The following is a 61,059-nucleotide window of genomic DNA, read 5'->3' on the forward strand; positions in this document are numbered from 1 at the left end:
GCGTGATAAAAAAAATAATATACCAGTAACTAAATCTCTTATGTTTTACAGGGCATGTTGAAGTGCATTTTTCCAAATATGAAAATGAACAGTGTATTGAAGTTGTGTAATCTGTACAATATAAGCAGTGCAAGTGCATGTTGATGTTGCAGGTGGTACATTTTCATTTCTCTTGCAGTTAGAAAATGTGACCGTTCCTGAGGTCACTGTTTATCTTTGGATTGTATTGTCACAGGCAAGTGGTGACAAGTCCTCTTTAAGTCTTAGTTTGAAGCTGAAACAATCTGTGTCATGTGACAGACAAGAAATAGTTTTCATATTCATTTAAGAAAGCCGAAAGAGGAGATTTTGTTACTACACCACATCTGTATTTTAGTAGGCTATACATTTTTTTGGAAGATTTTGGTGTGAAGCCAGGGAGATTGCCGGTTAAATAACACCATATGACCAAGTTGGTTCAACTAAACACAATTAAAGAAGCCAAAGGTGATGAGAGTTTTGAAAGTTGTAAGCAACTAGAACATTTATGCACACTTGCTAAAACGTGCTATTGCATTGTCTGACTCTCTTAAAGACACCTTGTTTTCCATCCTGTTTGGCTTTGACTTAAACGCAGGTCAAAGGTCAAGGAGCAAGAAAAGGTCCTACTCTCTTTCATACCAGACATACATAACCCTCACCACACAGCTTTGTCCAAAAACATTGTTGTGTGCTGCATTTTAAATAAGATCAGACGAAGAAGAAAGCATCTCGGATCTGCAGATAATAGAGGAATGTCTCTACAGCCAAATGTTCCAGGTATTCAGATGACATTTAAGGCCTCACTCTCGATCTAGATAGTCAAGATGAGTCAGAAGTTACTAATGAAAGAGAAGTATTTCTTTTTCATAATTTGTAATTTTCCATGCACGAATTAACTTACATTTAGAGGGCTGTCATATCACATACTGTTATTTAAAATAAAATGCTTATGTACATTAAGATATTTAAGAAAAGACAGCTGATTTAAGTTCTTTGTTTGCAGACTTTGTACCTCATTACAAAACAGTGCAAGGGATGGGCCCTGCAACTGGGCTATCTTGATGAGAATGTCAGATAGGCTAGATGTCAATTAAAACTCTGCTGTTCTATATATATATATATCTATCATACTGTTTATTTGTTTAAGCTAAGTTTAAGGTACTCCTGTTATTTTGTCCACCCCCTAGATGCAGTAGCAATCACACACACAATTTCCAGATGTCCTCCAAATGTCTCACATGCAGACCTTCGATTTACAGATGTTCCCTGAATGCCTCATAAACAGGTAATGGGTAGATGCTAGCTAGAGCACACATCATCAGGGGCCCCACTTAGGGGGCTTTTTGGGGCAGCAAAAGTGCACTGCATAGTGTATACATGGGAGGTTTAAAAGGTTTTATAGTTGTCATTGCAAAATGTGCCAATATGAGGGGCCATCGGGGGCCCCTTTTCTCCTTATGGACCCCAAACTTTTTCCTGGTTTGTCTCTTCTGACTGTTTTCTGCCTAGATGGATGTATTTACTGTTGCAGGAACCCGTGACACACAATATCTGATGGCAATCCTTCCCTAGATAAACTTAATCACAAGATAACCAGAGGAAGAAAGAAAAAAATATTTATTTTTTATTAATTTTTTTTCATGTAAAATGGTGAACATCAAAAGCAATTTGAATTGCTGAAAAGTTGAATTTTATTAAATCAAAATTCAAATGAAATTATATTAAATTGTTTTATGCAAATTCAAAATATAAATTTAATCAAACAAATCAGATGTATTGAATTAAATAAACAAAATTGAGTTAAACTAAGTCAATTTAATTAATTAAATGGCATATGATATTAAATCAATTCATTGAAATTGAATTGAAATAATTTTTCTAATTAAATTAAACATTTAATTTAATCAGTTTAATACAATTCAGTTCAATCAATTTATAGGTTCTGAAGTTGGGACTGACATGCCCCTAATTTTTAGGAATGTCTCCTAACTTCCCAAAAAATATAACCTGGGCTCTCAGATTCTTCAAATGAAACAATCTGAGGAGGAAAAGTAATTCTTTGGTTGGTCCAGATCTATCACTGAGTGAAGCCTGACATCAACTGGCAGATTGTGATCACTACCAGAGTCTGTTTACTGTAGAGTTTCCCTGCTGTGTGTCAGAGCAACCATGCAGTATAGTAGTAAGAGCAACTCCTTCATCATCATCAATCATAGTTTCCCTGCATGGGCAGGACGTCATTCATTTCTATGGCTTTCCATTATGGTCAAGGGCTGGGCTAGGCTGTGCTGCAAGCATTGGTCAATGGAGGCTATAATTTTGGAAAATATACCTCAGAAATACGCTTCAGTCAGAAATACGTCATGATGGTTTCACTATTTAAAAGACTTGACTTTGAGTTGCGTGTTTTTAGAGCTAGTCTGGTATATTGCATTGCTCAGAGCTTACCACAACTTGTTGACGATAATGTGTTTATCAATGCAATTCAAACAGCTGTGTAGCAGAATAAGTCCTTGTGCAATATATGGTGCACACATCAACAGCCATTGGGTCATGTTGGTGGTCACAGCCACAAAACGAAGACAATAGCTCTATAGACAGATGGGAGACATCTCTTTGGAGTCCGCTCTACCAAGTATTTTATGTTGCACTACAGACAAGTACTGTAGATTACAAAAGTGTGGCGTACAGATCAGATATATAGGGAAACATACATTATCGTATGAAAACAATCAGGATAAAAGATATACCAAATGATGCTTGCCACAAAACCATGTTTTTGATTGTAAGGACCCAGTATGTTTTGTGCACAACTTTGATGCCTTTGTTCTCTTTAACATGCTGGATCTAACTAGATATAAAACTAATATGATACTGGGTTCCACTGTGGTAACTTTTTCTAAATGGCATTAATAATGTTTTGTGAATTTTCATTGAGTTACACTTGAGTCCTCTATCTTTGATCCAGACACAGGCAGAAAATCAACCTTTTCTCGCTAGGCTCAACACATTTTCATTTCATTTTAGCCAGACCTCATCTGTCTGTCGTCATCTCTAACTCTGTGTTTTCGCAATCTCAATCTGTGCCTGTGATTCCATTGAGAGGCATGAGACCAGAAGCAACACAAGTCAGAGAAACAGTCCTGTGTTGACTCAACACCCCCCACCACACATACACACACACACACACACACACATACTTCACTTCCGGCTCAGTCAGCCCTCCCAGCCACGTCCGTCTAGACCGCTAAATCTGTGCCTCTACAAACCAGAACAGTGCTCTCTGGCTGAAAACCTAAGATTGTACTATTTTAAAACCTGATTGTGATCCTTGGATAGCAGTCAAAAGAGATTCCAGCACAGAAAAATGCACTTGTTGGATATGAATGTCCATGTGAGGAGAGGAGAGGAGAGGTCAGGAAGTGGGGGTTTAAACACTTCAAAAATGTTCACAGGTCATCCAACTTGATCCTTTTGGCTGAGAGGAAGTTATCCTCATTCCAACCACATTTCAATGGAAATGTGTTTTTTACTTAATGAAGCCGGCTCTTTCAAAATATTTTTTTTATGTTAACAAAAAAGAAATTAGGTTACTCTATTTGGATAAAGAAATCTCTTGCACAATTATTGTTTGTGTGAAAATAAAGTCGTCACAGGACTTCTGTTTGTGTATTTGAGGGAAATGACCCCTCACGTGTGTCATGTCATGAATCTTGAGAGCGTGAGGCTGGTTGTGGGTTGTAGGTGCTGTGTTTTCCTCTTATATGTATGTGAGAACATTCTGCAAGTGACATTATTGTTTATATTGCTTGTTTGTACATATGAAAAGAAGAATGACAACACTATGTTATGTTATTTTTGAAAATCATGCTTCAAAATAATAACATCTTTGTTTAAATACCACATCCAGACCAAAATTCTTCTCCTCCAAACTGAATGGAAATTCCAACAAAACAGCTTCCTCCCGGCAAGTGACTCATTCAGAGCCACTGTTGAATGTCTTCCACCCTTGGCCTTTCCTGCTCAGGGCCCCAAGTCTCTGGGTGTGTCTCCCTGTGACCTCATCTTCCCAGAAAATTATCCAGAAACCTCAGCAGCACAATCGCTCACATGATGCATGCTCCATGCAAGTTGTCCACAACAACAAACCGGACAGTTTTTAGAGAAACATCGCTTTGCTTATTACGTCAACAGTGCTGATGGTGGTGCCTGTGCGCCAGCCTGTTCATTCAGCCAGAGAGTGTGTGTAGGCTATAGCATCCTGTTTATGCAGCCTGGTCACTGCTGCCGTGAGAACGTTAATATCTGGCTCAGTCTGAAGCTTGAACAAGCCTTCAGACTTTCAGTCTTATCCTCATTGTTCTTGCCAAAGTTCTTCTCATTCAAATCATTCTGGCTAAATCTTCCTTTATAGCAAAGAACTCAAACTCTCAGCAACTTGCCTTACCTACTGTTTTTACAACAACAGCTTTAATGAACAGAGCTGCTTTACACCTCCAAACATCACACCCACCACAAAACGCTGTGTCAACTAGTGAGTGGAATTATAGATTCATGAAAAGAGGCTTTGTGTTCATGCAAAAGACAATAGCTCCTGCATGGCAGCAGGATGTTTAAACCAGACACAGCACATTCAATGAGTCATCTGACACAATGTCCAAAAGTCAGTCTGAACATTTTGTCAAAAGAAATCAATACTAGACAACTAATACAGTTTACTAAAGCATACTGATTATGTCTGTCTACTCAAAGCAGTAATTATATAAATAATGGTACACCTGACTGACAGACAGCTGTCACAATTTGAGTGTCAGAGTGTAAATCATACCTTGACTCCTCTGAGAATTGACAAGCTGTGACCGGTCTGCTGTGACGTCCTTCACAGTGGATGGAAAAGTCTTCGGTCAGTGACTGAGGTCCTTGAGGGAGTCAGTGTTCAGACTGCTGTTGGAGTTGCCGCTCTCTGAGTGAAAATAGTTGTTCTCTCTGCATGACGGAGCTTAGCCCATGTGGCTGGATGGGAAATGGGAAATGAACTTTCTGGGCAAAGAGCCAAGAACAGTGGGTTTTAAAGACACAGCAGTTTCAGTGCTATATAAGGTTTAGTCACACTTTATCTGATGTAAGTTACAAGTAAAGACATTTAAACTGCTGTATTTATCAATTGCAAGCATACTGTTGAGTTTACTCATGGATGAAAACATGAATTAATTCCAGCATTTCCAGTTACTTAGTGTAAATGCATAATTGTTGTACTTCACACAAACATGGACTTTTAGTGGCTGAGATCTACATAACTTCATCTTTTTGAATCACAAACACCAACAGCATTTCTCTCTTTCAGTGATGCAAAGTAAATAAGTACATTTACACAAACACTGTCCTTACTTGAGTATTTCCATTTTCTGATACTTTATACCTGTACTTCATTACACTGTTATACTTTTTACCCCATTACATTTATTTGATAGCTTTAGCCACTGGTTACTTGGCATATTCAGATCAATGATAGAAAATACAATCAACAAATAAAGTATGATGTATTATTATAGGTTAGAGATAAACCTGTATTGATCCCACTTGGGTACATTCACAAACTACACAGCTGTATATAAAATAATTAAAAATACCTCAGCATTTACCTGTTGCAACATTAAGTCATGTACACATTAATGCATCAGTACTCATTACCAAATATAATATACAGTATATGTGATTTATAGGCTAAATTTTGACGCTCATACTTTTGTGATTTTACTTAAGTCATATGACTTATGGTATGACTTGGGTATAATCATTTTACAGTTCTTTCAATTATAGTGATGATAGTGTTCACAAAATAACTCATAAGAATCATTCTGTAGATAACACAAGCAATCATGGGTTGTAAATCAGTGATCTGGTGTCTCCCTCTAGTGCTTTTTCCTGAGAAGGCAACTGCAGCATAAATCCTTGCTACCCATCTCCCTGCTGCTGTTGCTAACAAAAACTCTATGCATCACACGCTGCACAGCTACAAAAGTAAATCATAAATAACACACAGGTTTGCTTTATCATATAAGATTATCTGGGCGGCCCGGTGAACCACTGGTTAGCACTATTGCCTCACAGCTAGAGGGTTCTGGGTTCGAACCTCAGGCCTGGGGCCTTTCTGTGCCTGCATGGGATCTCTCCAGGTACTCCGGCCTCCTCCCACAGTCAAAAGATATACACATTAGGTTAATTGGCAAGTCTAAAGTGCCCATAGGTGTGAATGTGTGCGAAAGTGGTTATTTGTCTCTATATATCAGCCCTGTGATAGACTGGCGACCTGTCCAGGGTGTACCCTGCCCTCGCCCAATATCAGCTGGGATTGGCTCCAGCCCCTCACGACCCTACAAGGACAAATGGTATAAATAATGGATGGATATCAGGTTTTCCATCACTTTTGTATATGACTTTGCTTTCAGGCTGTGTTTCGGTCAGTCCTGAAGCTATAATCAAGAACCCGCCAATTCCTGCTGAGACTATAGCTACAGTACATGCAAGTATTGTGGCCAAGACAAGTTTGTTAACCTCTGTGGAGAACTGTCCTGCAGAGGCTGAAACCGCTGCTGGAGCATTAGGAGCCAAGGGTGTACGAGGGTCTCACCATTGGGAGGGACGAAAAAACCACCCCTCCAAAGCGAAGAGATTGGATTTTTAATGCCGTCAACCAAACAATTTATTGATATATTAAATCTGAATTTACATTCAGGAATTCCATACGCAAATGTGATATATGTACATGTGTTTAATTTCCATATATGAAATATATGTATATATGAAGTAAAATCATATATTTAAAAAGTCATAAAAACTTAATAGTATAGTAAGGCAAAAAAACGTCATAAAAATGTCATAGTATGGTCAGGCATAAATAGTCATAAAAAAGTCATAGTATAGTAAGACACAAAAAGTCATAAAAACGTCATAGGATAGTAAGGCATAAATAGTCATAAAAATGTCATAGTATAATAAGGCAAAAAAATTAATGAAAAGGTCATTGTATAATAAAGCATAAATAGTCATAAAGACTTCATAGTATAGAAGGAATACTGTGCCATAAAAAAGTCATAACATAGTAAGGCATAAAAAGTCAAAAACGTCAAAGTATAGTAAGACATGAAAATGTCATAGTATATAAAGGAATATATAGTCATAAAAACTTCATAGGATAGTAAGGCACAAAAATTCATAAAAACGTCATAGTATGGTAAGGCATCAACTGAAATAATATAGTAATGCATAAAAGTGTCAAAAAATGTCATAGTATAGTATGGCATAGAACGTCAAAAAAACATCATAGTATATTCAGGCATGGAAGGTCATAAAAATATCATAGTATGGTTAGGCATCAAATTAAATAGTATTGTATGGCGTAAAAATGTCAAAAAATGTCATAGTATAGTATGGCATAAATTGTCAAGAAAACATCATAGTATAATTAGTCATAAAAGATCATAACAACGTCATAGTATGGTAAAGCATCAAAGAAAAGGGTATATTAAGGCATATAAATATCAAAAAATGTTTTGGTATAATGAGGCATAAATAGTCATAAAACTTCATAGTATGGTAAGGAATAGAACAACATAGTATAGCAAGGCATAAAAATGCTAAAAAAAACGTCATAGAATATTTAGGCATAAAAGGTCATGAAAACGTCATAGTATGGTAAGAAATAGAACAACATAGTATAGTAAGGCATAAAAATACCAAAAACGACATAGTATAGCATAAAACGTCAAAAAAACATGAAAGAATATTAATGCATAAAAGGTCATAAAAACTTCATAATACGGTAAGGAATCAAATGAAATAGTATAGTAAGGCATAAAAATGTAAAAAAACGTCATAGTATGGTAAGGAATAAAACCTCATAGCATAGTTAGGCATAAAAATGCCAAAAAAAACATCACAGTATAATGTTGCTTATAAATGTCAAAAAATGTCATAGTATTGTATGGCATAAAATGTCAAAAAAACATCAAAGAATATTAACGCATAAAAGGTCATAACAACGTCATAGTATGGTAAGGAATCAAAAGAAATAGTATATTAAGGCATAAAAATGCCAATAAAGGTCATATTATGGTAAGGAATTAAACGACATAGTAAAAACATCAAAAAAACATTATAGTATAGTATTGCCTACAAATGTCAAAAAATGTCATGGTATATAAAGGCATAAATGGTCATAACAACGTCATAGTATGGTAAGGAATTAAACAACACAATAAAGTAAGGCAAACAATTGCAAAAAAAAGTATAGCATGAAATGTCAAAAAAGATTTTAAAGTATATAAAAGCACGGAAGTTCATAAAAACGTCATAGTATGGTGAGGAATAGAACAACATAGTATAGTAAGACATAAAAATGCCAAAAAAAATCATAGTATATTAAAGGATAAAAGATCATAACAACGTCAAAGTATGGTAAGGCATCAAAGGAAATAGTATATTAAGGCATAACACAGCCAATAAATGTCATAGTATAGTATGGCATAAAAATATCAAAAAAACGTCATAGTATATTAAGGCATAAAAGGCAATAACAACGTCATAGTATGGTAAGGAATAGAATGACATACTATAGTAAGTCATAGAAATGCCCGAAAGCTCACAGTATAGTATGGCCTAAAATTGGTAAAAAATGCCATAGTATAGTATGTCCCAAAATCTAAAAAAAAATCATAGTAGATTAAGGCATAAAAGTTCATAATAATGTCATAGTATGGTAAGGAATTAAACAACATAGTAAAGTAAGGCAGAAAATTGCCCAAAAATGTCACTGTATAGTATGGCCTAAAATTGGTAAAAAAAAATGCCGTAGTATAGTATGGCAAAAAATGTCAAAAAAAAAAACATCATAGTATATTAAGGCATAAAATTTCATTATTATGTCATAGTATGGTAAGGAATAGAATTAAATACTATTATAAGGCATAGAAATGCCCAAAAGCTCACAGTATAGTATGGCCTAAAATTGATAAAAAATGCCATAGTATGGCATAAAACATTAAAAAAAACATCATAGTATAATAAGGTAGGAAAAGTCATAAAAATGTCATGGTATGGTAAGGAATAGAACGATATAGTATATTAAGGCATAAAAATGCCCAAAAAAATATCATAGTATAGTATGGCATAAAAAACATCATAGTAGATTAAGGCTTAAATGGTCATAACAACGTCATAGTATGGTAAGGAATTAAACAACATAGTAAAGTAAGGCAGAAAATTGCCGAAAAATGTCACAGTAGAGTATGGCCTAAAATTGGTAAAAAATGCCATAGTATAGTATGGCATAAAATGTGAAAAAAACATCATAGTATAATAAGGCATAAAAGGCACAGAAGGTCATAAAAACGTCATAGTATGATAAGAAATAGAACGACATATTATAGTAAGGCATAAAAATCCCCAAAAAACATCATAAATTATTAAGGCATAAAAGATCATAACAACGTCAAAGTATGGTAAGGCATCAAATGAAATAGTATATTAAAGCATAAAACAGACAACAAACGTCATAGTATAATATGGCATAAAACATCAAAAAAACATCATAGTATATTAAGGCATAAAAGGTCATAAAAACATCATAGTATGGTAAGGAATGAAATGACATAGTATAGTAAGGCGTAAAACATAAAAAAAAACATAGTATAGTATTTCCTACAAATGTCAAAAAATGTGATAGTATATAGTATGTCATAAAATTTCAAAAAAACATCATAGTATATTGAGGCATATAAGTTCATAACAATGTCATAGTATGGTAAGGAATCAAAATAAACAGTATAGTGTGGCATAAAAATGCCAAAAACCTCATAGTATAGTGTGGTATAAAAATGTGAAAAAACAGTCATAGTATAGTATGGCATAAAAAGTCAAAAAATCATGATAGTATATTAAGGCATTAAAAGACATAACAACGTCATAGTATGGTAAGGAATAGAATGACATACTATAGTAAGGCATAGAAATGCCCAAAAGCTCACAGTATAGTATGGCCTAAAATTTTAAAAATGCCATAGTATAGTATGTCCCAAAACTTCAAAAAAACATCATAGTATATTATGGCACAAAAGTTCATAACAATGTCATAGTATGGTAAGGAATAGAATGACATAGTATAGTGACGTATAAAAATGCCAAAAACGTCATAGTATAGTGTGGTATAAAAATGTGAAAAAAGTCATAGTATAGTATGGCATAAAACGTCAAAAAAACATCATCGTATAATAAGGCAGGAAAAGTCATAAAAATGTAATAGTATGGTAAGGAAAAGAACAATATAGTATATTAAGGCATAAAAATCCCCAAAAAACATCATAGTTTATTAAGGCATAAAAGATCATAACAACGTCAAAGTATGGTAAGGCATCAAATGAAATAGTATATTAAAGCATAAAACAGACAACAAACGTCATAGTATAATATGGCATAAAACATCAAAAAAACATCATAGTATATTAAGGCAGGAAAGGTCATAAAAATGTCATAGTATGGTAAGGAATGAAACGACATAGTATAGTAAGGCTTAAAACATCAAAAAAACATCATAGTATAGTATTGCCTACAAATGTCAAAAAATGTCATAGTATATAGTATGTCATAAAATTTAAAAAAAAACATCATAGTATATTGAGGCATAAAAGTTCATAACAATGTCATAGTATGGTAAGGAATCAAAAGAAACAGTATAGTATGGCATAAAAATGCCAAAAACCTCATAGTATAGTGTGGTATAAAAATGTGAAAAAACAGTCATAGTATAGTATGGCATAAAAAGTCAAAAAATCATGATAGTATATTAAGGCATAAAAAGTCATAACAACGTCATAGTATGGTAAGGAATAGAATGACATACTATAGTAAGGCATAGAAATGCCCAAAAGCTCACAGTATAGTATGGCCTAAAATTGGTAAAAAATGCCATAGTATAGTATGGCATAAAACGTCAAAAAAACATCATCGTATAATAAGGCAGGAAAAGTCATAAAAATGTAATAGTATGGTAAGGAAAAGAACAATATAGTATATTAAGGCATAAAAATCCCCAAAAAACATCATAGTTTATTAAGGCATAAAAGATCATAACAACGTCAAAGTATGGTAAGGCATCAAATGAAATAGTATATTAAAGCATAAAACAGACAACAAATGTCACAGTATAATATGGCATAAAACATCAAAAAAACATCATAGTATATTAAGGCAGGAAAGGTCATAAAAATGTCATAGTATGGTAAGGAATGAAACGACATAGTATAGTAAGGCTTAAAACATCAAAAAAACATCATAGTATAGTATTGCCTACAAATGTCAAAAAATGTCATAGTATATAGTATGTCATAAAATTTCAAAAAAAACATCATAGTATATTGAGGCATAAAAGTTCATAACAATGTCATAGTATGGTAAGGAATCAAAAGAAACAGTATAGTGTGGCATAAAAATGCCAAAAACCTCATAGTATAGTGTGGTATAAAAATGTGAAAAAACAGTCATAGTATAGTATGGCATAAAAAGTCAAAAAATCATGATAGTATATTAAAGCATAAAAAGTCAAAAAATCATGATAGTATATTAAAGCATAAAAAGTCATAACAACGTCATAGTATGGTAAGGAATAGAATGACATACTATAGTAAGGCATAGAAATGCCCAAAAGCTCACAGTATAGTATGGCCTAAAATTGGTAAAAAATGCCATAGTATAGTATGTCCCAAAACTTCAAAAAAACATCATAGTATATTATGGCACAAAAGTTCATAACAATGTCATAGTATGGTAAGGAATAGAATGACATAGTATAGTGACGTATAAAAATGCCAAAAACGTCATAGTATAGTGTGGTATAAAAATGTGAAAAAAGTCATAGTATAGTATGGCATAAAATGTCAAAAAAACATCATAGTATAATAAGGCATAAAAGGTCATAAAAACGTCATAGTATGGTAAAAAATAAAATGACATACTATAGTAAGGCATAGAAATGCCCAAAAGCTCACAGTATAGTATGGCCTAAAATTGGTAAAAAATGCCATAGTATAGTATGGCATAAAACGTCAAAAAAAACATCATAGCATATTAAGGCAAAAAAGTTCATAATAATGTCATAGTATGGTAAGGCATCAAATGAAATAGTATATTAAAGCATAAAACAGACAACAAACGTCATAGTATAATATGGCATAAAACATCAAAAAAACATCATAGTATATTAAGGCAGGAAAGGTCATAAAAATGTCATAGTATGGTAAGGAATGAAACGACATAGTATAGTAAGGCGTAAAACATCAAAAAAACATCATAGTATAGTATTGCCTACAAATGTCAAAAATGTGATAGTATATAGTATGTCATAAAATTTCAAAAAAACATCAAAGTATATTGAGGCATAAAAGTTCATAACAATGTCATAGTATGGTAAGGAATCAAAAGAAACAGTATAGTGTGGCATAAAATTGCCAAAAACCTCATAGTATAGTGTGGTATAAAAATGTGAAAAAACAGTCATAGTATAGTATGGCATAAAAGGTCAAAAAATCATGATAGTATATTAAGGCATTAAAAGTCATAACAACGTCATAGTATGGTAAGGAATAAAATGACATACTATAGTAAGGCATAGAAATGCCCAAAAGCTCACAGTATAGTATGGCCTAAAATTTTAAAAATGCCATAGTATAGTATGTCCCAAAACTTCAAAAAGACATCATAGTATATTATGGCACAAAAGTTCATAACAATGTCATAGTATGGTAAGGAATAGAATGACATAGTATAGTGACGTATAAAAATGCCAAAAATGTCATAGTATAGTGTGGTATAAAAATGTGAAAAAAGTCATAGTATAGTATGGCATAAAACGTCAAAAAAACATCATCGTATAATAAGGCAGGAAAAGTCATAAAAATGTAATAGTATGGTAAGGAAAAGAACAATATAGTATATTAAGGCATAAAAATCCCCAAAAAACATCATAGTATATTAAGGCATAAAAGGTCATAAAAACGTCATAGTATGGTAAAAAATAAAATGACATACTATAGTAAGGCATAGAAATGCCCAAAAGCTCACAGTATAGTATGGCCTAAAATTGGTAAAAAATGCCATAGTATAGTATGGCATAAAACGTCAAAAAAAACATCATAGCATATTAAGGCAAAAAAGTTCATAATAATGTCATAGTATGGTAAGGCATCAAATGAAATAGTATATTAAAGCATAAAACAGACAACAAACGTCATAGTATAATATGGCATAAAACATCAAAAAAACATCATAGTATATTAAGGCAGGAAAGGTCATAAAAATGTCATAGTATGGTAAGGAATGAAACGACATAGTATAGTAAGGCGTAAAACATCAAAAAAACATCATAGTATAGTATTGCCTACAAATGTCAAAAAATGTGATAGTATATAGTATGTCATAAAATTTCAAAAAAACATCATAGTATATTGAGGCATAAAAGTTCATAACAATGTCATAGTATGGTAAGGAATCAAAAGAAACAGTATAGTGTGGCATAAAAATGCCAAAAACCTCATAGTATAGTGTGGTATAAAAATGTGAAAAAACAGTCATAGTATAGTATGGCATAAAAAGTCAAAAAATCATGATAGTATATTAAGGCATTAAAAGTCATAACAACGTCATAGTATGGTAAGGAATAGAATGACATACTATAGTAAGGCATAGAAATGCCCAAAAGCTCACAGTATAGTATGGCCTAAAATTTTAAAAATGCCATAGTATAGTATGTCCCAAAACTTCAAAAAAACATCATAGTATATTATGGCACAAAAGTTCATAACAATGTCATAGTATGGTAAGGAATAGAATGACATAGTATAGTGACGTATAAAAATGCCAAAAACGTCATAGTATAGTGTGGTATAAAAATGTGAAAAAAGTCATAGTATAGTATGGCATAAAACGTCAAAAAAACATCATCGTATAATAAGGCAGGAAAAGTCATAAAAATGTAATAGTATGGTAAGGAAAAGAACAATATAGTATATTAAGGCATAAAAATCCCCAAAAAACATCATAGTTTATTAAGGCATAAAAGATCATAACAACGTCAAAGTATGGTAAGGCATCAAATGAAATAGTATATTAAAGCATAAAACAGACAACAAACGTCATAGTATAATATGGCATAAAACATCAAAAAAACATCATAGTATATTAAGGCAGGAAAGGTCATAAAAATGTCATAGTATGGTAAGGAATGAAACGACATAGTATAGTAAGGCTTAAAACATAAAAAAAACATCATAGTATAGTATTGCCTACAAATGTCAAAAAATGTCATAGTATATAGTATGTCATAAAATTTTAAAAAAAACATCATAGTATATTGAGGCATAAAAGTTCATAACAATGTCATAGTATGGTAAGGAATCAAAAGAAACAGTATAGTGTGGCATAAAAATGCCAAAAACCTCATAGTATAGTGTGGTATAAAAATGTGAAAAAACAGTCATAGTATAGTATGGCATAAAAAGTCAAAAAATCATGATAGTATATTAAGGCATAAAAAGTCATAACAACGTCATAGTATGGTAAGGAATAGAATGACATACTATAGTAAGGCATAGAAATGCCCAAAGGCTCACAGTATAGTATGGCCTAAAATTGGTAAAAAATGCCATAGTATAGTATGTCCCAAAACTTCAAAAAAACATCATAGTATATTATGGCACAAAAGTTCATAACAATGTCATAGTATGGTAAGGAATAGAATGACATAGTATAGTGACGTATAAAAATGCCAAAAACGTCATAGTATAGTGTGGTATAAAAATGTGAAAAGAAGTCATAGTATAGTATGGCATAAAATGTCAAAAAAACATCATAGTATAATAAGGCATAAAAGGTCATAAAAACGTCATAGTATGGTAAAAAATAAAATGACATACTATAGTAAGGCATAGAAATGCCCAAAAGCTCACAGTATAGTATGGCCTAAAATTGGTAAAAAATGCCATAGTATAGTATGGCATAAAACGTCAAAAAAAACATCATAGCATATTAAGGCAAAAAAGTTCATAATAATGTCATAGTATGGTAAGGCATCAAATGAAATAGTATATTAAAGCATAAAACAGACAACAAACGTCATAGTATAATATGGCATAAAACATCAAAAAAACATCATAGTATATTAAGGCAGGAAAGGTCATAAAAATGTCATAGTATGGTAAGGAATGAAACGACATAGTATAGTAAGGCGTAAAACATCAAAAAAACATCATAGTATAGTATTGCCTACAAATGTCAAAAAATGTGATAGTATATAGTATGTCATAAAATTTCAAAAAAACATCATAGTATATTGAGGCATAAAAGTTCATAACAATGTCATAGTATGGTAAGGAATCAAAAGAAACAGTATAGTATGGCATAAAAATGCCAAAAACCTCATAGTATAGTGTGGTATAAAAATGTGAAAAAACAGTCATAGTATAGTATGGCATAAAAAGTCAAAAAATCATGATAGTATATTAAGGCATAAAAAGTCATAACAACGTCATAGTATGGTAAGGAATAGAATGACATACTATAGTAAGGCATAGAAATGCCCAAAAGCTCACAGTATAGTATGGCCTAAAATTGGTAAAAAATGCCATAGTATAGTATGTCCCAAAACTTCAAAAAAACATCATAGTATATTATGGCACAAAAGTTCATAACAATGTCATAGTATGGTAAGGAATAGAATGACATAGTATAGTGACGTATAAAAATTCCAAAAACGTCATAGTATAGTGTGGTATAAAAATGTGAAAAAAAGTCATAGTATAGTATGGCATAAAATGTCAAAAAAACATCATAGTATAATAAGGCATGAAAGGTAATAAAAACGTCATAGTATGGTATAAAAAATAGAATGACATACTATAGTAAGGCATAAAAATGCCCAAACGCTCACAGTATAGTATGGCCTAAAATTGGTAAAAAATGCCATAGTATAGTATGGCATAAAACGTCAAAAAAACATCATAGTATAATAAGGCAGGAAAAGTCATAAATATGTAATAGTATGGTAAGGAAAAGAACAATATAGTATATTAAGGCATAAAAATCCCCAAAAAACATCATAGTTTATTAAGGCATAAAAGATCATAACAACGTCAAAGTATGGTAAGGCATCAAAGGAAATAGTATATTAAAGCATAATACAGACAATAAACGTCATAGTATAGTATGGCATATAAAGTCAAAAAATCATAATAGTATATTAGGGCAGGAAAGGTCATAAAAATGTCATAGTATGGTAAGAAATGAAACGACATAGTATAGTAAGGCGTAAAACATCAAAAAAACATCATAGTATAGTATTGCCTACAAATGTCAAAAAATGTCATAGTATGGTATGGCATAAAATTTCAAAAAAACATCTTAGTATATTAAGGCATAAAAGGTCATAAAAACGTCATAGTATTGTAAGAAATAGAATGACATAGCATAGTGAAGCATAAAAATGTCAAAAAATGTCACAGTATTGTATGGCTTAAAACGTCAAAAAATCATCATCGTATAATAAGGCAGGAAAAGTCATAAAAATGTAATAGTATGGTTAGGAAAAGAACAATATAGTATATTAAGGCATAAAAATCCCCAAAAAACATCATAGTTTATTAAGGCATAAAAGATCATAACAACGTCAAAGTATGGTAAGGCATCAAATGAAATAGTATATTAAAGCATAAAACAGACAACAAACGTCATAGTATAATATGGCATAAAACATCAAAAAAACATCATAGTATATTAAGGCAGGAAAGGTCATAAAAATGTCATAGTATGGTAAGGAATGAAACGACATAGTATAGTAAGGCTTAAAACATCAAAAAAACATCATAGTATAGTATTGCCTACAAATGTCAAAAAATGTCATAGTATATAGTATGTCATAAAATTTCAAAAAAAACATCATAGTATATTGAGGCATAAAAGTTCATAACAATGTCATAGTATGGTAAGGAATCAAAAGAAACAGTATAGTGTGGCATAAAAATGCCAAAAACCTCATAGTATAGTGTGGTATAAAAATGTGAAAAAACAGTCATAGTATAGTATGGCATAAAAAGTCAAAAAATCATGATAGTATATTATGGCACAAAAGTTCATAACAATGTCATAGTATGGTAAGGAATAGAATGACATAGTATAGTGACGTATAAAAATTCCAAAAACGTCATAGTATAGTGTGGTATAAAAATGTGAAAAAAAGTCATAGTATAGTATGGCATAAAATGTCAAAAAAACATCATAGTATAATAAGGCATAAAAGGTAATAAAAACGTCATAGTATGGTATAAAAAATAGAATGACATACTATAGTAAGGCATAAAAATGCCAAAAGCTCACAGTATAGTATGGCCTAAAATTGGTAAAAAATGCCATAGTATAGTATGGCATAAAACGTCAAAAAAACATCATAGTATAATAAGGCAGGAAAAGTCATAAATATGTAATAGTATGGTAAGGAAAAGAACAATATAGTATATTAAGGCATAAAAATCCCCAAAAAACATCATAGTTTATTAAGGCATAAAAGATCATAACAACGTCAAAGTATGGTAAGGCATCAAAGGAAATAGTATATTAAAGCATAATACAGACAATAAACGTCATAGTATAGTATGGCATATAAAGTCAAAAAATCATAATAGTATATTAGGGCAGGAAAGGTCATAAAAATGTCATAGTATGGTAAGAAATGAAACGACATAGTATAGTAAGGCGTAAAACATCAAAAAAACATCATAGTATAGTATTGCCTACAAATGTCAAAAAATGTCATAGTATGGTATGGCATAAAATTTCAAAAAAACATCTTAGTATATTAAGGCATAAAAGGTCATAAAAACGTCATAGTATTGTAAGAAATAGAATGACATAGCATAGTGAAGCATAAAAATGTCAAAAAATGTCACAGTATTGTATGGCTTAAAACGTCAAAAAATCATCATAGTATATTGAGGCACAAAAAGTCATAACAACGTCACAGTGTGGTAAGGAATCAAAAGAAACAGTACAGTGTGGCATAAAAATGGCAAAAACCTCATAGTATAGTGTGGTATAAAAATTTGAAAAAAAAGTCACAGTATTGTATGGCATAAAACGTCAAAAAATAAAATGACATACTATAGTAAGGCATAGAAATGCCCAAAAGCTCACAGTATAGTATGGCCTAAAATTGGTGAAAAATGCCATAGTATGTCCCAAAATTTCAAAAAAACATCACAGTATATTAAGGCATTAAAGTTCATAACAATGTCATAGTATGGTAAGGAATATAATGATTTAGTATAGTGAGGCATAAAAATGCCAAAACCGTCATAGTATTGTGTGGTATAAAAATGTGAAAAAAAGTCATAGTATAGTATGGCATAAAACGTCAAAAAATCAACATAGTATATTAAGGCATAAACGTTCATAAAAACATCATAGTATGGTAAGGAATTAAACGACATAGTAAAGTGAGGCATAAAAGTGCCAAAAATGACATAGTATAGTATGGCATAAAATGTGAAAAAAACATCATAGTATAATAAGGCATAAAAGGTCATAACAACTTCATAGTATGGTAAGGAATGGAATGAGATACTATAGTAAGGCATTACTAGTCATAAAAACTTCATACTATGGTAAGACATACTGTATCATAAAAAGTCATAGTATCGTAAGGCATAAAAAGTCAAAAACGTCAAACTATAGTAAGACATTAAAATGTCATAGTATATAAAGGCATAAATAATCATAAAAACTTCATAATATAGTATGACATAAAATGTCAAAAAAACATCATAGTATATTAAGGCATAAAAGGTCATAAAAACGTCATAGTATGATAAGTAATAGAACGACATAGTATAGTAAGGCGTAAAACATCAAAAAAAACATCATAGTATAGTATTGCCTACAAATGTCAAAAAATGTCATAGTATAGTATGTCATAAAATTTTTAAAAAACATCATAGTATATTAAGGCATAAAAGTTCATAACAATGTCATAGTATGGTAAGGAATCAAAAGAAACAGCATAGTGTGGCATAAAAATGCCAAAAACCTCATAGTATAGTGTGGTATAAAAATGTGAAAAAAAGTCATAGTATATTATGGCATAAAATGTCAAAACATCATCATAGTATATTAAGGCATATAAAGTCATAACAACGTCACTGTATGGTAAGGAATTAAACAGCATAGAATAGTAAGGCATAAAAGTGCCAAAAAATGCCATAGTATAGTATGGCATAAAATTTGAAAAAACATCATGGTATATTAAGGCATAAAAGGTCATAAAAACATCATAGTATGGTAAGAAAAAGAATGACATAGCATACTGAAGCATAAAAATGCCAAAAAATATCACAGTATAGTTTGGCATAAAACGTCAAAAAAAAAAACATCATAGTATATTAAGGCATAAAAAGTCATAACAACGTCATAGTATGGTAAGAAATAGAATGACATACTATTGAAAGGCATAGAAATGCCCAAAAGCTCAAAGTATAGTATGGCCCAAAATTGGTGAAAAATGCCATAGTATAGTATGTCCCAAAATTTCAAAAAAACATCATAGTATATTAAGGCATAAAAGTTCATAACAATGTCATAGTATGGTAAGGAATCAAAAGAAACAGTATAGTATGGCATAAAAACGCCAAAAACATCATAGTATAGTGTGGCATAAAACGTCAAAAAATCATCATAGTATATTAAGGCAGGAAAGGTCATAAAAATGTCATAGTATGGTAATGAATAGAATGACATAGTATAGTAAGGCATAAAAATGCCAAAAAAACATCATAGTTTATTAAGGCATAAAAGATTATTACAACGTCAAAGTATGGTAAGGCATCAAAGGAAATAGTATATTAAGGCATAAAACAGCCAATAAACGTCATAGTATAGTAAGGCATAAAACGTCAAAAAAACATCATAGTATATTAAAGCAGGAAAGGTCATAAAAATGTCATAGTATTGTAAGGAATAGAATGACATAGCATAGTGAACCATAAAAATGCCAAAAAAAAGTCACAGTATACTATAGCATAAAACGTCAAAAAATCATCATAGTATAATGAGGCATAAAAGGCAATAACAACGTCATAGTATGGTAAGGAATAGAATGACATACTATTGAAAGGCATAGAAATGCCCAAAAGCTCACAGTATAGTATGGCCTAAAAAAACAACATAGTATAGTAAGGAGTAAAACATCAAAAAAACATTACAGTATACAATTGCTTACAAATGTCAAAAAACGTCATAGTATGGTAAGGAATTAAACGACATAATAAAGTAAGGCCAAAAATTGGCAAAAAATGTTGTAGTATAGTATGGCATAAGACGTCAAACAGAAATCATAGTATAATAAGGCATAAAAGGTCATAAAAACATCACAGTATAGTATAGCATAAAATGTCAAAAAAACATCATAGTATATCGAGACATAAAAGGTCATAAAAAGTCATAATATGGTAAGGAATCAAAAGAAATAGTATATATAGACATAAAAATGCAGATACACATCATAGTATGGTAAGGAATTAAATGACATATTAAAGTATGGTAAAAAACTGTCATACTATGATGATAAAAAATAGTATGATGATAAAAAACATCATACTATTATACTACTATTATATATACTATCATCACAGTATATTAAGTCAGAAAAACTCAGAAAAACGTCATAGTATGGTAAAGCATGAAATGACATAGTATAGTAAGGCATAAAAAGTCAAAAAGGTCAAATTATGCCATAATATATTAAGGCATAAATAGTCATAAAAACTTCGTAGTATAGTATTGCATAAAATGTAAAAAAAAACCATCATAATATATTAAGGCATAAAAGGTTATAAAAACGTCATAGTATGGTAAGGAATAGAACGACATAGTATAGCAAGGCATAAAAACACCAAAAACATCATAGTATATCAAGGCATTAAAGGTCATGTAAACCTATGCCCTTGTTAGGAGCATATATGTGCAGTGCAACATGCACTGATAACCGTATGTTGTTTAACATAATGATAACTATATATGAGAAAGGCATCCAAAAGAAACCAGAATATTTCTCAAAGAGTTCCATTGTATTATCAAAACTAATGAGATCAAATCGGTCTGAAGTGGATGGCAAGAAATTCATAAATTCTTGCATCCTGACATTATATTGTGAGTTTTGCTCATTTAAATGAAAAGGGTTTGAATTTATTCAGCATCAATGCAATACTTACTTTGATCCAACTCAGGTACTGTTTCACATTTAAAAGAATAACAATGGCAAGATATCACAGTCACTTCCTCACCATGCTGTATTTGCTTTCAGGAAATACATGACTTCACCCCTTAGACCCCAGGTAGGACAAATCTGATTGCAAATGACTTTGTACCAAAGACTCATCACATACTCTATACCAGACAATCAAGTAATAAGCATCTTCACCTGGAGGCACTGCAGCTCTCATAGCCACCAGGCTAAGTCAACCGGCCACTCGAGAGCTATGGTTTCTGTCTCAATGTGTGGCGAGATCACTGTCATTTTCCCCTTTTCTGTCACTATGGATTAACAGACTGGAGTTGATCATATTTTGCATCCTCTCCTAAACTCCTTTCATTCTCACTGTAGCCTGGCAACAGGCCACTGGGTAATATGCACAGACACAGCTTCATTTCACCATTTCTAGATATATGATGAGAAGATATTAAGGGCTTAGTACAATCAAAATGTTATGTATTTTAACTAGGACTGTCTGCTGTATTCTGGGAGGTATGTTTGTTCACAATTCAAGGTGATTATTTAAGCATAGATAGGCTGTATCTTAGCTTAATGGATCCCTACTGCTGAGGTTATAACAGTTTTGCTTATTTCACATGAGAGATTTTCAATTTTCTGTTTTCCCTTTGCTCTCCTCAGTGGTTTGTAATGGGCCGGACTCCTCTTGAAAAAGATGATGTCACAAGTCGTCTCTACACCAATCAATATTTAGCAGCATTTGCTGACATTTAGCAGGTTGTTTGGTCACTGTCAAACAAATCTAATCAAACCACACTCACCAGCTTCCTCCCACAGTCCAAAGTCATGCAGATAAAAACAAAAAACAAAAAAACAAAAAACAAAAGCATTTTAGTCCCAACTCAGTTTAGAAGTTTTTTATTTCTTAATAAAAATGAATATTGTTTTTTCCAAATTATTTTCCTTTCACATGTGCTTTTCCCTCATTGGAATCACACTTAAGCCAAAACACAGATATGGAGCCCAACTTGACTGATATTAATATATTTGATTGTATGGAAAATATATTTTGATTGCTTTTACAGTAATTATTATAAAGGTATGCTTAGAATCTAAAATACAATCATGGTTTCCCTCATACTAATATTCAATTTTTAACATACAAACATTTGTATTTGCTTATTTTTAATTCTGACCAGTAGAAGTTGTACTGTTAACATTAAGCACCAAGAAATTAACCTTTTAATGAACCTATTTCACTTATTATATGCAGACTGTATATAGAGGAACTGCAGCCATCATGTTTTTTTTCATCCATATTTAAGCTAAGAATGGCAGGTTCCTTATAGACCACTGTGCAATCGCCGTATGTGGGCAGCCTATAAACGCAGGTAGCTGACCTCTGCACTGGTTTTTCCCTGCACGTCCTGTTTCCTGTTCCCCCAACTTCCAATACTGTCACAGGTATGAACGGTTTCTGCATTAGTTTGTTCCCCAATTATTTTTTCTTTTGCTGTTGTTATTCATGTCACTCTGGCTAAGCCTTGGCCGAGTCTGAGTCGTGAGATCCGGCTTAAGTGAGGTCTGGCCCAAGTCCAACAACCCACAACCAAGCCTGATGTAGCCTACACCACAAGTGCCAGACTCAGCCCATTACCAGTTCTGGCAGAGGGCCAGAATAGCTTTTGTTAATTTCATGCTATTTTCTCCATGCACACCCTTGAAGCCTGCTGTATGATTTATGATACACTGATAAATTGAGATCTGCATGTTAAAGTTGCTTTCTAAAATGATAACTTTCCATTAGGAAGGTACTGAACTGGCCAGAAACCTCTGCTAATGGGTCTGTTAAAACCCACATAAGGGTAAGCAGGTTTACATTAGGGCTGTTTTCCTTAGTGAACTGACTCGTGCCAACCTTAACCTTCTATCAGGACATCTTGCAGAACAGCTGCTGTAAGTATGGCTGCCACTGCTGCAGCGCTAGCTTGAAAATTGTCTCTACTCAAAGAAATGAAAGTCGCACTCAACCTTTGCATTTACTGTTGCTTTGACAAATTTTTACTAAAGTATGTGCACTGGTGGGTAAAAACACTGACTTTTAGTAGAAGTAGTAGGTAGTTTTATGTTAAGAAAGCAAAACATTTTTGTGTTAAGCATAACTTCATTTTTTTTGTAATTTGTGTTTTTGTTTTGTAAAGTGAACACATTTTTTCATTTCACTGAACAAGAAAGTGACTACGTCAAATAAGTGGATTTTTTTTTTTTTTACAGTAAATTGTGTTATTTTAACACTAGTTAGGTAGCCATCAATACACACATTAATTAATTGTGAGAAGAATTAATTCATGTTTTTCTTTTAAATCTTAAACCTTATCTGCAGATAACTTCAGTTTTTGTAACCTATGAATTTATGTCAGTTTATCTCTATTTATCTTTATTATTTATCTTTTAATAGCTACATTTGCACAATTACCCATTAAATCCTTCTTTATTCACCTGAAATCTCCTCATCTTTGGACTCAATGAAAATTTTGTACATTCTGATTGTTACCCTAAATGTAAGCTGGTGATGGGCTCCGTCAGCTCCAGGGTGTACTGCCACTGATCAGAGTATGTGTATGGATGGATGTGATGAGGATGTTACATCACTTGCAGTGCAACCAGACGCCAGCAGCAGCATCCAGCTCGGAGGAAACGCGGCGCACAAACCCAGCTGGCCATATTGTGCACCAGCTCTCCACAAATCGGCTGCGTCACACCTAAAAAAAAAACACACACACACCAGCGCTGGAACAATAAAGTCACCACATCAGGAGAAATCCACCGATTCAAAACGCGTCTCTGCTGAGCTGGTAAGTGTTGGGATGCGGTAAATCGTATTTTTTTCGTCCACGGTGATGCATCAGTCTCATTATGTCGAAGCCTTGCATGTCCTTTCCTGCGCTTTTGTGGTTAACAGGCTTTCTCATGGCCCACAAAGCGTCTCACATCATGCACAGCATTTTTTGTTAAATTTGTACTGCTGTTTGCATGTGTAAAAAAACAAAAAAAACAAAACACGTGTTTATTTGAACGATTTGTGCAAACACATAGGGGCAGAGGACAAAAGGTAATAGCTTTAATTCAGGCGTAATAAGCGATTGTTTCCTCCTCTCAGGTTGGTGTTTTTTCGTGCTGGGAAAATGGTTAAACTGGGAAATAATTTCAGCGAGAAAAATAACGGAAAGGTGGTTTCTGAAGACGGATTTGACACCATCCCTCTTATAACACCATTAGATGCCAGTCAGCTGCAGTTTCCTCCACCAGATAAGGTAAGATTTTTGATTTGATGTTTTTCCATTGATTTCAACAGTCACACTGATGGGCCCTGTGCTGTATTTCTACCAGTCCAATTAGTCCAATTAAGGAAGCACAATTATTTTTGGTTTATCAGTTTGTACAGATCTGCTATTTATATACACGCACAAAAGCAAAAGACAAATAATTTTACCCATCCTGCTTCTGTGAACTCCTATTTCCACATTAAGCTATGAGCTGACTGGATCTTCTCTCATGTGAATGTGTGTGTGTTCTGTGTTTGTTCCAGGTGGTGGTGAAGACAAAGGCAGACTATGATGGTGAGAACAAGAAGGGGAAGCTACGATCTCCAAAAATTGCTGAGTTCTCAATAAGCATCATTGAAGGCGTATCTGAGCGACTCAAAGTAAGAATAATGTTGCTGCCATTGTCTGTGTTTCATGCATCATCCCATCTCCAATGTCTCTCACACCTCCACACATGCATATGCCAGAGAGCAGACGGCTGTCTTCCCTGCAGCTCGGGACATTTGTCACTACCGTCATAATATTGCCTCTCCAATCCAAGTTATACTCTGTGGCTTCTTCGCTCAGGCCACCTTCATGTCTTGTGTCCTATGCTGCCTGTCATCTCACCGGGCTGCATGGGGAGATATAATGCACAATGATTCACTTAACCCCGCCCTGAAACTCTCATTAATTCAGCTGCTGCCATGGCGATGGCCTCCAAATGGCAGCATCTCTCCCACCTCCTTCAATGCCCCTCTGGCAGATGTGTTTAGCTCTTCACACCATATAGAATAATTACATATGAATCGTTTTGTAAAAGAAAAAAACAAAAGACAATCCTTGCTCCAGCTCTGATAGGGTTACGGTAAAAAAAACTTCCTTGAATATTTTAAAATTCACCAAATTACACATGTTTTGCATGCAGACTTTGCACCACTCTCCCTCCACACTCAAAATCAACAGATGAAACTGTCAAGCTTCCTTTAGTGATAGAGCTTTAATTCTCAAACATCTGAGAGGCAAAGAGGCACACCACTTTCTCAGAGAACACAGCTCATATCCTCACATTGGTGCTTTGAAATGCTGCAGGCAGCCCTTTCATCGCAGAGAGTCTCTTTCATAAGCTCCTGTTGCTTTGCTTTATACATGCTGTACTGTCTGTTCAGCTGTGAAACTGCAGGATTCACACCAGACAGATAAAAAGAATATCCCTTTACTCATATTGATACATGCTGTTAACAATCTTATCGAATCAGTGCCAAACATTCTGGGGAACAGTACAGAGAGCACTTGTTCCCTATCTAAGAAATCCTCTAGAATATACTGTCGTCACAGCATTCAATGAAAATCAACATTTGCTTCAGGATTTCTCCGCTGTTTAATCACAATTTCTATGACGTTGCATGAAATGATCTCAGTTTCTCTATGAGCACCTAATCAAAGAAAAAGCATATTCATTTGTGTTGACTCATAACAAGAACACTCTCACACCGTGGCGATCAACATCTTTGACAATAATGAGGCCATTTCTCCCACACCTTGCCTTATCCCCCTCCCACTTCCCAGAAACACCAGTAGCTTGTTACATAACTCCCCAGAGAGGTGAGAGCTGGGCTGTACAGATGGTCACAAAAGCCATTTCCCTGTAGAGTTACTATATGCAGAATATCTGTAGCCCTGACTGGCTGTTAGTCACTTATATATACATTCACGTATTTAGTATTTAGATATATACCGTATAACTTTGCGCTCTTGCGCTGCTGTTTAATTATCTGAAAAAATGAATTACTCCAATCTGCTCACTCACTCACCTCCTTTAATTAGGACAGTTACAGTAGATGTGTTGTTTTCTTAGGCTGATCTGTCACATAGGTCTTGTGCTTATGATGGAGCTGTTGTGTCTGCTTTAGGTGACCTTGCTGGTGATCTGTGCCCTGGCCTTCCTTGTGTGTGTGGTATTCCTGGTCGTCTACAAGGTCTACCAGTACGAGCAGCCTTGCCCTGACAGCTTTGTTTACACGGTAAACACTTTTGAGCATCATTGTTTGTGACCCTGTCTGATGTTGATATGTTAATGTTCATTTGATTGTTGTTATCTTATTTTACTATTTGAATTTTACCTGAGTAAACCTCTGTTCTTTACTTTGTAAAGCATTTTAGCATTGTATATAAATAAACCTTATAGACACCCATACTGTTGTAATGGTGTCCATATGCGTTGCAATGATGCTAAGCAGCCATTTATCAGACCAATTTTTTCACCAAGACTGTTTCACAATAAAAGGGATTGAAGTGAGATTTACTTTTTATTTACCTCAAATGTACCCTTTGAAGATCTGACATTCGTGAGATTGTTTTCTGTTAGTAGGGATGATCTTTAATAGAATAATTTTCTCTTTGAAGGTGGCATTTTAATTATATCTCTACTGCCACACTTTAATCAGCTTTTGTTGTAAATTTACTTTTTAAAATTAACTTAAAGTGAGACCATGTAAATTTGAGGGGAGGAATAACACAACATTCCTTACATTAAAGCACAACATTGTTCAGTTCACTCTGTGGCAGTGGGGTGAAGGTGACTGAGTATTAGCTCATTTTCTGTGAAAGCCTCATCCATTTTGACAGACACCTGTATAGGTTAGGTAATGAAGCTTAGCTTGTGATCTTTTCCTCTGCTGCTTGAGATTACAGTTCCATATTTATCAATGCTTTCTTATTGTGCAACAGTGAACTGTGAATCACAGTTTCACTCAAAGTGTCATTATACTTTCCTTAATTGTAGTTTTGTTTCAAGAAAGCTTCAAGGTGGTATTTTTCTTGGTATTTTTCATCTTGTTTTCTCTCTCTTTTGAGAAGCAAGGACGCTGCATGCCAGCTGGGATGTATGGCAACTACCCCCCTCAGGGCCCTGGGGGCCGCGGGCGCCTCTTTACCCTCATCAACCACTATAACATAGCAAAGCAGACCATCACTCGGTCAGTATCACCATGGATGACCATCATGTCTGAGGAGAAGGTCACCCAGCAGGAAACGGAGACTGCTCAGAAGCTTGCTTAACCAACCTGGGATCAGGTGGCGTCACCTGCTGCAGAAAAAAATAAATAATATGGTTGTGTCATTCAAGCAAACCTCAGAATCCCATGGCTTTCTGTTGATGAAAAATCAACCTCTCTTTCCTGAGGTGCTATGCTGCCTTGTTGATAGAGTTTGGCCAGCGGATGTGTACTGTAGCAGGAAATGTGTGGAAGTTTTGAACATGTTTTCAGCAAAGTGAGGCTTACAGTTGGCCGGATTTGTGGTTTGTTTGAATAGCATATGTTGTTATTTATTTACACTTCAAAACAGAGTGGCAAATGTGTAGAAAACGCCACAGAAACACAAACACTGACACACAGACACACACTCACTGTCTTTGTACATACACATATGTAAGAGAACTCACTTTAGTACTCAGATTGTGAAATGACTGTGAACCATCTTGTGTCTGCGTTGCTTGTTTTAATGCACATGCACGCACGACTCCAATAACAATAATACAGTTTGCTTTGAACCTCTTTCCTTTCAGATACAGTATTGATAGCGCATGTCAGACCTCTTGAGTTCCAGCAAGTTTGCAGCATATTTACCACTGAGGTCATCTGTGTCAACATATTTTACTGTCATAATATTGTGAATAAACGAGGGTTGATCTGAAAGAAACCTTTTAACCAGCGAAGAAAACTATTTTAATCGTGTTATTTTGATTCAACCCATACTGCTCTCTGCATATAGTGCTCTTAAGGAGTTTTTAGTATTTGATGCATCAAGTCTTTTAAACCAGCATTAATGATTGTCTCCATTCATTTGAACTCTTTGTGACCACCACGTGCTTTTCTTTGCTGGCTACATAAGACTTACTTATTGGTTACTTTACATAGCATAACTTTTATGCTACTCTATTGAATGTTTTTGCATTGCTAGTGAAGACACTGTATTGTGCAATGCTTCGCATTGATTAATGTCACCATAGATGGCTGTTGGTAGCCATCGCAGACGCTAGACTTAGGTTGATGTAGTGGAACAATCTGACAGTAGTTGCTTGTCCTGTCGCTTTTTTCTGTATTTGTCATTTACACAAATTATGTACTTTTTTCAAACAATGTAATGATTACCATTGAAGTGCATTTGCTACATAAAAATGTTAAATGAAAAACTGAAATAAAGTGCCCACATTTCACACCGACGTTCAAGTGGAATCCATATATGTAAAAGAACATTTTCTTTAACTAGTTCAAGAGGAAATCTTGTCAGTAATGCTGAAACTCCCACAAGGCAGAAAATAAATACACTTACCAGTTCATGTTCCCTTGAGTTGAGATCAAAGGAACATTTCTAAGTGCTGTACTGCTTCCACCAGAATATAGGTTAATCCTAATAAACAGATTAGCAGAAATATCAGGGGGCCGTGTGAGTCAAATCTCAAATCGCCAGCCTCTTTTCTTTGGCTGACACAACTCAAGACAGGCCATGGCTGATGTTATGCGAAGGTTTGACATAAAGTTGAAATGTATTAACTCTTTTAAAATGATATCCCTTAGGTAAAGAAAGAAACAGAATTTAATTAAGAATATTGTTTAGTTTTACTACTGTGAGTGGTGTGTCAGTACAGTTATGCTGTGACAGATATCAAATAAATGCCTGGAAAGCAAAACATTCTCAATGGTTTGACAGTGAATTATAACACATATGTCATTGAGGTTCCTAAGTTTACAATATATTTAAATACATGAGACTGCAAAGACAAGATGCAAGTCTACACAGTATCCTCTAGTGCGTTAAAGTTGGTTCCAAGAAGGATCAACAAAAAACAAAATCTGTTTTTTCAGTCAGTCAGACAAGAAGGGTTGCAGCCAATCAAACCATTATTTCATTTAGTGGAAGATAAAAGACAGTGTCCAACGATACACACACTTAGAGTGAATACAGTGCTCCTGACAAAGCTCGACTCGACAGAAGTGCTTGTAAACACTGATGCTGCACTAAAAGCACTGGACAAAGATTAACTGATAGTTAAGACCAGAGAAGAACAAACTGCCATCTCCACTTCAATCCAGAATCTTCATGAAGAACAACTTGTCCACCGGGTTCAGCATGGGAAGTGGTACATTCATACAGTGTGCTGTTGTCATTTCTTTATGAGATAACCAATACGTGCCAGAGCCAGGAGGTTTCCTGTTGTATAGAGTCCATGCTGGCAGCTATGTTAGCTGTCATACCAGTCCAGAAAAAGGAGAGAGAAAGAGCACATGACGAGGAAGAAGAGGATCCATACTCGGAAGCCGGCGTTGTTTTTGATTGCCTTGTGACAGAAGTTAGAAGATAGAGGAACATTTTACTGACAAGATTCATTAATATCGACAGAACTGTTTTTTTTTTTTTTCATCTAGTTGAGTGTTACCTCTCGTATATCCTCATTGCCTTCTTTCACGTTCTCCGTAGCACCCACAACCAGCTGATGAATACTGTCTATCTCTGTTTCCTGTCATGGAAAGCGAGATGGATCAGATCAGTTCACGTGTGACTTATTCTTGAAATACTGTGCATTTACTGACCAAGTGATGGAAAGAAAAGGAAATAAGCTCACTTGTTGCAGGACTTTCTCAGCAAAGATCTCCTGAAGTCGAGAGATTTCCACCACCTTCCCCTCGATTTGCCTGATGGGCACAAAAGGGAAGCATGACACATCCCGTGAAAACAGTGTGCCTAGCATATTTAAGCACTTCCAGATGGCATTAGTATTACCGGGGCAGGTCCGGTAATTTTCACCTCAGGACCTTAGGAATTTTGTTCCATCTGGAACAAACATGTCAGTGATTTTCTCTGGCTACCATAGTAATAATTTAATCTGCATACACCTATGTCCTTGGGTCATTTTAATCCTGTCTGGATCGACATCTGATATTTCATGAATGTGTTGTCTTGCTCACGTAGTATTTCAATCAGTTTGGGCATGTAATTTAGTGGGAGGGGAAGTGACACACAGTCAGACAAGAGTGTTTCTGAATTACTGCAATTACCCCCAGTAAATAATTCTACCGTTCACAACACTAATGTCTGAACAGACTGAAATTACTGATCTCCCCTGGCATTAGTAATGCTGTTCAGAACAGTCTTATTAAAATGGGACAGGAACATGTGTGCTGAGGGAGACTCACCTCACTTCATCCACCAGGCTGTTCATCTCACTCACCAACCTCTGGTTTTCCTGCTCAAACTAGACAGAAAACACACAGCACTTCATCAGTGATGCTTATGAACATCAGTGTAAGAACTTTGGATGTGCTGTGTTATCTGAACTTCCATAAAACTACTAAACTAATTTAAGTGATTGCTTGTGTACAAATACACTTGACTGTGTGCCATTTTTGTAATGACAAATAACTCTGAAGTCCAAATGAGTTTGCAATCTGGATCTCTACAAATTTAATTCTCCCTAAAAACACAGCTCCACAGTAAAGCAATAGATGTGTGAGTCCCTGTGCATTTAGATAGCTATACATTCATCAAACACATATGAATCATACAGATCTACATCTACTGTACAACATGAATATAAATAATGATGTCTGAGTTGCCATACCATTTGGATCTCCTCAGGAGAGAGCTCGTCCTCCACTCGGCCTTCCTCCCACAGGTGTTCCACAGTGTTGTCCAGGACCTCTGACACACTTTTCTCTACAGGGAGGAAAACAGAGTGAAAACGCGTCATGTATCTTCAAAAACACCCAACATTTCCTCCGTCATTCACTTGGTTCAGCTGAATTGCTCATTTAGTTGCTTATTCTCTCTTTGAACCATCCCTGAGTGGTTATTTAGACTGATTTGTAGTATTTGCAGTATCCTTGTAGTAACTTTACAGTTCACCATATTGGGCCTTAGAGCAGCCAGTTTTGAATATTATTGTTGTCTGGGATGTTCAGTGTCAAGGTGACAATATACAGCTCGGCAACTATGCTGTGTTTGTGGAGATATTTAAAAAACAAAGGTTTACCATGTTTTCCCTCACATAATGAAATGTTTTTTGGTTTGAAACAGTAATAGCAATAGCAAATATAATTGCAATTATGTGCAGTTGTTAACTGAAAAATTTTAGAACAAAAAACTATTAAAATGTGCCACATTTAAGTGATAAAAGGGTTGTAGAAGTCGTTTTCTTGGTTCGCATAATAACAGCCTTACTGTGATAATGACAAAGAAGACAATTTGTTTTTTGAAACATTACCATAAATTTGTTGTAACAAATGCAAATTCCATTAAAAATCCATTTCAAAAATTAAAAATGCCAACTGTTTAGTTCAGCTGTTGCTCCGAATATGCTATTGTTATTGGCTGAAGATATGGATGAGGATAGTCCTGAGGATGTTAAGTGATATAGACAGAACTAAGAACTTTTATTCACCTTCATATTTTATTGTGAACTGTCCCATGTATCTGATTGGCCAATGATTGGCCAAATCCTGATGGTTTGGATGACATGAACGTGTAGAACTGCAAATTATTGGATGTGTTGTGTAATGACAACACATGTTTCAAATTACAGGTTGTACATAGCACGCACACACACATCTGTCCTGCTGCCTTCAGACGGCTGAGAAGACATCAATAATGGCGTGGAGCGCTTAATTTAAAAGCTGGTGTAGATAAGATGCAAGTAAGAATTAGACACTAACCTTTAACACACAGACTGCTTCACTAAAATTCTTGTTGTAAACTCTTTAAAATCGTATTTCTCAGTGAATGTATCTACTGATTTAACTTAAGTGTTTCTTTGACCCATGCATAAATACACAGAAATACCAAACCAGAAGTAGCCACATATAGTAGCAGGATTGCGTGTGCCAGCCTGTGCTGCCATAGAAGTACAGTTGAGTGTCTCAGACGACTCACTGACTCACCAGAACTTTCTTCCTTGACAGTTTTCTCCTCTGTGGGCTCCACCTCACGCGTTTTCTCCACATGACTGTGGTGTTCTGGGGCCAGTCTGGACCTGAGACCATGTGAATCAAGGGCAACAAAGTTTAAAGTTACTACAGTCCTAAAATGATTTTAAGAAATAATAAATTGTGGGAATGAGGTATATGCATAGAAAGCATACTCACATCCTCTTCTTGTCCACCATTCTCTTGACTCTAATTGCTCTCTGCTCAGAGTACAGCTTACACACTCCTTAAAGACAGAAGAGTGCTGGGCTCTTATCATCACTTTCTTAACCAGTAAACGTCCTTAAGATAAGCAAATGGATGCATTCAAAATAGTCCACAGAGGACTTGGTGCAAGACAATATCAGTCTGAATTGTAATGAGTTGCATAAACTCACCTTTCAGATACATTTCAATGAGGTCCAGCACTGCCCCTCTGTGTTCCTTTATCTGGGCTGATGTCACCTTCTTCTCTGCTACATTGACAACAATAACATATTCATTAATTAAAAGATAAACTCGCTGATTTTGGGATGCTGCCCAAAAGTAATATCACATCCATTTTCAACTCAGCTCCCTGTTAATGTTTTGTAAGTCAACACAGTTGAGAGTTTAAAAACTAAAATCTGAGTCATGTATACCGCATAATGTATTACAAAACTACCACCACCTAAAATCATATTCTACATTTCAAATAATGTTTGTAAAATAGTTCATTAGGTGTTACCTTCATTGCGTAGCTGCTTGATGGCTTCAGAACACGTCCTCATGAAGATCTGAGCATCCTGGTCGATCTGATCTCGTTCACTGTCCGTCATACGGGTAAGATCTGACGAGATGAGACTGTAGAACACACAAGACCAATCACAGTGAGTTCAAATACTTTGTGGCTATGTAGCAGAAGCTGAACATTTGATTGATATCCTAACAAAGGCTCTTTAAAGCACATATTTACAACAAGTGGCCTAAACCCTGACAGATGCCTTCCTCTTCCCTAACTCATGTCTACCTTCAACCATGTCCTGTTCTCTCTCCATTCCTATTCAGGGTCATGTGGGGCAGAGACCTATTGCACCAGGCTCTGGGCGGGTGGACGTGACTTTCCAATTCACCTGAGCTCATGTTTTATTACTACGTGGAGAAAATGGAACAATCTGAGAAAACTGAAACACAGAGAGAATGTAAATTCCACACAGGAAAGAGCATGACTGCAATCAAGCCCAGGAGCTTCCTGCTGTCACACCACAGTGTGCAGCTGAGACTTAACGTCTCCCTCTGGTAGACTTCTAAGACACAACAACTCTCTTAGCTAAGAACATACAGAGCTAGTGAAAACAAAAAGACCCCAGCACTGAGAAAGCTGTAATTCTATTCATGTGTGAAGGTGGTTTTGATTGGTTAGGTTAGATTGAATTTTGAATTGGTGTGACGGGATTAATCAAGGTCATTCTTGCAAAAAATATCACTGTTAATGTAAAACCCTAAAATGATTATATAATTAAACTAGAGCTGAAAAGATAACTCAAATTGACAGAAAATTACCCAGCAACTATTTTGATAGTGAATTGTTTCATGAAATAAATTTTCAAGCAAAATTACATTTTCTCATTCCAGCTTCTCAAGTGTGACAGTTTGCTGCTTCTCTGTTTCACATCTTTACATCTTTGGGTTATGGACACAAGAAAATCCAGGAATGGACACTGGGAATATGTGTTGCCACTATTTTAATGAAAATAATCTCAAGCTGCATCCCCTAAATAAAACAAATACGAAAGAATAAAGATGCAGTGATGAAATATAAAGCGCAACAAGTCGTCCTTTACTATGACGTAGAGAAGCATTTTTGGTTTGTTTGTTTAAGCTACAGTCATAGTATCTTACCATATATTGTATTGTCTTGTATTATATCTCCATTCCAGGGTTCGCTCAACAAGGCTTTTACTTTAATTAGCCTTCAATTAGCCATACTTGGACTGAAATGGTGACCAGCTACACTAATTCAGTCATAATCCACAGTCCATAATTATTCTGTCAGGCAAAGTCAAATGAAGAGGAGCAAAAGGGAAGATGATAAGAAAATTGGCAGACAGGAACGGCTGATGATGAGGCTGAATGTAGACGAGACTTGTGCACATACCAGTGATGGCATCTTGATGGATTTTCCCAACACTTAATACTACTGCACTCCACCCATTGACATCTCTAATGTTTAGTTAATGTGCTCTATTGAGACTTTATCAACAAACTTAACAAAACATGGGCTACTCCACATACCCACACCTACAAAACACAGAGGGGGCCTTGAGCGGAGGAAGGCCTGGATTAGTCCCAGGGCGTGATTTGTTCTCCACTTGGTTGCAGCTCAATTATTCCACACAATTAGACTGGAGCCTACCGCTACAGACCACCCTACTCGCTGCTGACCTTGTGCCAGCAGCAAGCCCCTACAGTGTGCGGGCACACACACACACCACACACACACACACCACACACACACACACCCACCACACGCACGCACGCACGCACGCACGCACGCACGCACACACACACACACACACACACACGACAAATTTAAAAGTCCCATCAAATAACTCTGACTTCTGACCCCTTCTGAATTTTGTCAGAATCAAAGTGTTTGTCCCTTCCCTGCAGCACTGTTGGATTTTCCCGCTGCTGTTGTTGATTGTGGTGGATTACCGCAACCGTTTGGAGGGGCTTACCTTCCGGCGCTCACATAATCTTTCCTGTGTTGTAGCAGAAAGTCTTTCAGCTTGGTGATGTTTGTGATCTGCCAAGATAAAGTGAGAAGAAGGATTATTTGACTCCATTACCTTCATGTCAATGAGTCCCTTTAAATGCGATGCCTCAGTTGCTCCTTCAAATATGTTAACCATGTCAACACAGCTTAAGAAAGAGTTTTTAGACATGTACCAGGAAACTATTTTCTCCAAACTACATTTAGACAGAGCCAGAGTAAATGTAAAACTTAGTATTTATTGGATGTGACAGGCGACCAATGTCTTTTCTATCTCTGTGAATTCTCAATATTTGCTTTTGACAATTCATCAAGTCACGGACATACAAAAATCAAACCTGCAATTTCCTCCTCAAACAGCTCTCATAAATAAAACCATGAGCTGCTGCATACAGAGCACTGACAGAGCGATCTCTAATAAGCTTTAAATTCATGATCTGTTACTATTTATCACTGAGAAAATGTCCAAGTGTGTGTGTGCATAGGGAAACCAGAGGAAACTTGGTTCAATCCAATATTTGCTCCTGTAATTCGGTCAAATATTAAAAAAAGGACCAAATTACTTCCCTGTCCACAGAACTCTGCTGGCAAGGTACAAGTGGGTGTGAATATGCACACAGCAGGCTCTGTGAGATCCACAAGAAGACAGAACTGAGACAAGCCCAGGATTGAAAAATGACACAATGAGTTTTACTGTGACAGCGACCCCAGAGCGTGGGAGATTATTTTGATAGCATAATGACGCTGTCTTCGGCCTTCAGCCTTTTCACTCTAACAACCTCAATTATCAAATTGCCTTGGCTGTAAAGAGTAACCTGGCACCAGCCATCTAATAATGTCTCTAAACATTCATTCCTCGCGTCACGGTGACCTGAAGCCCCGTCTTATTTGAGCTGACGTTTGAAAAATGAAAAGTTTTTCAAGGCAGAAAGAAGGTGTCAAGATAAACAGAGCTGAGCAATTTGTTAGAGACCAATGTTCTCCTTCTCTGGTTTAGAAGGTAAGTCAGTGACACAAGACACTGCTGTGGGGCAAATACTAACTCAGGTAAGCTGACCCTTGTAATAATACAATTATTAGAGGTCAAGAGTTAATTGTTGTTCAGAGCAGTTGAGATTAGAGGGGGGTTCAGGGGAGAAGAGAACCTTTCTTATGGTTCAAAGTATTTCAAAACATCGGGCGTTGTGTAGTGTCTCAGTGAATGAGAAAACTTTGAAGTGAGGTCCTGTGAGTCCACAACTACCAACACTTAATGGTAGGATTTTCCAGACCTACAGCCATAAAACCTCCAATGAACCACCTCCTTTTTACCATGTACTTAGTGATGTTAGGTTGGAAATAAAGGGTTATCTTGCGGCATGCACGCAGTCACTCAAATATGCATCTTAGAGTGGTGACATATGACAAATGTATTGCGTTATTTTTCATTGATAATTGCTTCAATCTGAGTAGAAGTTATTGTTAGCACAAACTGATTTGTGCTTGTGGTTATTTTTATTCGAGCAAATCAAAGGAAATGTTGGATTTGTGTTAGTTCTCACCTCTTAGATCAACCATATATTTTAAACACACAAGTCTGATAGAAGTGGAGCTGAAACAATTAGCCGATTGATAGATGAGTCAATTCACTTTTAATAATTGACTAATGCTGTAAGTAGTAACTTTTCTCAGTTTTCCAGGATAATAAACTGAATATCCTTGTTTTGAACTTGGTCAGACAAAACAAGAGAAACAACCTTGGACTAATTTGTGATGGCATACATAGCATGGTTAGGTGACTATCATGGTGTGTATCTTATGAAGCCTTCAACTTCTAATTACCAAGTTAAATTGGCTATAGTGGTGAAATTTTTATTTACAAACCAGGAAAACTGCTGTGGAAGCACATTTCCGAGTTTTAGTGACTTTAGTTTTTTTGGACTATCCTTGGCCTGCCATAAAGGGGAAAATAAAATCTTTTACATGGCATGACTAATTTACCTTTTCCTATAAACTATATTTTCTGTTTGCAATTAGCACTTGGCTTCAGCCTTTTATTTATGTTCAAGCTATATTTGCTTGAAGAAGTGTATTCATGGTATTACACCTTTTTGACCAGCAGGCAGGGCTAAATCCACAGCATTGGGACATGCTGATTTAGAGTGTGTGTGTGTGTGTGTGTGTGTGTGTGTGTATTGTGGGGGTGCCGGGGAGTGTCAAGAGTGCTGCTCTGGGGGTTGAGCTGTCTCCTGTGTGTATACATTGGAGCTCAGATTCCCAGCACAACCTCAAGGGTTTGCAGGGGGTCAGAGGGATCAATTGCTCTTGTAACTTAAGACCCTAAAGAGCAAGTAATTCCTCAACAATGAAGGAAAGGGGTGGCCATGTGCATGCGGCTCACCGTATATGTGTAGGTGTATGTGAGTGTGTGCATGTGTATACGTGCAGCCGCCATAGGTGTGTGTGAGGCAGAGCTCGTAGCGAAGGCAGGAGGAGACAGTCTGCCGGGCTACATCTAATCTCGTCATCATCAAAGACCCCCACTTTACCTCCTCACTTTCTCCTTCCCCCTGCTTCCCTCCAGCCCCGACTGAGCCCAAACAAACCATCAGGGGGGATTATTATGAGGAAGAAAAGAGAAAAGGCTTAGCTAGCAGATTTCTAAAGAGCCTGGATGGCTCTTTGTTTTGTTAAATCTAGGTAACTGACAGAATTTGATGATGACTACCCTGCTTTGGTTTAAGTCCTTGTGTGTCCTGACCGAGGGCTATCCATACTGACGCCATGCTATGTTGTGTTTAGGTATGTGGGCCTGATACAGAAAGGACGTTTCAGTGGAGAAGACTGTGCCGCATGTTGATTTTATTATCATGTTTATGTCTGACTCTCTAATGGGCTCAGTTTTGTCTTCTTGTATATTCGCAGTTCGAACACTTCAGTCAGCTCAATAAACAACAAACACAAAATTCAAACAAAGCTTTTGAGATTATTTACGAACAGAATCCTTGATCTTTTTTCATGTCTGCTAAAGTTGTATTAATGTGTTTTGACCATGCAGGTCAGATCATTCACGGACACAAAATGTCAACGTACAATACCAAGATCACCATATATTGTTATGTTAAGGTAAGTCTGAATGATAGATGAAGATGAGGATTATAAAGCTACAACAGCACTGCTTTTGTGTTGCAAGATTGTGTCACATTTCCAAATCCTTTTGCATTTTGAACAAGCTGAAAGTAGTCAGTGAACAAAGTCGTCTCTGTCCATCTCTAAAAGTCCTGCTGCTGAAGAGATGGACTGTGTTGGTCACATCACCAGTGAGACAAATCCTGTAGTCTGTTTTGAACAAATTTCTATGGAAACTACACTGCTGCATTTTGAGGCAATCACATCACATTTCAACAGTTAATTCCATAAGAAACAGATGTATTGGCCGAGGCTATTACATTTAACTAATGAAAAAACCTGGACACCACAGTGGACAAAAATAACTGAATGAACAAAAAAGAAATGTTGGCTGTGTGAAGGGCAACAGGTGACGGGTCTGGATCAGATAGCTGTAGCAGTTATTCACAAAAGCAAACAAAAACTTGTCAGAGGTGCCCATGTGCACTGTACACTAAATTCAAGTAATGACCAACCTCTGTCAAGTACTTCAAGGATCAGATTTAATTTTTAAAAAGACGATTAAAACAATCAAAAACAAGCAAAAGGAAAAATCAGGAAAGGTTGGCCTGATAATCCCATATCATGTTGTGGAATCTAAAATGCGCAAACTTACATGCTGTCAAGTAAACAGCAGAAGGCAATGTGGAAACTTTCCTATTATATATCATAAATTGTAAATTACCAAATTTGAAAGGGGAAGTTAGAAAAGAAAAACACTTTTTCTCTCTCTTCACTCTAAATTTTATGTATGGTCTCAAAAAGTGAAGGTGAAGACAGAGCAGTTTGCGTTAAGATGGAAACCAAGTGGTGAAAACAACTATAAGCAAAGTGTGTGGGTCTGGAAACAACAAACGCTTCAGCTGAGTGGATGACAGACAACAATTCTGCAATTTTCAAAGCTCATTATAAATAGAGAATTAAGACTTGGGACAGTTTGTACCTTCTAGGAAGCAACTGAATGCATATTCTATTGACCTTAAACAAGACCTTTGAATCTACTGTAGATGAATGATGACCAAAAATGAACAGCAAAACAATACAGTGTGTTTACTGTTATTAGTTTTTTATACAACAGTGTCACTTGTCAATGTGAACAGACAATATATGATTAATACCCCATGCCTTGTTCTACTTACATGTTATATAAAATTATAATAAAAGGCACACTAGAGTCTTTTAGAGCTGTCATCTGTTTAAGAAGATGAGTACACATCTGTTGTAGTTTCATGGTTCAGATTCTCTGTGTTTTTGAGTGTCAGGGTCAAGTATGCAGCCTGCTGTCATCTGTATTGGTCGTATTTCAACGATTGTAAATCACAATAACTAAGATTAGTCTAACAACAGAGCCTTACAACATTCTTTAAAAAGTGTCCACAGCTGCTGCTTTAGTCTTGCTCCATGTTTTAATGTTTAAATTGAGCCTTTGTCTATTGAGCTCAACATTACTTTTGTTCCACTTAAACAATTTAGTCTGGAGGGTATCTGGTGTCCATCTCATGATTTAGAGTTTGACATACATCTGTAAATCTGTGTTTCACCACCTTTTCCTCTTTTATTTTCATTTTCATGAATCATGCAAAAAAACACTTTGTTGCACGCAGTGAAACAAAATCAAGATTGTGCTCAGGCCTGACAGCAGATGCCTCAAAATTCAATTTGCCTGGCTTTCATGGGAAAACAGCACAGAGATTAGGCCAAATGGTAAAGAGACCATTTAGCAACACATTCATCTCGGGGTTATCCCCGCAAATCACTTCCCCATGGCTAAAGTGCCGACTCAGTATAGACTGAGTTTGGACAGCTGTATGTCAGCATGTTTTTACCTGTGTGCCAATATAGTTTGTGACTTGATGAGCAGAGATGGTGAAGAGGAAACTTAATTTCAGTTGTTGTACATTGGAAAATGTATTCAACTTTTGCCCATTCTGCCAATTTTCCATACAGTTTGCAATATAATAAGGCTTCAGTCAGACTTCATGTTGTCTCATGAGAAAATTTCATATAATAGTCAAGATTTAGTTCATCATTTTTCTATTCTCTACAACATTTGTTGGACCTGTGTACAATTCTTCTGTAAATATTCAGGTAGGTCAATTTTAGCTATAGGACTTACAGGCTGTGTGTTTCTGCCATAAATGTTTTTACTTTTTTGCTTGAGTGACAATAACTTTTATTCTAAATAGGCCTGGGAAGACATTCAGGAAAAAAATGTCAGATTTCCAAACTTGTACCCTTCAGTCACTAAATGGCTGACATTAATGATGACTCATAAATGTCTGTACTATCTGCCCAACATGACCTGTTAAATCTGCAAATATGCCTCATTTTCATCTTAATAACCAGGAGAATTGAAACAATTATCCTACAAACCATTTCCAAGCACTTCCAAGTTTGGTCTCCATCTTTGAAATTTGGCCATCACTGATTTAACATATCCCAGTATGTGGGAAAACATTTCACTTCCAAATTCCAAATGTTGGAAACTTGACCATCACTAACAAAAATATCAAGTAAACCAGATTCTTGAAATTCAAACTACTGTTTTGAGAATAAATGAGCATACTATTTCAATGTGAAAGTTGTAAGAGGGAAGCGCCCCCTCTCCAACAGCACAAAATACTTTCAAGTGCTGGCTGATGGCCAGACACTTTTCATGGCTTCTAAGAAAACACTGTGAGAAGGAGCCAATTTTGTAATACCAATACTAAAGGCGCAGTGGGGAGTCAAGCGCTATTTTCTACACACAATTTAACAATTTTAGAGTGACCCCTCCATTTAAACTCGAGAAGGGCAGCATGCTATGGAAAGAGACGAGGTGAGCGGTGAAATGGAGATCACAGTGCCCCAAACCGACCCCTATGAGGTAAAAGATTCCCCTGACCAAACCCCACCCTGCAAACACAGGCCCTCTTATTAGTCAATCAAGCCTTTTTTGCATTGCCTTGAAAGACGCTACATTTCCTTTCTCATGGCGCTGCTTTTTGAGTGGAAAAAAGCCTCACAGGACCACTGTGTATTTGTCAACTTTGATGTTTTCTTTCTATTTTTGTGAAGCTTCAGTGGGAACTTGGAGAGTTATTCATGTCTAGAAGGGCACCCACATCTGTTGTGCATTTGGTGCCGGCCGTCAACATTGTTACTGGGGACCTAATTTAATATTTTCTCTGTTTTGATCTTCCACCTTTAATCACTGGCTCTTGGGAAGATCGGCTTTCCCCAAGAAATTGCTCGAGAGCCGAAAGAAAATGTTATTGCAGCATGTTTATGGAATCATACATGTAAAGAGGGGACTCGCACAAAAAAATGCTGCCTATGTCAGGCTGTACAGAGAGAAGAATGGATAGTTGAGCTGGGGGAGCTGTGGGTGAAAACCGCGACATAACTGTAAGCAGTCAGGACATTCCAAACTCGCAATTTCAATTTCTACAAAAGCTGCTTCACCAAGATGGTTTGAGATGATATCTGCAGTGCAAGGGAGACAGCGGTGGGGAGGGAGAGAGCAGAGGGCAGTCACCACAGGATGGGTTTGGGTTTCTTTTGAATCAGCACCAGTGCTTTTATTAAACCACCATTTCTAATATCAATGTAACAGTACATAACAAAAACCTGGTTGTGCAGAGGTGCTGAGACTGGGCTCATGTTTGCCTCAGACTGATGGCTGGAGACATCAGGTACAACTTAAAAGTCCTGACTCCCCGAGGGAAACGTAAAGTGGTTCTTCAAGGTGCCTTTGAAGAGGTTTGCGTTCATGATATTCATGTTAGGCCAAGGACTTCTGGCTGTATAAGCAACACCCATGACATGAATTGAAACATTTTAGTTGCTAATGATCCATCTCCTACTGCCAACCATTGATGATGTCTCTGTACTTCAGGGGAAGAATAAAATTTGAGATGTTTTGTGAAGTTTTCTGAGCTAATTAAATGCCACCGTTGCCTTTCCTGCCAAGATTCAAAGGTCAGTGTCCCATGACAAGAGCTTCAAAACAACTTGTTTTCACTAATATATTTAAGCTTATATGAAATTTCCTACAATTAAATCAGGATTATTTACCTTAATTAAGTCTTTTAAAGAAGGAACTGAAATCAAAATTTCCTCGCTGTCAACCAGTAGTTTAGTAGTATTGAACCACCGTTTTAATTAGTTCAGGATATTATACAAAAACTTGTCTTTTCAATATCATAAAATGAGGAGAACATTCTTTACTATTTTTCTAAGTCATCTGGCTTACTCCCACCTTAAGTCCAGATCACATGAGGCAATTTTCCGGGTCAATTCTAAAAGCAGAGTCCAGGCCTGTCAGTGCTGGGGGAGGAGTGGCTGTCGGACCTGACAGTTGGCATAAAAAGTATTCTGGGCTCAAAAATGTTGAGTCTGGCCAGTTGGCCCAGTGTGATTTTTTTTTCAAACAACTTAGCTTTTGTCTGCCCAGATCTCAAGCAGAGCACTCATTTATTCTGAATTGCCCAAACTGGGCAGGATTTGAAAATTCCTGTAGTCTGACCCAAGTTCAAGTCGACAAAAGTGGCATTTTTATGAGTGCTATTTATTTCAGTGATCTTTATTTCCCTGTGTAAATGACATTTGGAAAATTATATTAGTTGTTGTAATGTTCTTTGCAGTCTTTTGTCCATATTCACTGATGTCTACTGGAAATTAAATTAAGTGCTTGCCACGATATGCTTACATTTTGCTGGAATGTAGTGGTCAAAGAGGAGACGACAATGCAGACCAGAGCTGATATTCAAGACTGACTATGTTGCCTTGTCTGAGATAAACTACTAATTTAACTTGCTAACTTTTCCTTCAATTACACATTCAGAAACCTGTTGTTTAGTTCAGCAGCAATAATGCCACCATGCTTTGTGAGTTGGTCCAGAGAGGGGCAATACAGAGAAGCAGAATCTGTGACACATGCATCACAGTTAGTCAGCAACAAAACGTGGATGAAGCATAAATACATGCAAAAAAGTGTAGACATCAGATTACTTACTAAGACCAAATAACAACTGTAAGATTTTAGATCTGATGCAGTGGCTTGTCTGCTAACCGCAATTTATAACCTGATTCCAGAACATTTGGCACCTTGCAAGATGAGTTGGAGAGACAGTCAGAGTGTATTAAAGGCAGACATAACGATCCAGCATAATAGATTTTCAGGTAATGGCTCCATGGAAAGCTACTTTGTTCTGAATTCAGGGAATGTTATTTCCTTTTTGAGAGTTATAAATAATGAACACACTCACAGGGAGAAAATAAAGTTCTGATTCATTGAGGAATGTAATCATGATTTCTGGTTTGTATTGTTTAAAATAAACATAATCAAGACCATAAGGTTAGTACTTCTCCTGTGTAAATATGATTATAGAAATCACATAAAGCTGACCCATCATGAGATGACAACAGGTTGAAATTAGGTGTATTTCATTTTGACAGCCTCTTTGAATACACTGGACCAATTAACACCAAATATGTTCTCATTGAATCAATTCTATCACCTCAAATGTGACAATGCTGTGATATTTTTAATAGCTGTGGTTATTTTGTCGTCTCCAGTTTTGGTGTTAGATAATACCATTATGTTTGGATCTCAAGATTTCAACAGCATAGCATAAAAAACAGAGGAGTAAAGTAAAATACAACTGACATCAGGATCAAAACATGAATCCACTCCAACTAAACCTACAAGTGCAGCTGATATTTTATCTATCAGCAGTTATCACCATATAAAATAACATATATAGGATTTTGTGTTTCCCACTGCCACCTCTCATACAATTCATGTTGCATCATACAGATAGATGCCTTGTTAACTATGAACAACTGGTACCTACTTTACTAAACTCAAGCTTTGAGTTTCAGTTTGCTAACACCAGACTTACCAAAGTATTTCCTACCTTGCTGCACACTTTTCCTAGGCTTCTGCTGCCTATCCAACACAGCATGAATAACACTTTGATTGAAACAGTCTTGTATTTAGCTGTCATTAAATTTAAAGTTTGTATCGGTGCTAGCCATGTTAGCTAAATCTAGCTCGGGGAAACACTCACCACTTCCTTCGCCTTCGGAGAGAAGCCGCTCTTGGGTCTGCTCCGCTTGAAAATTTCATCTTTGGTAGAGTCAAAGCCTATTCCTATCGCCTTGTTTCTGGTTTTTACTGTCTTCACGCTGGCTTTGAAGAGTAAAGTTATATCCACAGCCATGTTCGTGCAGCTGCAGCGCTGTAAACAAACTGACACGTCACCAAGAGACAACGTCATTATCCCGCGACGCGGTGGAATTTTCCCTGAGACGGAGAGGAAAGCCTTACGTTTTACCTTAAGGTTTTATTTGGATTTATTTACTATAGCAACTTTTGTGCCGAGTAGAATTAACATCCCGCTAGAGCCTGGGCTGGTACCAGATTACTCTTCACCTTGATTCAGTTCCAGGTAGCGATAATTGTAAAATTTCAAAAATCTCTTAAATATAATAACTTAAGTTTAAAAACACTTAAATGGAAGGCATTACCTCAGAGTCAGATGTTCATGTTGAACAGTACAGTTATATTTATTCATGCTGAAATTTCTCCACAGTATGCTTGTGCTGCTATGATGTAACAAGGACCAATTGTAGTAGACAGAGTAGATAATCAATCTGTCTCTCTCTCTTTCAGAAAAATGCCTCAACAACTTCTTGAAGGGATGTCCAGCAGGAAACGAAGACCTAACTGGACAGACCAAGAGTGTCTCCTTCTTGCCCAGTTAATGCAGGAGAAGAAAGACATAATCAGAGGGAAGTGCAGTACTGGAATATCTATACAAGACAAAAGACAAGCCTGGGAGGAAATAGCCCAAGCCATCAATAATGCCTTTCCACAGATTCAGCGTACAGTTTCTGACTGCAACAAAAAGTGGGAAAATCTGCTAGCAAAGTCGAGGGAGGAGATCAAAAGACAGAAAAGGCAAGCGGGTACAGGTAAGGAGAATGGGCACTTTGCTAGCAATAACAAGTCTTATAATTAGTATCATTAAAACTGCAATCCAATAAGAAATAAGACCTGTAGGGAATGGCTGCACACATATGTATATGTATGTATATATATATATATATATATATATATATATACACACACACACACACACACACACACACACACACACACACACACACACACGTGACACATGATTTTTCATTCACAGATGAAGGCCTGTCCCTTGAAGAGTTCAGCACTGTGACCCAATTAGTGATTTCTGTGATGAACCTCTCAGACATGCTGCAACAAGATCGAGAAGACTGTTCATTGTCAGAGTTGGTAGAAACTCAACAAAACAGGTAGTACATCTTTTGGCCTCTCTTGTGTGTTTAGACTGCCATTATTAATTTGCCACTGTATTGTATCTTGAACCTGGATAAATTAAACCAAAACTATCCACATGGCTAAGGAAGTGAGAAAACATTTTTTTTAATAGTGTAATTTTGATATACCAGCCCTTTATGTGTAAAGGTTGAAATGCAACTGCCTGTTAGATAAATTCATGGACAAATGTTTTTTCCATTTCAGCTATGATAAAGATGGAAATGACCACACAACCGATGAAAGATTAACAAACAAACGTCCACTGACAGAGCATGAGCTCCTTACATATCCAGATCCATCCACCTCTCCAGGAGAACAAAAAATGATTTTCAGTAACATTCCCAAATCACTTGCAATACAATTCAGTACTCCCCGTGCTACCATCTTTACTGCCTCTGGAGAACACTTGGATACTCCCTGCTCCACTTCTCCAACGTCAATGCACTGCGCAACTTTGCAAGAGCGAATGGATTTGGAAATGTCTGTGCTGAGAAGACAAGAGGCTGTCCTCAAGCTTCAAGAGGAATATTACACACTAAAAATCAAGCTGATGAAAAAACAAATGGAAGAGCCACATCAAAATGACTAAAGTAGTTGTAGAAAACTCTGTGCTCTACCTGTTTGGGATGTTACAGTTAGTGTTATAAATTGTCAGTTTTACGTTTGAAATGTGTAATTTTTCTTTTTGTATAACGGAGAGTCAAACACTAAATACATCACATTTATTCCATATTCTCCTATTGTGAAACACTGATCAGGTTTGTTCTGTCACGCTAAGTAAAAATCATCTTCATGTTACCTGGTCAGTTGGCAAGTGACATTTTCCTTAAAAACAACAAGCAGGTAAGCTGAGGATGTATTTTATAGACTGAATTATGTGTTGGGTTGTTTCCAAATGAATTCCCTTTTCAAAGCCTTGCATTCAGAGACTGTGTCACTTTAAAAGTAAAAACATTGCTTTGCCACACTATGACAAGATGATATCTGCACATCATTACAAACCAAACCTTATTGAAACGGTTATTTTATGTATGCCAGAAATATTATTGTTCTGTAACAACAAAAATTCTATTTGAGGTTTGTAATGCCTGTGATGGTGAGCTACATTGTCAATTACTGTCAAATCTTTGTGCAAAAAAAATTTCTGTGTTGTCTGTTTGTCAATTTGTAGCATGAAAAATAAGATACATGATGAGATTCATTTCTGCCTTTCTTCCTTCCTGCATTTTGTTGTCTATTACAGTGAAAGTCAAGGGTTAGTCATCATGTTTGTCGCCACACAGGAGTCTCATACTGAAAAATAGAAAAATTACTGCAAAATAGTATAATGTAAACTGTACCGAAGTATATTGCCTTTGCTTTAAACTTTGCCTTTATGGCCATATCTAGAGGGGAATTCAGGTCTTGTTCTAAATCATTTCTTGCTTTGAATACATTTATAGTTGTGGACTGGAAACACTGACCAGCTTTGATGATAGCTTATTTCATTCATCAGGTATTGATATATAATATGAGTTAGGCAGCCACTAAGCTATCCTTCATCTTGCATTATTGTATTGTATGTACATGAATACACATTAACATATAATGCATCATGCCACACGCAGTAACTGGAATTTCAAATGCTAAATTCTGAAATTCTTGAAATTGATTTATATTCTCTAGGAAGTATAATTTGTTTTTCCAATTCATATGTATAGTTTTACACTGTGAGAATTTTTGTTTATTTGCCGATTCATGCCATTTATTCTTAAGTGCAAATTTGGAAGCTGTAAATGTTTGACATATACCAATAAACATATTTATGAAAGTTGAACTTGATCATGCCAGTGTAAGTAAAGCTAAAATAATGTCCTGTCTAGACAAATGTAGTAATTTGTGCATAATATTTCTCATAAATCTGTTTATTTGTAAATGACTGGGGTTGGCACCCAGATGTAAGCAGTGAGGCCCAGGGTGTTGAATAAAAGTCTGTTATTTGCTGTGTGGTTTGCTCATTTCCTTTGTTAGTGTTGTGCCAGACTGTGTTACAGCTGAGTGCTGTGACTGTCTCTCCTTTTCTGCCGCCTCAGCATTAACTCCTCGTCATTTTTTTTTTTCATTCACTCTTTTAGCTTTGACTGTGGAAAGAGAGCGGCTTTTCAAGGACCAAGGTTATGGGCACAAACTGAGGCATGATTGCCCTTATGATACTTAATGTGTTGATGCGAGCAGTCTAACCGAGCATTAAACTTTCCCAACTTTTATCTTACCACGGGATGAAACACGCTAATTGAGCTTGCTGCCAGGATGTACTTAACTGGGCTAGAATGGGAAACTGGGTAACGGGTTGCCACTTCAACAACAGATTTTTATCTCACTGTGTTTCATACAGGATATGTTTACAAGCACATTAGTATCTCAGTTTTGACTCTTATCCTGGTTTTGATTATGTTTGGGATATAGTTTTTACATGGTTATTCATAACTTATAAAACCTTATTCATGTTTATGAGGATATTTAGATGAGCATAATCATGATACTCCAAAAATACAATCAGAGCTAGGACTCATGTAAACACACTCATTGTGTTATCCGTCATATACCAAAAAGCCAAGTTTTCTCAGATGATCTCTGAAACGGTGGTTCCAACATTTGTCTGCTGCATCGGGGCCTCCTGATTAAACCGAGTTATTATCACTATTAACTTTAGAAAAGTTACTATATTTTTTCATATAACCAACTGTCAGCTATTTATTTCTTTTAGCCAGTTATTTAGACAGTTTTACTTTTGGCAAACTGCTTTATTATCAGAGCTGTTTATTTGGTTAAAACTGTTATGCCCAGAACTTTTAGCTTTCTTTTCCAACTGTTATGGCCATTACTTTTTAGGTAACTATTTCAACTATTTATCTACTACCTTTAGATATTTCTTCTATTTATTCACTCTATTAACTAATTAGGTCTAAACTGTTATATCCAGAACTTTTAGTTAACCATCAACCATTTGTCCAATATTTCTTTAACAATTTAAATGATTTATCCATTATTTCATTTTCTCTGCTAAGTTTTCACACACTCTCAACTGCAACACATGACTCACTGGTTATGACTTAATATAGCTTTCCTCTAATATAAATGTGGATTATGTGTATATTAATCAAATCACAATTTTTGACTTTTTTTGTTACTTGTTACTTGAGTTCAGTTGAATTAGTTGAGTTTTTCTTATTTTCCCTGACAACTGCAGAGGTACCCCAATGAGTACAGCTCCCCCTGGTCGGAGTCTTGTACTTCACTCTTTCTCTAAATAAGAGTCAGCTAAATATTAAAAAAATTATGTAAAATTCAAAGATTCTGATATGATAACCTAATGATAGTTATGATAACCTTACCTATGATAACTGAACTATATCAGACTCAGCATTATAGGCATTCCTAGATACTATCTGTTCCTAGTTGAAGCGTCAGTGATGGTATCCATTCCTCCCGTCTTTGACAGATGAGCCATGTTTTGGAGTATCCTCTGGGCAGTCCACTCAACTGCCTGAAAAGGAACCCCTTAATCTCCACTTTCTCTTTGTTTGGACTATTATCAGACCTGTCAGTCCAGACTGCTTTATCTTCACAGGACTCATCTACTGGCTGTTTGACGTTGGCTTAATTCTATCAAAGGCCCTTATCTCTGCTTTGCCTGAGGATGCATCCTTCCTCTGACTCACTAGAACGGTCCTGGCTCTGATAAGAGGATCACTTATTAGGGTAAAGAACACTGTTTGGTGTGTGCCGCTGGCTCACTGGGATTATGTTTACGTGTTTTATTTTGCTTGGTTGAGTCCATCAGTGTGCCTTTTCTCTGTTTGTATTGTTTATTAGCAGGGTGTAGTCTGAGACCTAATGACACAACGATATCCCATCAGCCACAACTAATCCAGATTGGAGATAGTCTCCTTTGATGGCAGTTAACGCTCTGTCTTTTGGCAGTAGTCACTTGAAATGGTCTGAAAGAATGTTATGCATCTTGATCTGATGAAGAGCAATTACATGGGAGGGAGCTGTTGCCTTTGAGGTGGAAGCTTACCTGCCACACCCTGCAGGCTTACAAATAAGCCTCTGGACACGTCCCAAATGTGTGAGAATGGTCCCTTTTCTTCGTGTCCTTCTTCTCGTGACATATGGTCTGACAGGATCTGACAGGTGGGGGCAGACAGAGAAGCATTTGCCAAAGCACTGAATTAACTCATCTGGTTTGCTTTGGTTGGCATTATGTCAGCGAGACAAATAGAAGAAGCCTTTTCAGAGCCAAGAATAAAAGATACTTAGAGTTGGTGCCAGAATAGATGTTTGACTCAGGTCCTAATCTGAGTTTCTTTTCTTGCCTCATTATCTCATGTTAATCAAATTAACAATCACAATTAAATCATATTATTTCTATTTTTAAAACAAATGGTAATTTAATAAATAACACGTTACTATATGAATGTGGACTGGATGATACTGTATAGGCTGTACATATATTTGCACATGTGCCTGTGTATGTTAGTCTGTGAGAAAGGGACAGGGGATACACAGTATCTCTGGGTTCTGTACTCTGTGCATGAGTCTGCATGTCTGAGAATATTTAGATGTTAATTCTTTTTTACCACCATAATAACCAGAACCCAGTTTTTGCATATGAATCATTAGCATTGCATGCAAGGTCATGTACATGTAAGTTTCCTGGAAAACTAATCATGGAAAAGACGTGCAGCTTAGCTGCTTGGACCAAAAAAGAGCTACCCATAGGTTAAGTAGAGATGTTGCAATCACAAATTGGATTTTCCATAATGCAGTCGCTGTTACAAACGCTTAACTTTATTTAGATTAAAAAGGGCATTGCCCATTACCAACAGGCTTCAGGCACAATGTCTCTGCTCCATGGATTAACCACAATTTATGCTTTTATTTTGCTGGCGTGGTGACAGCCAAGAAAGGGAAACTTTCTAAAAAGGCACAGTTACAAGGCAAATAACCATTTACCCACTTATTTTATTTTGTCCTATTCGTCACCACAAGCACAAACAAAATGGTTATTTAAGAAACTAGTTTTTGTACACTGAGTAACTGGAGTATGGCCATCAGTGTTATCATTGTGTCTTGTATTGTTTACCCTTGGCACACAAAAAATCTTGGTTCTACATTACCATCATTTTGAAGGATGTTTTACAGAGCCTGTGGATATGTGAGTTTCAAATATGATATAATCATGGCATGGCCACTCTAAGACAGTCCAGATTTAAGCTTTCTGGATATGCTTGACTTGATAATTTTCCACAATGGTCTTCAGAAATGGACAGCAATTGCCCCACCAATGAAAGGAGATCCTCTTTGTAATTAAAGCCAGTAGAAAATTGGATCATTTTTTGCCTGGACAGCTTTCACATTCCAGCCTAATATGGCATTGGAAGCTTTTGAAGTTGCTGTCTTGGCAGTCCCAAATTATACCTTTCATCAGCCAATCATAAGAAAATGGCAACCTGACATTCCCAATCGCAACTTGCTTTTGAGCTGGAGTCCATGTAATCAACAAGGAGTGCATGATACCCACTGACAAATCGACTATGAATACTAGAATTACAATTTCTCTATCATAACTCATGGAATGTTTTATTTTTAAGATCAAAGCGCCATTTTTACTCGATCCAACAAAGGTCAAATATATGTAATTATCTTTTCTTTGTCCTGGTTCAAATGAATATATTTTTAGTCAACCCTGAATAATGCTACTTATTGTATTATAATGTAAACTGTCAGAATTATCACTATAATATTATTTATAACTATCACTAGCTGAAATAATAACTGCAGCTTCACAGGTTCAATTCCAGCAGGAGACCTTCATCACATATAATAAATACAAAAATGCATATTTTCCAATGTGAATCTTCTCACCCTCTTTGTACTGGTTCAGTTGAAATCAAGCCCATTGCGTTTTCTTCTAACCAGTGACAGTAACAGTATTGACCATGACCAACATTATGAATCTATGCTTTCAGTCATTTGCACAACCAAAAATGTCTTCTGATTTTCCTGTGAGCCAAAGAAAAAAATGCTTAAGCTGGACTAAAAAGTCACATCCTGTTACTGTAGAAATATATGAGTCTCACCAAAAAACATGAGCAGGCATAGTGTAATATTAAGTCAGCGAGTTGTCCAGGTCAGAATTAATCACAATGTAATGGACAGTTACACTGCTTCGCCCTCTGAGCTCAAGTTGAACACGTTTGTCTGGGATTTAAAATGTGATCATCATGTTACTGATTCGCTTCTTGCTACTTTGCACGGTCACCCAATTATGACTTGACAGAGCTGACACAGACGAGTACATTCACATTGACACAATGGTCTTTGAGGGGTAAAAAGCTCCATGGAAGCATTTACAGAGAAGGTCACTGGTCGCCCCATTGCCTCATCCTCACTGGACAGCTGTGATGTTGAAAATGTAATGTTGTGTTTGAAATGACTTATGGGCGTTAGCACAAGTCACAGGGTTCACTGAGAAAATCTATTTCACAGTGAGAACGTTATACTGTGGTACAATAGGTAACATACAGTATACTGTAATTTTCTCCTCCACCAATATAACAGTCTGTAATTTTTGTATAATCTTTGTTGACCCACGGCAAACAAAAGATAAACTCTTCCAGGACAACAACTGGCCAGTTGAGGTCAATTAAACTTGTGCTCTTCTGTTGAAAGACTGTTGGCTGACCATCATAACCCTAAAACAATGGCTACTATTATGCATCCTCAGGCATGTCTACTGTACAGGCACATACTTCTGCCCCAGAAGAAACCAGCCTCCTCAGAGACACTGAAATGAAACATGAACTAATTTGTGTCTTGATGGTTTCTCCCATTCTTAACCCCAGGCTCTGGCCAAGGCCAGAACGTTGTGAACGACCTCATGTATTTATAAATAGGCAAAGAGAAAAGGGGAAAGAGAGGAAGGAGCCCAACAGATGACTGAAACCATATGGAAATGGTAGAGAGTAACTCATCTTGTGACAACATAGCACGCAGCCCCCTAACCCCCCCCATCCCACCCCACCCCCAAGTCCCATTCTGTCTCATGTCACAGCCGTTCACGAAAGACTGCAATTGGAGAAGGTCAGTCGGTGGCTGGGGCCAAGAACAAAGTGATCGTGATTTTCAAAAAGTACATGCGGGATCTCAGGAGGAAATGGTTTTGCCGCCAAACACTCAATTACACGTAATTACAATAATTCAACCTTGGAGGATGGTTTATTCCATTTTATTATGAGGTTCGCTCTTTCATGTCCCACAGGAGGGGAGGAGGAGGAGGAGGAGGAGGAGGAGGGGGAGCGTCGTGAACAGCGACAGGGACTCTGTGAAACAGATACTAGGTCCTTCGTCTGAATGCTTTTTTTTAATGTCCTGCAGTAGTTGGGCCCAGGGACAATTATTTTTTCTCAAAATTTAATGGGTCACATTCCCCCACATGCTAAGTGCCACCAGCCTGTCATGACCTTTATCTACTACAAATGTCAAGGCCAAAATATACAGAGTATCCAGAAAATTTCAAGTAACTTTTTGGAGTCGCAGAATTATTTGTAAAGAAACAATTAGTCAGTTAATTAATTGATCTGGAATCTCTTTAAATTGAATGTCCTGGGTTTTAGATCGTTGGTGAGAAAAAAACTTGATGATGACACCTTCACCAAAGCACTTCACAATTTACGTCTCATTCACCCATTCACACACACTGTCAGCAGCAAGTTACCATGCAAGGTGCTGGTCTGGCAATTGTCTAACCTCGTCTTGCCCAAGGACACTTCAACATGTAGACAGGAGGATTGAACTGTCAACCCTGTGATTAGTGGACAACCTGCTCTACCTCCTCCGCCATTCTTTAAAACTCGTCCTTTTTTGTCACAAATTGTGAGTTTCAAACCCTCAACCGAGATAACCCTGATGATTTTCTTAAACTTTGGAAAGCTCCTCCAGAGCCACAGACGATATACAGCTGTGTTCACATGCTGACTAGTACTCCTCATGAGTACCTCTTTAAAGTTTAACCAAAAAAACAAAACATGATTTTTTTGTGTACGCTTACAACAGCAATTTGCATATACTCGATACTGGATAGATAAAGGAGATGCAAGAACTCATGTCCGTCTGTTGCTTATTGTCATTATCTGATTCTGGATCACTTTCAGATTTAACTCAAAAAGCATCTTCTTCTGTGCAAAGGCTCTGACTCACATCATGTTCATTTGATTTGGGGGCTTTTCATTCGACAGTGGGTGATTGTGCATTTCCACTGAAGCATCTTCACAGAGGACAAAGGCCTACTCACTTCTGACACGACCGCGCTCCGTGGCTCTTGGCTTTCGGAGTTTACAGAATTTCCCAGTCACATTGCAAATTTAACCGTCTATTACAAAAACACACTCAAATATCAGCCCACTCAGTGTCGCAGGGTTAGACCGTTAAGAGCCCAGGTCCACACACCACCACACCCCAAATGGAAGACTGAGAACTCTGTGTGATTGATCGTCACTTCTAATTTTGCTTAAGGTTGTCTGTGTGTTTCTGCGCTGAAATATAGGCCCCTTAACAAGACCGAAGCACAGACGTGGGCAGAGAGGAGGCTTTGAAATGCGGCAACCTCTGAACCAGAAAATAATCAAGAGGACTTAGGCATGGCACTGCGGCCGGAAATTCACTGTGAATACTGGTTTCAACCATGACCATTTGAGAGCCCAACTTTTTGGCTTTTGCAATGATTTCGAGCCCCCCACCCCCCATCCCCCACCTTCTCCAGTCTCCCTCTTGGCTGTATGTCACACACTCATTTTGGGCTCCCTCTGACCTAAAAGTTGATGAGTAGCGTCTCTGTTTTTGGGGCAGCTCTTGTCAGCAGAAAATGAACTGGTGCATGCCTTTGGTCCGTTTGTGACACACATAAATGTGCACATGTATGCCCCCACACTCACACACTCACACACACACACACACACACACACACACACATACAAATATACAGTACGTCCCTTTTAAACCTGTGGCTTGCCTATGTTTTTCACAACACATCACAGGGATGGCTACTTTTCTGCTCGTCCAGCAAAAAAGTTCGCTCACCGTTTCCCCTTCTGTTATTCCTCCCCGTCTTCTTCCACAGCGGAGGAAGAAATTGCGGTTGAGAGTTTAGGCCAAGTCTCTCCACAGCTTGTCCTGATTACTAAGTAGACAAGTACCCATGGTCTCTCTGGTCCTCGTTTCCCCTCCTTCATATTTCTGAGTGACTGTCTCTGAGGTTTCTGTGAAGGACAAGGGACCCCTTTGGATTGTGGATGGTCCTAAAATAAACTTGCATTCAATCAGTCACCGCTGTGGTGGTCAATACGTGTTATGTAGACATTATAATTGTGCGCAAAGTCATTGATAAAGTGGGTCATGACCTCATTCAGCATATGGGAATACACACATTGTAATTTAGCTTTGAATAAACAAAGTTCAACCACATGTCACTGTCTGGCATGTCCTTATAATCTTAATGTTCTCATCAGGCCTCAGAATGCCAACCAACCATGGATTTTTTTAATCTGCAGTTTCCACTCCCCCCCCCGTCTCCTCCTCTGATCACTGTTTTCCCTCTGAATTGTATCAGCAGCTTACTGCCTTCCAGCCAATTAGTAAAGGCAAACACAACAACAATCAGTCTCTTGGCTTAATGCACTCTACCTCTTCAGCAGTAAATACCAACTGATTCCTCAAAGTATTGTCATTCAGAAGGGCCCTGCTGGCTCTGGTCTTTGTCGAGAAGAGAGGGGCCCCCTTTGAAATAGCAGCCCATACCAAAAACACAACTTGTTTCAGAGGGAGACAAAGGCTAAAGGGAGTATCACAACGGCCGATGGAGCCTGATAAAGGCAGATTACAGTTAACTGGCTGATTCATCAGCCAAGCAGGTTGTGTTTTGTTGTGCAACAAGGATGTGTCGTGTCTGGAATTGTCCGGTGTCACTGATCTGAGTTCAAACAGAAGACTGTCACCTTTTAAGTGCAAAGACTGAGAAACTGTTGACTTAAATCGGGTTTATGTGAAATCAGACTGGATGTAAGTTGATTTTCTGCTTAACAAGTAGCAACATGATATTAATCAGAGGAGCAATGTAAACAACAGAGTTAATGGGGATGCATGACCGAAAAGAATGTTTTTTCAGCATTACGGGAAATGTGAAAAAAATGGAAATTCTTTTTTTAAAAAGTAAAGAAATTAAAATTGGTAGCACTATGAAAATGATAAGAAATCAAAAAAAATCTTGATCTTTCCAAGTGTCTCCTTGTCTAGAAATGCAGTCACATAATATTGTGTTTTCACATTATCATGACAAAATTTAGCCCTTGGTGCCTCTCATGTGTTACTGTTACATTTTAGTCACAGAGCTAAGCGTCCCATTTATACCTGCTGATCTCTGAAAACCCCAAAAGGTCATTGAACAACACTTGACACTGTTCTGAAGGTATTTCCAGAATCCTCAAAGACTATTCTAACCATCTGGATGAAAAACTATAATATAAAAATTTGTCCATATTAAAAAAACTCTAATTTATCAAATTGAATGCATCTATCAAGTTGTGATTTTCTAGGAGGCTAGAATTGACCTGTCTTCGTACTCTGTTTTGTAAAACATGAGGAAAATGTTAACATGTTCTTTTGTATATAAAAATAAAACATATTACATAGAAGCATAAATATAAACTAATAAAGCTGAAAACAAAATTATTTATTTTGGCACTCTTTGTTAAAACTGAAATATTATTTCCAGCAACAATCTTTGTTTGAATTAGGAAAAAAGACAAAAGGAACTTGTTAACGTGTTAAAAATATTTTTTATCGAGCAACAGATGGACGATTTTTTTCATCAAGATGATCAGAAGAGTCTGAAGATTCTGGAAATATCTTCACAACAGCATTAAGTATTGTTAAATGACCTTCGGCATTTTACAAAAATTGGCGGGCATATTTTAATTAAATCAGATGCAAAGCTCTGTGTCTAAAATGTAATGATAGGCAGAGGGCTTGTCAAATAATAAATAAATAAAAAACATTCTGCATCTTCACTGAAAGGATTTTCTCATGATTTTAAACAAAGGCAGAAGCCTCTGCATTTTTCTTTAAAGAAGTGAGCATGTCTGGTAAAATGACAGAACTCCATCCAAAGACAAGCAGGGATATAAATACATTTTCACAGGCGACCGTAGCATCTGATCTTAATATTCAAGTTGGATATTGAATTATTTAATTTAATTCATTATTACTGTAAATAAACGTTTCTCTGACTGTCATTGCCTGTGCAGTTATTATATGCATCTTGAGCGTCTCTGACTTACTCTATTTGTATATATATAAAGGTCTGTGGGCCTGGAGAGTAAACTGAGCTTATAGCCTGTAGACAAAGTCAGAGGTAAAGGATGAGAGAGCTCTTCATCACAATAACAAAGAAAAGGTAAGAGAAAGTACCAAAGAGCATGACAAAAGGAGCATGCAGTAAAAAGAAAATGCTTTGTATGTAAATCACTTTGAGTTTCCATGGTGTCATGTGAAAGTATGCAAGACAGTTCAAAGAATCCCTGGCATGTTGCTGGTACGGGAAGGCCCTGACGCCAGACCGAGTGCCAGTGCCATTGTCAGTTTGTCTATCAGAAACACAGAGAAAGAGGGAGGGAGGGGAACAAAAGGAAGGATGGGTAGACAGACAGACGACAAAAAAGTATGAGAGGAAAGAGAGTAAATATAAGGAGAGAAAAGATGGAGAGAGGAGCTTCAACAAACCATCGGGGGGAGACAGGTGCCTGGGGGTTAAGCTGGAGACAGAGGGGTGAGGAAGAGGCGAGGACGGAAGATGGATGAAGCAGTCTCCTGCTGAGTGTCCGTCTCGGACTCCCGTCTCGGACTCTTCTTCGCTCCTCTGGGCACAGTGGGAGAGAAGGAAGAGGACAGTAACTCCCCATCATACATCCTTTCTGATTCTCCTGCGTTTCTCTTACATTTTCTCTCCTCCTTTCTCCTTCATATAAACAGGTTGATTTTCCAATCTTCACACATATACACATCCTTACAATTCAGCATTCTCTTCTTGCTTTCTCTCTCCCTCTCTCTCGCTCATTAGGGGCCATTTTCACTTCAAAGCCCCTCCATTATCTGCCATCTCTGAGGGCAATTAGGAATGGGGTGACTTTGAGCGGCAGGCACGGCCACGGCATTATAACTACTCATCCCCTGTCATGAGGGCCTTTGTCGGGGCTGCCGACATTGATGGAGAGGATACTGGGGCCCCCGTAAACCCCCACCCTTCCACATACCCCCAGCCGGCCCCTCCTTTTCACTGGTAAACTGTGGAGTAAAACGGTGTGTAATTAAGTGGCAGTCAAAGCAGGTCCTGTTTGGGTGTGTGACGGGCCTGGCAGGGGAGAGTTGGGGTTGAGGCGGCAGTTTGGGGAGGAGGGAGGTGCACAGAGTCACAAGGCTTGTGGGGCAAAGGTGGGGGCAAGTTTGGGATGAATGAGAATGGTGAGAATACAATAGTGAGGCTATGAAGCGCAGAAGGGAAAAACCCACTTTGGATGAAATAATGTATGTTTACTCACTTACAGTTACTTTCTGTGAAAGAAGGGAGGGAGTGTTGTAAAACTGACGTGCTACTTGTCTGTGCGAGTGCAAACTAATGCAAACAAACATGAGTAACACATTTAACCAAAGCAGTGAAAAAAAAAGTAACATCCCAAACCATAGCCACCCCACACAAGGCCCATTCTCAGAGTTATGGCCTCTAAAATGAAAGTAGCCTACTCTTCATGACTTCCATTTTGTCATTTATGGCGTCTCTTTATATGAGTGTGAAACAGAGGCGCAGTGAGTGAAGCTGTCACCAAATAAATGTCTCATTATATTCCCTTTCCTCTCCGCAACAACTTTTACCGCTCCACTCTGGTGGAAGTTCACATGCACAGGGCCCCTCAGTGTATATGTGCTGAGTGGTATATGAGATTTTTTTTTTTTGAAGGGTGGAGGTTTACTGTCTTACTGCTGCCAAAGTCATGAAAAGAGCCAACAGTAAAGTACAAAGTGAAGACAGCTGTACTGGTAGACATAAAATTGTTAAATGGAGATACATGTTTGTTCTACAAAATGTATCAAGGGCTACAGAAAATGTGTAATTTATACAAAAAATAGACATCAATTAGAACGATACAGAGGTGAAAGCGATATTTCTCCTTACATCTGACCTCAGACATAAAGGATCTGGTATTGCCTGTTTACATTCATCGAGTGGGGCCTGCTGGCTCCCACTCATGGCGGCAGCAGGCTATTGTCTCTGAAAGCTGGCTTGACTATGAGGTATTTGGATCTATATTTTTGGTCATTTTTCGTAGGCATGACCATGTCCCATTGACAAAGGCTGGGGCTTGTTAAGTGGAGTTCGGAACAGCATGTTTTGCATGTTTGCGCATGTGCATTGAGGATAATCGTTTGATCTTTGACAGTGACTAGCGAGAGACACCAAGACCAAAAAGTGGCTGATGGTGGAGCGGCTTATGCTGATCCCCTCAGCGGCATATGTCGATCTCTAGTGGTATGCCGCTCGTGTTCCACCAACATGTACCGTTTCCTGTAACAGCAGGGGCCGCTTGAAAGTCGTCAGCCACTGTCAGAAATGTTTACATTTTTCTCAGTTGTTCTGTTGTTGGGTTGTGTAAGATGCTTTTGAAATGACAGTAAAATAATTTTTATTCTGATTCTGCGCTAACATAGCCTTTGTTAGCCTAACCGTCGTAGCCAGTTTCACTAATCAATAACAGAAATTTACAGCTAACCGATGAAATAATACATGTATTATTCTTTGGTGTGCTGAATTTATCAGTGGGACACAATCACACATTACATCAATATTAATATGAATGGCATTGCATTTATTATTCACAATAAATACTTTGAATGAGTAACCGGTTGCTACGGTCGTAGCATAAACCATTTTCTACTGGTGTAGAAATGACTGGCTATGTTTGGATAGGGGGGTAGTTGGTTTGTTTGTTTCTGCTTGACTATCTATAAAAGCCACCACATGCAACTTAATCTTAGTACAATTTTTTCGCCATGAAATCTACAAAGCACAACCTCCCTTTCATATCTGCACCTTGGAGGAATGCGGTGACTGTGCTGTGGTGGAAGGGAGCTGATTTAGCCGTTCTTTGATGCTCCCACTAGTGAGCCGTCTCCCACTGAGCACTGACATCCTGTCAGCATGAAACCTCTTCTCATCCCCCGGGTTAGTCACTACATGACCACATGATGCTTGGGTGTGTGTGTGTGTGTGTGTGTGTGTGTGAGTAAGAGACAAACTGAATAAAGCAAAGGTTACACATATCCTGAATTCAGACACACAGGTATGAGATAATTACAGTTTACAGGGAATCAAAGTGGAATCGAACTTCCGCATTCTCTTCCAGGAGGAGAAAACCTCATTCAAAATCACAATGCAGATCCAGCCTGGGAACATGAACCTACTCAACAGTACGTTGTGTTGTTCACTATTTCCAGATAAGCTAACAATGGTAACTTTTTTACAACGACAACAATCAATCATTTTTCTGTCTTTGATGTTATTTCCCAACAAAAGTTCAACTTTACCAGCTTGATAAAAGAGGCGAGTAATAATGGCAGGACAGAGAGGACTGGTTTATTTCTTATTTTTAGATAGTAGATATTACAGCTAAAACATTATACATTGTAAAAATGACTTAATAAGAATTAAATGTACCAGGATACAGTGAGATACAATGAGGTATGAGCTAGCTAATTTTAAGCTTTTTTTTATTTTTGTATGCTAACAAATTAGTTGTTGTTTAGCTTTAATAAAGTCAGAGTGTTATGATAGCTTCTAATTTTTGAAGACTTTATTAGTATTTTTTTTTTTTTTTTTTTAGAATACCAAAGAAAGAAATCCAGATATTATGTTGAATTTCAGAAGCTAGTGGAAAAGCAGCTAGCTAGGGTGTGACATCAGGATTTAAGCTCTCTATTACTATTTGGGTCTTTATTTTCTAGTTTTAGCCATCATTCCTGTTGGTAACAGTAAATCTGTGCTCATAAAGTTAATTGCCGAGTTAATTGCTGAGGTCTGGGAATTACCAACATCCCTGAAATATGCCAGTGGAGCAAAAAACACAAGTGGATGATCA

General features: G+C 36.7%; 3 protein-coding genes and 1 long non-coding RNA gene across 4 annotated transcripts in view; 2 read left to right on the plus strand and 2 right to left on the minus strand.

Annotated features, from left to right (window-relative positions):
• The window catches only part of tacc1 (transforming, acidic coiled-coil containing protein 1), a 31,175-nt gene extending 26,202 nt beyond the window's left edge, over positions 1-4,973 (minus strand). Inside the window, exon 1 of the mRNA XM_056386122.1 lies at positions 4,850-4,973. The gene's annotated coding sequence lies outside the window, so the exon portion shown is untranslated. The remainder of the gene's footprint in view (positions 1-4,849) is intronic.
• Positions 4,974-23,977: 19,004 nt separating this feature from the next.
• On the plus strand, positions 23,978-28,846 carry LOC130186826 (neuronal vesicle trafficking-associated protein 1-like). Its single transcript, XM_056404121.1, has 5 exons — positions 23,978-24,177; positions 24,483-24,636; positions 24,912-25,028; positions 26,541-26,651; positions 27,487-28,846. Exons 2-5 carry the CDS (start codon positions 24,508-24,510, stop codon positions 27,685-27,687), a joined length of 558 nt encoding a protein of 185 aa, XP_056260096.1. The 5' UTR covers positions 23,978-24,177; positions 24,483-24,507; the 3' UTR covers positions 27,688-28,846.
• A 379-nt stretch (positions 28,847-29,225) lies between these two features.
• stx18 (syntaxin 18) lies at positions 29,226-44,731 on the minus strand. The gene is made up of 11 exons (XM_056404110.1): positions 44,544-44,731; positions 35,309-35,376; positions 33,316-33,431; positions 32,987-33,064; positions 32,769-32,835; positions 32,565-32,656; positions 31,250-31,344; positions 30,825-30,883; positions 30,254-30,323; positions 30,068-30,148; positions 29,226-29,968 (listed from the first exon to the last, which is right to left on the minus strand). The coding sequence occupies exons 1-11, from the start codon at positions 44,694-44,696 to the stop codon at positions 29,873-29,875; spliced, it is 975 nt and encodes a 324-aa protein (XP_056260085.1). The 5' UTR covers positions 44,697-44,731; the 3' UTR covers positions 29,226-29,872.
• Positions 44,732-44,778: 47 nt separating this feature from the next.
• LOC130184040 (uncharacterized) lies at positions 44,779-47,807 on the plus strand. The gene is made up of 4 exons (XR_008829917.1): positions 44,779-44,924; positions 45,149-45,450; positions 45,675-45,807; positions 46,037-47,807. It is a non-coding gene; the product is annotated as an uncharacterized LOC130184040 (long non-coding RNA).
• Positions 47,808-61,059: the final 13,252 nt, after the last annotated feature.

This window comes from Seriola aureovittata, chromosome 2 (genome assembly GCF_021018895.1).
Source record: "Seriola aureovittata isolate HTS-2021-v1 ecotype China chromosome 2, ASM2101889v1, whole genome shotgun sequence".
NCBI classification, from domain to species: Eukaryota; Metazoa; Chordata; class Actinopteri; order Carangiformes; family Carangidae; genus Seriola; species Seriola aureovittata.

What these genes read in the sequence shown, in the direction of transcription:
- LOC130186826 (XM_056404121.1), top strand. Translation starts at nt 24,508, where the DNA reads ATGGTTAAACTGGGAAATAATTTCAGCGAGAAAAATAACGGAAAGGTG. An exon ending in AGTTTCCTCCACCAGATAAG is followed by an intron (nt 24,637 to 24,911) that starts GTAAGATTTTTG and finishes TGTTTGTTCCAG; the next exon opens with GTGGTGGTGAAGACAAAGGC. An exon ending in CTGACAGCTTTGTTTACACG is followed by an intron (nt 26,652 to 27,486) that starts GTAAACACTTTT and finishes TCTTTTGAGAAG; the next exon opens with CAAGGACGCTGCATGCCAGC.
- stx18 (XM_056404110.1), bottom strand. Translation starts at nt 44,696, where the DNA reads ATGGCTGTGGATATAACTTTACTCTTCAAAGCCAGCGTGAAGACAGTA. An exon ending in CTCCGAAGGCGAAGGAAGTG is followed by an intron (nt 35,377 to 44,543) that starts GTGAGTGTTTCC and finishes TTATCTTGGCAG; the next exon opens with ATCACAAACATCACCAAGCT. An exon ending in CTGAGAAAGTCCTGCAACAA is followed by an intron (nt 30,149 to 30,253) that starts GTGAGCTTATTT and finishes TTTCCATGACAG; the next exon opens with GAAACAGAGATAGACAGTAT.